The sequence below is a fragment of the Gadus chalcogrammus genome, chromosome 5 (genome assembly GCF_026213295.1).
Source record: "Gadus chalcogrammus isolate NIFS_2021 chromosome 5, NIFS_Gcha_1.0, whole genome shotgun sequence".
Taxonomy (NCBI): Eukaryota; Metazoa; Chordata; class Actinopteri; order Gadiformes; family Gadidae; genus Gadus; species Gadus chalcogrammus.
In genome coordinates this window covers 9,008,255-9,079,631 of record NC_079416.1, presented here as the reverse complement: position 1 = coordinate 9,079,631, position 71,377 = coordinate 9,008,255, and the positions used below count along the sequence as shown (strand labels likewise).

At 45.0% G+C, this 71,377-nt stretch overlaps 4 protein-coding genes across 6 annotated transcripts in view; all 4 read left to right on the top strand.

The window, feature by feature from the left end:
- Positions 1-5,307, top strand: part of LOC130382808 (glutamate-rich protein 1) — an 8,595-nt gene extending 3,288 nt beyond the window's left edge. Inside the window, exons 4-6 of the mRNA XM_056590719.1 lie at positions 15-437; positions 999-1,190; positions 3,180-5,307. Of these exons, the coding sequence (XP_056446694.1) occupies positions 15-437; positions 999-1,190; positions 3,180-3,259 (695 nt within the window). The 3' untranslated portion in view covers positions 3,260-5,307. The remainder of the gene's footprint in view (positions 1-14; positions 438-998; positions 1,191-3,179) is intronic.
- A 6,426-nt stretch (positions 5,308-11,733) lies between these two features.
- si:ch211-195o20.7 (cytospin-A) lies at positions 11,734-25,337 on the top strand. 3 transcript variants are annotated; one of them, XR_008895697.1, is made up of 13 exons: positions 11,734-12,013; positions 12,940-13,022; positions 14,376-14,966; positions 15,596-15,648; positions 20,647-21,203; positions 21,907-22,003; positions 22,109-22,172; positions 22,273-22,333; positions 22,584-22,680; positions 23,336-23,452; positions 23,542-23,601; positions 23,729-23,948; positions 24,779-25,337. XR_008895697.1 is itself a non-coding variant. In XM_056591177.1 (12 exons), the coding sequence occupies exons 2-12, from the start codon at positions 12,983-12,985 to the stop codon at positions 23,816-23,818; spliced, it is 1,827 nt and encodes a 608-aa protein (XP_056447152.1). In that variant the 5' UTR covers positions 11,734-12,013; positions 12,940-12,982; the 3' UTR covers positions 23,819-25,336. The 3 variants fall into 3 exon arrangements, 2 of the variants coding, with proteins under 2 accessions (XP_056447152.1, XP_056447153.1); XM_056591177.1 differs by having other exon boundaries at positions 23,729-25,336; XM_056591178.1 differs by having other exon boundaries at positions 12,915-13,022; positions 23,729-25,336.
- A 619-nt stretch (positions 25,338-25,956) lies between these two features.
- On the top strand, positions 25,957-34,576 carry LOC130382767 (CD109 antigen-like). Its single transcript, XM_056590655.1, has 15 exons — positions 25,957-26,833; positions 27,179-27,415; positions 28,213-28,338; positions 29,082-29,121; positions 29,219-29,309; positions 29,528-29,624; positions 30,627-30,741; positions 30,914-31,023; positions 31,121-31,312; positions 31,492-31,596; positions 31,694-31,756; positions 31,932-32,105; positions 32,817-32,975; positions 34,155-34,209; positions 34,524-34,576. Exons 2-15 carry the CDS (start codon positions 27,398-27,400, stop codon positions 34,574-34,576), a joined length of 1,398 nt encoding a protein of 465 aa, XP_056446630.1. The 5' UTR covers positions 25,957-26,833; positions 27,179-27,397.
- On the top strand, positions 34,128-46,062 carry LOC130383169 (CD109 antigen-like). Its single transcript, XM_056591240.1, has 16 exons — positions 34,128-34,750; positions 35,020-35,149; positions 35,243-35,350; positions 35,783-36,001; positions 36,452-36,593; positions 37,445-37,609; positions 37,786-37,864; positions 38,148-38,385; positions 38,713-38,881; positions 39,528-39,700; positions 40,104-40,259; positions 40,689-40,754; positions 41,358-41,512; positions 42,196-42,346; positions 42,615-42,717; positions 43,167-46,062. The coding sequence occupies exons 1-16, from the start codon at positions 34,728-34,730 to the stop codon at positions 43,358-43,360; spliced, it is 2,271 nt and encodes a 756-aa protein (XP_056447215.1). The 5' UTR covers positions 34,128-34,727; the 3' UTR covers positions 43,361-46,062.
- The last annotated feature ends 25,315 nt before the right edge of the window (positions 46,063-71,377 follow it).

The following is a 71,377-nucleotide window of genomic DNA, read 5'->3' as shown; positions in this document are numbered from 1 at the left end:
TCTGCTACCTACAGCAGAGAGCGGCGACGACACAGACCAAGACGGACCGAGCGAAGACCACAGGAGACGCAGAAGAAGAAGGGGGAAAAAGACGCGGGCCCCCCGCGAACATTCCTCCATCGATGGAGCAACCGGGGCGGCTGAACCAAAAGCCAGACACCTCACACGAGACTCCAATGCCACCGCTGAGGGGGGTGGGGGAGATGGTGGCGGCGGTGGGGAGCCCCTGAGCAGAAACAGAAGGAGGAAGCTGAAGAAGAAACGCCACAAGGAGAAGCTGCACGCGCTGGGCCTGGCGCCTCGGGCATCGGCTCTGGAGTTCACCTATCAGAGAGAAGGAGACGAGGAGGAGGAGGAGGGGGAGGAGGAGGAGGGAAAGAGTGCAGATGAGGTGTCAAGGTTCCTCAAGAGCACAATGGAGATCTACCTATCAGACGGTGAGCGGTTGGTTGCACTGCAATTTTAACATGGAATATCCCTGTGAAGATAAATCAACTTTATTTTATTATACTGAAGTGACAATGTTTGACATTGATCTATTCAACTAAATATTACTATTTAAATCATTTGATTGCCGTGCCATTAGAGCTTACTTGCAATGACTGAACCCTGAGCTGGCTGCTTCTTGCTATCCATTTGTTACAGGGATCTAAATGTAACCATGTTAATGGGTCGGGCTGACCCGACCCATGTTTGTTCGGTCTCATTCACTGCCCCAAACATTTAGGCTATTAGGCCGCACTTGCCTTATTGTCATTCCTAAAGAAGAAATAGGCAGAAAATGCTTTTCCTACAAGTGATGATATTTTACGTTTGGTTTCGACCATATAAACATATTTTTTGTTAATGACCAGGCCTGGAATTTTGTAGAACATAAATGTGTCTATGCGTCTGATTTAACTAATGCATTTTCTTTAACCCTAAATTAGCTATGATGTTTCATTTTTTTTCTGTACTAATTCCCATCCTATGCCCTGCGCCGTTCCCTCTCGCTCCAGGCTCAGTGCATCCAGACTGGCCTACTCTGCCAACCGCAGCACTGCAGAAACTGCTGAGCAACGTGATCGACGGAAGCGCCCCTCCGTCAGTCCTGAGGCAGCTCACCCGACTCATGGGGCTCGTGCAGCGCAAAGAGGCTGGCAGGCTGGCCCAGGCCCTGGAGGACCTCTGCGCCGCGCCCCTGGCTCCAGGTCTGTTGGTACAGATGGCTGCCTGTGCTGGGCAGCAGTCACTAACACCTACATCCAACCTTACTTGGACAAACCTGCCTTTAAAATAACTTGTCTTGACTTGTCTTGACTTGACTTGACACAGACTTGCCTTTACCTGTCAATTGGCACACATACATGCCCCGACTTGCCAAAATTGGATCCATACAGGCCCTTACTTGCCAATATTGGATATGTACCTGCCTTTAGTTGCCATTATTAGCCACACACTTGTCCTGACTTGCCAATAGTAGCTGGATACATGCTGTTACTTGCCAATAGTCTAGTAAGGGGCATACCTGCCCAGCTAAACACCTGCCCTGACTTGCCAATATTACACGGCTTGTTAATATCAGCTACATACCTGCCCTTATTTGTAAATAGCTGCAACACTCACAGCTGAGCTCTTTATAGAAACATTGCGTGTCTCAGCTTGCCCTCCTTTCTCTGGCTTCATACACAGCCGTACAAATAGTTATGTTGGCATGGTTACTCTCCTGGGGACACGTAGCCCTGGTGAAACATGATTGTTTGAAATTGTGAAAGAAATTGTGTCTGTTTGTGTGTGTGTCTGTGTGTGTACGCCAACTCAGACAATGCATGCATGCATGCATTTATTCAGTTGGCTGACTAGATATCGGGCAAGCCCATCCGTACTTGTGTCTTCTGAACCATGTTTCTTTGTTAACATTAGTCACAGTGAAACATTCGGTTCAAGGTGCCAACCATCCAAAAGAGAGCATTCTGTGTAGTGTATTTTCTAATAAGGAGCCCACAATAGAGCTTTCTCTAGTTTTGCCCCTTGACTGTTACTAAACCATCCAAATAAGGTCCTGAAAAATCGAAAAATGGCGGTGGATTTTAAATGTTATCAACTGGGCCATGACATTTTAATGGATAATGGTATAAGTATTATAGTCATTGAGACAAAGGTATCAAAGATCTTTCTTTAAAGACATAATCTGAATAGATTGTGCCTCCCTCCAGACTCTCTGCCTTATTCCTTCTGCTGGATACCATGTTGTATATGTCCTGGGAAAGGCGGCTAAAAATAAAAAAAGCTGTGGGCATAATCAAACTGCTCAAATTGCTAAAAACATTCAAGCAACAAAGGAATGTTATAGTATATTGAATATGATAAGCTTTGAGATTTAACATTTCAACCTCTGTATGTAAATGTTAAACAATACAAACTGAATGCCTTTGTAGCTAACCCTATTCAGAATTCAATGAATCTAAGCTTAAAATATACTGACCTATTTCTTGTCTACCTTCCTGGCACGCTAAGAGAAGTCTGTAGATAATAATTTGTCACTGTCATCCAATAGCAGGTTTGATTTACTGCAATGCAGCACAGCAAAACAGTTTCCTATTCCAGACATACACAAGTGGCAGTAAGGGGTTTGTAATGCGGCCAAAACGGCACATGAGCAACCCACCTTTTGTGTGAACAAAATGTATCTTCTATTCCATACCAAAGCACCCCTCACACACTCCCCCATGACAGTCCCAGTCAGTGGACCACAGCGTAGCAAAGAAAACCTATGCTTCCATAAAGCTAGTATACTTTTTCACTGTAGTTCAACCCATAAAGTTTCCTTCATGCATCTGTTCGACTGCTTCTTCCTTTTCATGAAATGTAGGGGGGGGGGGCGAATATAAAAAATGGATTCCGACCATATTGGATTCTTTTGATGTATTTCTAAGAAGAGTAAGTCTGCCTTGGGCAGCCAATAGAGCGCTGGAGAAACATTAATGATCGTATTTGTACACATGCATAACTAGATGGCGGGCGTGAATATTTGTAGATTCAACAACATGAGTTGTGAAGATTTTGGCAGCAGAAAAGGAGTTCTTGTGATTAGCAACACCCCCCACACTGGCTTCAGAGAATGGGATGCTTGCTGACAGCTTTGTAACATTTTATTCAGATTCTGGCTCATCCTTGCTTGTCTTTTTTTTTCCCCTCAGAAGAAACTGCTGCATTGGTGCCTCTGTTCAGATACTGGATCACAGACATTCTCCCCATGCAGAGAGATGCAAAGGAGTGACCATCTGAGAACACATCCGCAAGACTTTGAGAATGAGACCCAGAGGCTTCTGAAGGACTTGAAGAGTAACCATGCCAAGCCATAGGAAACACAAAACAAAATGTATTGGCCAAGTCAAGTCAGCTGCCAATGCCAATTTGATCCATCAGAAATTCAAGCAATACAAATTCACTGTTGTTAATGAGGAGAAGGTGCTAACCATGTTTTTTATGCAAGTATCTCTTGAGTCTCTGTTAGATGTATTCAGGAACACCTAAACAAACTACTGCTTAATAAACGGCTGCATTTTGGTACCATCCATATCTGTCTCACTTTTACGGAAAAACCAGGTTCCCCACATCTTTGCCCAATTCAATCTTTTCTCCCGCCAAAATTAAACTGTTGTCATTATCGACCCAAGCTTTCACTGCACCGCCAGTCATTATACATTTTCTTTTTACCAAGTGGTTGATGCAGTCTAAATTGGATGCCTAATTGTTATTAGCATCACACTTGTCCTCCCCTATCGGCCTTCAATTGCCAGAAAACCAAATGTCAGTTGTGCTTGAAGAGCCACCCAGACTGCAGATGTCATGACATTTAAAATCAACCGGCTAACTGGGTAGCTTGTCATTTAGATCGACACTTCACAAGAGCCATTCCCATTTAAGAGGGTGCATCATAAAGCCTTTTCATCCCATCTGGAAATTGTTAATGTCCTATGTGAAAGACAACTTTGATTATGTTATGAGGTTGTCATTCGGGACATCGACATGAGAAATAACCGAAGGAGTGACGTAACTGGTATCGTACCCTTTTGAACCGGGTGTGCACCAACCAGCAATGTGTGCAGAACCAACACCTCGCAAGATTGAAAGACCAGTAAACAACTCCGGGGGAGATCAGAGCTCAGACGGCTGACCTGTGGATCTGCACAGTAGTCTGTCCTAATAGGCCTGATGGTGCGTGAGAGCCCCGCTTGCCAAGGGAAGAGGTCGGTGAAAGGGGAGAGAGGATTATCCAGGGTTGGCAGTGCCATTAGACGCCTGAAGGATTCCCGTATTGCACAAAACCGGATTGACAGGAAAAGTCTTCTGGGTTATACCGCTTGTTTGTTTAAAGCCACCTGTGGCAATTAACTCGTGACTTTGGTCAACATTGCAGCCTTGCTGAATTCTTACAGCAGATTACTTTGGGGGGCCGCCATTTGTGCCCTCCGTTGAAAAGCCACCCACCGCCAGATGCCAGGCATCTGGCAAAGGGGCTAATGGTCTCATTCTGGATGCATGAGCCGACAGGGACTACAAGGACGCAACCCACATTAACCCAAAATGCTTTGTTTGTATGTATTTCTTTAGTACACCACATGTATTTGTAGTGATTGGCACACACTTGCTTTTTTGGTTATTTTTTTTTCGGTGGTTAAGGGAGGTTATATTATTTTTATTTCTTGACATTAATCTACATTCCACGGTTTCACCACAGTGTTTAGATTGTACGGGGAAGCACTGAATCCGTGGCCGCGGCCTCACAGATCTTCGCGTCGTATGAATCAATGAGGGTACGAGGTCAGCTCGGCTTCTCCGCTCACAGAGTTGAGGTGAAGGTCCGGTTGGCAGTTGTTCTTCCTGGGCTGACTCTTTCCGGTGCACCGAGGGAGGCGTCCTCAGCATAACCTCCTTGTTATAAGGACTCTGCTCAAGTGCTCAAAACCCCGAGGCTACCCGCGTCTAAGGATGTTAAAGTCTTCAAATGTGTGCTGACGCTGCAAACATACGGAAAAGAAATGGCCAAATCAGCTGACACTGCAGATTCGAGCCATTCTTTTGTGTTTGTACTGTACAACCAAAACCTGTTGAACCTTTTAGATTGGAATCCCTTTAGTTACAGTAGCCCTGCTTCAGTTCATTCAGAGGTAAAGATTCTGAGGACATTAGACCATCAGTGACATTTAGACTTTGGTGACCAAAACAAAGGTTTCTGGTGGTTTAAATTCCTTGAATTTATATAATTATTATAAAAGCATCAATAGGACACTGCATTATCACATCGAAACAACCTCCTCCATTTTTTACGTATGGAAGCATTGGAATGCTAGTTATTGTGTTAATAATGTGCAAGTATTGTTTTTTGGTCATTATATATTAAATATTTAGTAATTTATCATGATATTATTTGTCATTATAGGAAAACATTCTCATGTATAGAAGTGCCACAATGTTAATTAGCCTAGGCTATTGTGTATTTATATTGATTTGGATTTAAAGTAGTACATCTCTCTTGTGTCCTCAAAAAATGAATATCGCAAACATATATCGTTCTTTCCTTATTTACTGTTATGTTTATCTCCTCTGACCTTCCTGTGCGGTCACCTATACTGTTTATTGCATCATGGTCTTTAATTTGAGTTTAAAGCGGCAGTAGAAATCCTCTTTAAACTTTGCCATACCTCAAGACACAATAAAATCTGTTCACAGCTAATAGCCAGATTTTACTGCATCCTCTATTAATCAGATGCACACAAAGTCACACAGACAGACAGGTAAACAGGCAACACACGCACACACTCTCAAAGTAGCATGTTGCTGTCTGACTTCCCTGTCTGCTTATACTGTTGTCTTCGTGGCCCTGCCAACCTCCTGTAATCCACTTACCCCCTGCTGCCTGTGCGTTTATGTCTTACGTAATGACCAGAGGGCGATGTTATAAGGCCGGTGTGCCAAGGCTGTCCTGCACTAGGTACATGCTACAGGTAGTGGTGTCCACACCAACGAATAAACACACACAGACACACACAAAGGGCCAGTCAAGCGCCTCTGTCAGTGGATTTCCTAATCCCAGGGATCCAGGCAGGGGAACTCCGAAAGGGGCTGAATAACTCAGAGAACCATCTTGAGAGACGTACCCGGGCGTCCTCACGCACTCCATCAGCATGTTTTTCAGAGTGCCACGACTCACTCCAGGTTACCTCCGGTTTCTGCAGGTAAGATTGGGCCAGTGCTGAACTGAATTCTCTTAAAATATTCTTCACTGCACTCAATTTTAAATGTTTATAAAATAACAGATGTTTCTGGGATTGCTACAAATGTCCCTTTACTTATCTGTATTAACAAGGAACAGCACTGAAATGATGCATTGGCATGCAGTGCATAGATAACATGGTCGGCTGCTTGTGTCTCGGGTGGCAGTTCCTCAGTAAGTGTAAGCAGCCTACCTGCTCTCCCCAGGTAATGCAGCAGCGATGGACTGCTGACTCAGAAATGACTTGCCCTTAAAGAGGGAACGAAGAAGGCGATTGCTACCTCAAAACACCACAATTGCACTTTGGACTTATTTTGATTTAGTAGTACCCTTTCAAACGGATGTCTTGATATTGACATGCCAAGGACCAAGTCCAGCTGACTGACAGATGCTCTGTTGGCCTCCCGCTCGCAGTCGCTGAGAAATGGGAGGATCTTTAGAGTGGTGCATTGATGGAGTGTTGGGGGCAAGGCTTTAATAGAGGGGAGTGCATAGTGATCAGTCCTTATGAGTACGGCATGCCTCACACAGAGAGGTTGCTCCGCATGGTCTAACGCTGCCGTATTTCAATGTCAATTTCTAAGCCATTCATTATGTCCATAATATACAGACATGACACCACGGGTTCGTAGACATACACACCCGTGGGTACGGCTCGGCTAAGGTATCAGGTTGCCTTTGCTTCTTTATTTGCATTTTTACTTTTGATTTCATTTTGCATCTACAAACAGTCGTTCACAATCTATCTCATCTAGAGTGGTACCGTGATTGGTCATTTACAGTACAGCGCATTTATCTAGTCCATATATTTGTGATCGTATCGTATATTATTTTATACGGCCACGTAAATTACATTGCAGTAGGTGTAATTATAAAGCTCCCTCTGACCTGAGTTATCTCAAGCATAGAACAATAGTTTATTTGTTGATAAAGGGTGAACACAGCATAATTGGGTGTTTGCTGCCCATTATATGACCTTATTAATTTTTTTCATTTTAACAATATAACAACTAAACAACTAAAGTGGCTTAGCATTAAACCATGTTGTGTTTCTTGGATGCACAATTTGCTCTGTGTGTGTGCGTGTGTGTGTGTCTAATAAACATCCAGGACTCTCACAGCCACTAATAGTCTGCATCACTGTAATTGACATGGGTAAGAACTAAGAAGGAAGAATGACCATGCAGTTTCAGACAGTTTGGCCAGAACAGGTCTAAAAAAAACACATTGTGGGATCTAATCATAGCCCATAACTTTATGATTGGCGCTTGTTTGGATGACTTGGCCACTTTCTCTATAACTCTGGTGGGGTCGCTCTGCTGGAGTCTCTGCGGTGGAGCCCTGGTATGCGTGATACATTGTTACTGCTTCTATTCTATCAGCTCATTATTCTCTCCGCTTGAGCTACTTCACAGCATAATTGCAGCATCTCCCTGTTCTCAGTTCACAAAAAGCAGTCGCATTTATACTGCAGGTTATTTTCCTAAAACAATGCACTGGAAGGATTGAAACGGCCCATTGAATCCTTAAATTACAGCTATGGCTTTCTAACTGTCTGTGGCGCAGCGCCATTAGAACAATATAGAGCTTGTATTATTTTCACCTCTCTGCGTTTTATTCTCTTCAAAGGGCCAAGTGAGGAGCTGACCTTTGTCTCAAATTGGGCGAGGCATCTTTGTTTGTTATTTTTTCCCCAGAGAAAAGAAGGCTTTTAAATATGTTTGAAGGGAACTTGAGGTTTGGTTAAATGGGATTTGGTTAGGAACTTTGTTTGAGACTGCTTTGGGGAAAATACCAAAACAAAATTAATTACAGTTTGGTCAGGGGACAAATTCTTTGGACTTAAACAAACAGAATATTGCCCAAAGTACTGACAGATGATGAAAACAAGGGTGTGAATACATTCATGAAATATTTACAGAATCAGAGATCATGAAGTATGAGTAAGCATGAGTAAGTGTAACATATGTCGAATAGAAGATATCTGCTTCCTGCAATAATATGTGTAATAATAATAATAATGAATAAACACCAGGCTGTTTATTCTGGCCTGTCACTCAGTCCCACTCAGTGATGAAAGTACGTTGAACAAGATGTTGCAAGAAACAGTAAATATGTTTTTATTGAGTTAGCAAAACATGAAGGGGTGAATTATTGACATTTCAATCTCAAAGCACTCAACATCACAAACAGCAATTTTCCACCACCTAGGACATCCAGACATTTTCATTCCTACATCGGAATGACTAAATCTGGGATCTCTCTCTCTCTCTCTCTCTCTCAGACCCAGGCCTGCAGACCAGTGTCCATGCGGCCCCCGGTTGAAAGGACCCTCCCGGGCGTAGCGATGCTGATGGGGGCCCTGGGGATCGGTATGTGTGGTTACAGCTCCCAGCAGCTGGCCCTCCACCACCGGCCCTCCGCCCGTGTGCTCCAGTGGGCCGGCGCACACACCAGCATCCCCTCGGCCGCCATGATGGGAGGAGGCAGCCAGAGGACCCCCTTCCTGGATGTGAGCCGCCAGGCCAGCGCGTGCATGGAGGTTCCCCCGCCCTCCTACGCTGGCGACAAAGTGGCCCTGAAATAGCCTGGGTCCGATTTCAAGATGACCAAGCCTCATAGGTTTCTGTTCAGGTAATGGTGCATGTGCACACCTTTAATCGGAGCGGTGCCGGCCCGTGGACGCACGCGGCCCACGCTCCCTTGAGATGTGCCTGTGCGGACCGACATGAACTGGACCTGTGTGTTGGCTTGGAGAATGAGTGCGTGTTAGCTCAATGATCAAATAGTGTCAGTTCCAGTAGCCGGTGTAAAATAGCAGCAACCCTTCATCATCTATAGCCAGTTTGGAGTTTGTTCCCAAACACTTAGATTGGAATGTGTTCGATTTTACGCTTGAAATTCGACAGAAGTTTAGAGTGGATCTTAAATAAGATCACGTGTTTCATCTACAGTCTGTGGCGTGTGTCTTGGTGAATGCTGAGCGGAGAAAAAAGAAAAAGGGACTTGATGCTTGGCACGGCTCTCATGAACGCAGATGGTGGTTGGCAGCATGTCTCCTGTATACCCTCCCTCCCCTCCTCTCACACACCCACTGACACACACACACACACACACACACACACACACACACACACACACACACACACACACACACACACACACACACACACACACACACACACACACACACACACACACACACACACACACATACACAACACACACATGCCAGAAATCCCTGTGCAACTGGGTGCCGGTGGCTCCAATTGATTTCAACGGAGTAGAACCAGGTGCCGTTCATCAGCAGGCCTTGGCATTAAGCATGAACTGGCATGAGGCTGCCATCAGCACTCATTCACACATCATGGTGGAAGACAGTGGTTCCAGAAGATTAGGTACAAATCACCCTTTCTGGGAGCATAAGAGAGCGTGATGGGGGGGCTGTGAAATTGCAATCTGTACCAGTAACAGTGTAGGCTTTGTCTTCTCAAGCCAGTATCTACTCTGTGTGTGTATTGATTCCATATCTATCTTGGGAGCAGCTTGTACTTGACCCCGGTAAACAACAGTGCTGTATAAATACACCTCTGTAGATTAAGGGTCCTAATTCACCTGGGTAAGACAGCGATGGCAGCATGCACGGCAGAGAGCCTCTCCCTGCCTGAGCCTGGCAGCCTAAGCCAATTTCCTCATTTAGTATTAGCCCTGGTGGAACATCAGCACCCCGGCACTTACACACACACACACAACCACCTGATCTTGTATTCAGACTAAGTACCAACAAGACAGAGCCAGGACAGGACCTGACGGTTCCTGTGCATCCCCGCTCTTGTGCCGTTCCCCCTGCAGTGTCCACCACTAATAAGCCCCCCCCCACGCTGCCGTCGGACACAGAGGTCCTGATGGGTTCTGCCCTTTGAAGGGCCAGCAGGTGGGCTTTTGGCGAGACCACTGAGTGTGGTTGAGAACGCGTGCTGTGCCTTATGGGGATAGCGCAGATGCGGTCTCGTTGTTGTTGTGCTTTTGTGGCACGGTTAATGACCTGAAACTCAATTAGCACTCATGGGAGAGATTGAGCGACGTTTGGGGATGAGCTTTCGTGGTTGCTGGTTGTTGTTTTTTGGACGAGCCTGCATCGGCACAACTTTTTAACTCAGAAATGCGAAATCACTCCTTAGAGAGTTTCATAACGCTGAGGTCAGAAAGACCCAGTGATCCATTTCCTCCCGCTGCGATGAAGACATTGGTGTGTATATCCCGGTGTGGCTTTGAAATCTGAGGATTTTTGCAGGCTGGGAGACGGTAACACGACAAGCCAAGGCAACAAGGGCCTTGCTGCAAATCTGTAGTTCTGTAGTAGTGCCCTGACAATGGATTAAACCTCTTATCCTACTATCCTACCGCCACCCAGGTTCTATATCTAGTGGGTGCTGGAGTGTTGGAATAGTGTCACATCATGTGCTGCATTGGTACAGTTTATTGCTCCCCCACAGGCCTCGTCGGGACATGGGTGAGAGGGGGGTTGACGGGGTTTAACGGACACTCTCGATGCTGCCATGGTCTGCAGAAGGTGTATTGAGCATTAAATAAATGTATTGATCTCAATCATCCCACTGCACCAAAACAGCTGCTTCTCTGAATTTCCCCAACTTGTGTTAGAGAACTGCTGACATGACGTGAGACTGTATGAGATGCATGTTCTTATTTTAACATTGCAGGTGGAGGCGTTATTTAAGAAAAGAGTGTTTTGCACAAACAGGATGCATAATGATTAATGCGACTAAGTGAAATTGTTTGGAGAATGTTATGTTTACGACTGTTGCACTATTTGTCATCCCCTGGCTTTTGCTGGGCCTAAACACATATATTTTGAACAGTATGCTGTATTGTATTCACTGAAAAAAATCAATAAAACGATCAAAAGAACTGCTTGTGTTATTTGAGTTGAAATGTCACACTTTATTCCTATAGTGAAATTATTTTCTGTGTCATCAATGACAAAAGAAGGCGTTCTCATCACGAAGATGAATGCCCTCACTCCCATAAAATACTGTGCAAATTAAATTGTAAAGGAGACCTCAACCTCATCATAAATGCATGACAAAGGTGTATGCGCACATGGTGATTGTTTACTTTAGTAGAGTTGTGATCTTTAATGACACTTTGGTGGGTTAAACTTTTTGGTTGAGACATTGTGATAAACCAGAATCGCATTTGCACTTCACACTATACATGTTTTATCCCTCACATGACCTCATCATTCTCTAATAAGAAAGTTTATTACAAATAATTCTGCATAATCATCTGAGAATAGATAACAAATGCATTTGCCATTGAGCAACAAAAGTAACCATAAAAACAAATACTAGCACTTGCATAAGTATGTAGACTCGTCTCGGAAACCAGCCAATCAGATTTGAGATGTAATGGGAAGAGGGGATACAATATAATTTGGCGACTATTCCCCCTAGTGGATAGAAAGAAAAAACGTCCAACATCGATGCAAAGTTTTCCTTCGTTTTTTGTATGTCGGGTGCGAATTTATAGGATTTACCCATGTGATTTTTTTCTCCATCGTGTGGAAATAACATGTTTGCATTAAAAACGAGAAGGACATGTTCTTCTGTGTTCCCTGCCATTTACCGCACACCCCTCCTCATAAACTGAAGACAGCGAGGTGAAGTTGTGGATGAGTAGCGCGGACGGAGGGTGCACACAACAACGGGACTCGGCGATTGAGACATAAATAAAGTGAGTTTGAACCATCTTTATTTGACCTTTTAACGGGTTGTTTTACAACGCTGTCCCCAAAATAGTTTTTAGTTTGATTTATGTTTTTGGGCGCCCCAACATGACGTATTTATATCATTATACTGAAATGTTGTTGATGCACATCAACGAATCCATCGGTGCATGGAAGTTTTGAACAAATTGCTCGTCAAGTATACCAATGCCTTACGATTGTTTTAAATGATCATTTAAAAGTCTTCTGACAGTCGTCTGACAAATATAAGTTTCTTTAAGGGAGAAACTCGGGTGAATAACTAACGCTGTTCGCTAAAGAGACGCCTCCACGGCGACCATGTGTGTCCCCACATTATGTCTTATCTTGTAATTTGGTTCATGGTCATGTGCTACAAGGCTAACATTCGGCTCTTAACAAGTCAAGTGCTTATTTAGAGTTTTTCAAAGAAATAACATCCAGAGTTATGTGTGTTATAGCCCGACAAAAGCATAGTGCATCTAATCAGGCAGGGCACATCAACACCAGACAATGAGCATGATCTTTGTCTGGTGTTGATGTGCCCTGTCTGGTATGATGCACTATGATTTTGTCGGGATACCCATTCCAAACAACTTGTTATTTTTTTGCAACAGCAAAATTGGCATTCAAATGAGTACTTGTGCACACCAATGATTGTTTTGTAAACTTCACTCCGCCTCGCCGGGCCCTGGGCTCACGATAACTCTGGAGAGGATAACCTATTATTTCACTTCCGTAGAGATGTAAGCTATAATCAGTGTATGAGTCCCTGATGTCACTGTCTCAAAAATAACCTGTTCTCAAGCTCAAAAAGTGAATGTGCCTCATAACATGATTCCTATGGCTAACATTGTATTTAAAATAATATATATTAACCCATATATTCAGATATTTTGTGTGTATGTGTTGGTAGGCCCCAGGAAGAAACAACTGCAGGGTGGCCATCAGAGTGCACCATGGGTCACTTCTCCAGCAAGGAAAGCCACGGGGCATCAGGTTGGTCAACACAAAAGGCTAACACTGTGGTCACACTGTGTGTGTGCGCATGTGTGTGTGTGAGTGTGTGAGAGATTGACTCTGGATGTTGCCCCTTCAGTACCCCCTGTTCCCTAATTCTGGTAAACCACTTTAAGAAGCTCCTTCATGTTTTCTAAAATGATTTTCAATTACGTAACACAAAAAAGTACACGCACACACACACACACTCCTGGCAGTCTGCTAGTGAGAACAAAGCGAGCCCACTGCCAAGCCTCAAATACATATTCTCTTCTTCAGGGAAGAGGGGGAACTAATAAAGGAGGGAGAGAAAGGAAAAGAACAGCTAGGCGGGGGCAGAGTGCGAGCAGACGGGGAGGGCGGTGTACAGAGAGGTATAGACCTGAGGGACGTTTGGGGAAAGGACCACACATGCATAATGAAGGAGAGGATAAACAAAGGGAGAACCGGATGCCTGTGTGTATTTTTTTTTTTTTAATAAATTACAATCTTGGCTCGCCTCCGTTTTGATCTGCTCATAGAGCGGTCACTCGTCTTGACGTCCCATCGCTGCTCTTCTGCACCATGAACCCACTGCTGTAACGCTCACCCCACCCCACCCCGTCAGTGCCCAGCTGTGATAAATCGGCAGAATTCCCCGGCTCAGCACAAGGGCAATGGATTAATCATAGGAATCCTAATTTTGTCCGACACGCACACAGGCAATTTTTTTGCAGCGCACCATCCGCCTACAGACAGATGTGTACAATGACAAACACACAGCCATACAAAACCTTTCCTTTAAGGCATCGTTCTGTAATTCTTTTCACTCGTACACAAAGACTATAGTGCGTTAAGGTCTGCAATGGGAAGTTGTGCAAATAAAGTTGAATGATCTTGAGGTATTTTCCTATTACAGGGTGGGGGTCTGGAAAGAGACAGTCAGCCTAAAACAAAGTTCACTTGTGTCATGGTCTTGCTATGCGATAGATGACCGAGTTTGAGTACGGTTCATGGCCAATTTACTGCTCTCCCTTTGGTGTGTACCTCACCCACTCCTGGGAGCATGAGTGACGCAGCAGTGAAAACATAAAAGGGGGGAAAAGAAAGGTTATAGGAGGAATGCCCATATATAGACGTATTGGATTGTGGTTCCCCCCCCCCCCCCTCTTCTGCCACCCAAAACCTTGGCTAGTTCATATAGTCGGGCCAGATGCACTAAAACCTGGTCAACATTCTAGACTTGTTACTGCCAAGCAAATTCTTCTGTACTTGAGACTTTCTTTCTGTATTCCCCTGTATATAGCTTTATGTCTTGGGAGCCATCCATTCGCTCTTTGTATTAGCATCTACTTTTGTCCGTTTCTGTTCTAGGAGGTCATCCAGATGTCTTCCACACGCCTCCTACATCGCCCACTAACGAAGGACCCGCCCTGGACCCCCTCCAAGTAAAATGCACCAGTTCACCCCTATCCCCGCTCGTAGCCCAGGTGACCTGTCCACCCCCGGTCCCAGCCAAAACCCCCCTCCCACTGTGCACCGGGAAGAAATCCCAGTTGGGCAACGCGCCAACCACACCTATTCCACCCCCCGATTGGAAGCCCCCAATCCCGCCCTCCGCTCCTACGAGTGTCGTGATTGGTGGACCTGGGGAAAGCCTCCTGGCCTCGCCTAAAGTACAGGGGGCCCCACCGGGGTGTAACGGGGGTCCCTCCAATTCCACCCCGGCCCCCCGGGCCCAGGGCACCCAGCGGTGGGGGGGCACAGCGAGCCCCAACGATAGCCCCGTAGCGCTGGACAGCCCCGCTTCGCATGACACCAGCCGAGCGGACCGCCACTGGAGGGAGATGGACAGCGGGCTGAGCCAGTCCCCAAGCAGGGAGGTCCCGGGGGAGGCGATGGAGACGATGCTGGAGCAGTGTCGGACCACCCTGGGTCTCACTGATGGAGCGCCTAGCACCACAGGTGAGACCGTCAGGACTGGGTCCCAGTATTTGAGGACTACCTCCACTGGTTTTAATTTTTTCTTATTTTTTTTAATAAATCAAATCCTAATTTAGTCTACAAAATGTCACAAATAGTTACCAGAGTCCAAAGTGACGAATGTGCTTGCTTTATTTGACAAGCAGCATCGAAGAACTAAATTATTCCTATTACGGGGATCCATGAACCAAATATTAGAATTTAATTGCAAAAGAACACAGAAATCGTTTTTTATTGTTTATTGTTCTTAATAAATGAAACGATTCATGGATTATTCAAATTAGATTTGATGCATTTTCTGTCTATGGACTAATTGACTACTCGACTAATCTTAGTTTTAAGTGCTTGTCATTTTTCAACATTTATCTACTGTTTATCAATAATGCGCTTGGGTTGCGAGATTTTGAATTAACCTGCCCTGCATTTAGGAAAATGTATAGGTTGAAAGCAGGACATTGAACGCCATGATAATATAGATTTAACTAATGTTAGTTCAGGTTTTATTGCGGCCAACGCTATACATTTTTCAACAACATGAATGGCTGAAAGATAAACATGTATACATTTCTAAATTAGACATTGACTTTCCACTTTGTGCATTCTCTCCTCAGAGTTGCTGAAGTGTCTATTGACCGAGATCAACAGTCTGAGGACTAACTTGCAGGTAGGAGCAGCAAAGTCTCTGTGCATTCCTTGGTTGCGTTGTGAAACTATCGGTGCACTTTTTTCCTTGTTTATGGAAAATATTATCCTTTCCATTCTCCACTGAATTGAATTCATACAGATATGTAGCCCTGGAATTTGTAACACATGCCAAAGGCATGTCGCAGGGTCTTCGGGATGAATATAGAATTGTAAACAGGAAACGTCACACACGCCAACGTGTGTGTGTGTGTGTGTGTGTGTGTGTGTGTGTGTGTGTGTGTGTGTGTGTGTGTGTGTGTGTGTGTGTGTGTGTGTGTGTGTGTGTGTGTGTGTGTGTGTGTGTGTGTGTGTGTGTGTGTGTGTGTGTGTGTGTGTGTGTGTGTGTGGCACTCTGATAACACCCCACCAACACGCATCCACATCCATTTTCCAGCAGTGGGAAAACTGGAATGCACCCCTCCCCTCCCCCAGGCTAATGGAGATCTTCCTGTCCTCCGCTCCTCCTTGGAGGCTCAGGGGAAGGAAGGAAACCCTTTCATATTCTACATAAGACTTTATTATCTCTCCCATAGCTCCATCTCTATTCTCTCTCTAGCTGGCTGGCTGGCTGGCCGTCCACCTCCCGAGCCTCAAGGTTTTATTTTAATTTTGACTAACAGTTTAGAGTAGCGTTTAGAGCAAGGTTTGTAACGGTCTGTACACCGCTGCACCAACATCTCCCAGGTGACCAAGAAGCACTTATTTTCTCCCTAATTTAAACCGCACTTAACAAATCGTTGACGTTTTGATACCGAGGTCAACACGTTTTGACAATGTTGTTTGGGAAACGATGAGCCTGTGACGAATGAAACCACCCCACCCATGACTTGCATCACCCCAGGGCTCTCGTGTCTCTCAATTAGTTTGGTCCACCGAGGCAACAGAAAGGATGGTAGATCGGAGGTAATGGTGCGGATGGAAGAGATGCCTTTTTGAGCCAACAGTTGGAAGGAAGTGGTGGACTTTGTAATGAAAGTTGGTTGTGCAGGTTTTTAAAACAGTTTGTCACGCCGCGTGTTAACGGAGCCTGCATGGGGCTGACCCCTAACGACTGGCCCCACACCAGGCTCTGTCTGACTCAGACATCCTGCCTGCGCTCATTGGGTCCCCTGGTGCTTATGTTCATTTGTGTAGAAGAGATATTGGAGAGGGAGAGGAAGGGAGTGAGAGAGAGGCAGGGGGGGGGGGGCTGCTTTTGATGGTAATTTCCTGTCTGCTGCGTGTTCCACTTCCTGGCCCACCCTTATGAGGATTCTGGCTGGGGGATCCAACCTTTCTCCAGATCTGTCCCAGATCCCAGCAGCATGCAGCAGCTGCAAAACAAGTCGGCCCCCCCCCCCCCCCCCCCACACCTCCCAAATAGATTGAGAGATTTAGAGTTAACCCCCACCTACCCAGTACATGTCCAAGTGTTAATGTGCACACAATTAATATTGCACTTTTTTTATCTCTATCGCTCAATAATCTATCGCTCTAAATATCGCTCTTTCTCGCTCCTCCACACATCCTTCTTGCCTGTGTGTGTGTGTGTGTGTGTGTGTGTGTGTGTGTGTGTGTGTGTGTGCATTTTAGAAGAGAGAGGTAGCCTGGTTTGTCTGTAACCCAGTCACAAAAAAATAAACCCCAAAAAAGTGTTTAAGTTGGGGGGGCCCCCCCATTTGGCTGATCTCTGCTGCTGCTCGGAGAGTTTGTTTCGACTGTATGCATCGCCCTACCTCCCCTCACCCCAGCCCCCTCCACTCTGTGTTCCTTTCCTGGGAACCTTTTGGTGGAGAGGGATGGAGAGTGGGTGGTGCCGGTGCTGGGGTGGGTGGGGAGCAGTGGGCCTCATTTGTTAAGAAGACGAAACTTGTTTTATTTAGTTGTGATGAAAGGGCTTTGGCCTCGCTGCCAGTATTTATTTATGCGTATGTGCGTTTGTTGGCCATGATAGAAAGACACACACTCACACTCTGACGTAAACAAGGTCCGGACATGCAGTCACTCTTACAAACACAAATAGTGCACTGATCTATGGAGGGGTGTTGGTGGTTGGAGAGTCTCTGGTTCGAGGTTGGTCGGTTTACCCCCACTTCCTCCTTGGCTTTCTTTCTCTCCCTCCCTCTGCCACAGAGCTCCCCTGGCCCCTCCCGAAAAGACAAGAACGTTTAAACAAAGAAAAATAAATGAGCTGGCAACTTCTTCCCTGCTTAGTTCCTTCTCATCATTCCTTTCACCCATGATCACATCCCCTATTTCTCAACGCTTCCTTAGACCCAACATTTCTTTGTAGGGTTTTAGTTTTCGCCAAACCGTGCTCATTTCCATATTCTCCCACATTATGCCTCTTCTCTTTTCTCAACACTCCTACGCTATCATTATAATAACTGGTCTTTAGGCTCCATTTTTCATTGGCCCTTCAAACCTGACTACTATCTAACATTTTTGGAAGCTTAAAGCAGGGCAATGTCAAGGGTCTTTGCTGCAGACAGATTCATTATGAAGCAGGAATATTTTATTTGGTCGAAGAAATTATTCTTTAATAGTGTCACACGTATTTGTGGCAACATTGTTGATGCAATTTTGACGTTCTATTAAATGGAATTATTTCCTTCATATTAATCAGATACAAGGACATGACAATTCAATTTTGAGGATAATGATGAGGGTTTCCATTGTCCAGTGAAATTAGCAAATGTTCAGCATATGTACCGACTCCAAAGAAAAACTTGATTCCTCCCTCTCTCTGTCTCTTGCCTTATATTAAATGAGTGAGTAGACATACCCAATCTTGCATACATTTATTATGAAGGCACGAAAAATTCTGTGTGAGGATGTGCATGGTCGCTGTTTCAAATTTGTCATGCAATGCAAATGGACCGTTGGACTCGTGCTCTGTGTAATGTTCATTTGCGATGTGGCTCGGATCGTTTTGGGCTACAAACGGGGATCTTGTAGATCATGGGACTGGGCTGAGGAGGACGAGCGAGGGGAGATGGTTTATGTCTTGGTGACCTTGTGTTTTCGAACACATCGGAGGGACTGGGGAACGCATGACGAAACAGGGATGTTTCCCCCATGTATACGTCGAGAGAACAGGGTGTGGGTATGAATTCCGGGACAGATGTTGCACACATACACACTCACACACACTCTAAATCTCCTTGTGTGTTGGTTCCTTTCGCGCAATTGGGGTGTGATTGCACGTCCAGTTTGTGCACATTGTCACACTAGCTCATGGCTAAGTTGTATATGTATGAGGGAGAATAAACAGCCTTATCTCGGTGAGAATTGAGGATCTCCCCTTCCTGTTGCCTGAAGGAGACATGCTGTAGGTGGAAGCTCCACATTCACCTTACAAAGTGTGTGTGTGCGTATTCACCATTTTAAACAATTCAGCCAAATGAGTAGTGAGTCCTCTTTTTGCTCCCTACTTTCCAACCTTTCCACCAAAAGCGACGGCAATTATTTTTTGTTGCCTGGGAAAGTGTGTTCCAACTTTTAATTTGAAACGGAGGATCTGTGTGCTTTGCACCCGGCTGAAAAGGAGTGTGTGCCTGCGTGTGATAGAATGGAAATATGATATGTGTGTGTGTGAGAGAGCGAGGGAGGCTGGGAGAGACTGCGTCCAGTATAATCGGGCCCAGCTGTGGTCTTGTGAGTCTCGCCGGTCAGATAAGGGGTGCGACTTGGCAAGGGTCCTCTCTCTCTCCTCCTCCTCACTATCCATTCTTCATCTAATTGCCTGCCTGCCTCGCGCCTCTACTCCTCCGCTGCACTCGCTCAATTTCTCTGTGGCTTAACGTTTGCAGCAACACAAGTCTCTGCAGGCCTTAAACCACTATATTATTAATTCTCTCTCGCTCTCCCCCCTTTGCCCCTATTTTCTTTTCCCCTACTCATGCACGGGATTGTGTCAAGTCTTGTGTGCGTTTTCACAAATGGCCTGTTCTTGCTTACCTCCTGGTTCCCGTTGCTCAGAGAGCCCTTTGTGGTTGTGTGTTGTAGCGTGTCTGCGGAGGCAAGGTTTGTGCACTTCCAGGCCACAGAGAGTCTGAAGGAATTCGCCGGAACTGCACATGACTACACGCCCCCGCAAACTCCACTTCCCGATCGAACCGCTCCTTATCTCCACAGAAAGGCGATGCCGGGTTTTAATGAAGGCAGCCGCGTTGGTTCGGGTGATGAAATACTGATGAGTCATATTTGAGTGGAATTATGTGAGGGTTTATTTGTATGATGAAAGAAGTGCATAAATACACCTTCATCTTTGGCTGTGGCAGTAAACAAATGGTTTTGTCAAACCACACAACGTCAGAATTCAAAATCAGGAACAGTTACTGGGGACAGAATCGGGGGCCGGATAGCCTAGTGGTTCAGTCTAGTCAAACCACATGCCGAGTGGCTCGGAGTTCAATCCCCAATGCCCATGGTTTACCTGTAGCCTGCATCCCTGAGAAAGACTGCTAACCACTACCTGCTTATTAATGACCTGTATCTACAAAAAAAAAATGCACTTGTATGTAATAAAAAAAAAAAATTTGATTGGTCCAAATGTGTGGTCACTTGTCATTACAAACGTAACCTATGTGACCTCACGTGACGGGTAATAATGATTGTCTTTGCGACTGTATTGGAGTCATCAGAGGTCAATGTCCTCCCCCACTGCTTCTCTAGGCTCTTGCTAGTTATTGCTGTCGATTCGCTCCAACCTTTCCCTCCGCTGTTGGCCAAAAGGCTGATCATTCAAGATTACATCGATGCAGGATTTGATAACTAAAATGCCCTAAATGTAAATGATCAGATAAAATCTGTGTAAGAATATATATTCTGCTTCAATCAAGTAGAAGTAGAAATGGCTTTATCGAATTATGATTTTTCTCCCGAAAAATCTTTGGGGAATTCAATAGCTTTGGAAATCAAACACTTAAAAATGGCAGCCAAATGAAAACGACAACTTAAATTCAACCCAACATTTTGTCTTTCCCTCCCAATGCAGACGGAGCGCATGGAGTGGCTGCAGTTCCAGACTGACCTCCAGGTGGCGGTGGCGGTGGCGGACCGTCTGAGGGCTGAGGCCGAGGAGGACCTGTTGGCGCTGAGGGGGGCCCACAAGGAGGTGAAGAGGGAGCTGGCGTCCGCCCATCAGAGGCAGAGGGAGGCCGACACGCAGCTGGAGTCTCTGAGGGGCGAGCTGAGCGAAAGTCGGAAGGAATTGGCCGCCACCGCCGCCGCCCAGGCGCATGGCAAAACACAGGCCCAGGCTTCAACGGAGGCCCGGGACAAGCCCGACTCTTGCACCAACAACCGCGGAGGCCTCGTGGGAACGGACAGGGGCAGGACGAGAAGCCTGCACGGACTAGGGCGAGAAGGGACGGCGATCGGGAGTCCGAATGGAACAGCGATGCCCAACGCTGTCACTAAGGGGGAGGAGACTAAAACAGAAACTCGGGGTGTGGCTAGGAGATACATGAGAAATGTGACCGGTGAGGGCGGGAGCAAAGAGACGAGTCGAACCAATGAGACACGAAGGACGGGAACTACAGAAAGGTCAAGGTGAGCGGTCAATGGTGACTAAAGTGGTAACTTGTGACCTATTCACCTATAACAGATTGTCTAAAGTTTTTTGCAACAAAAAGTAGACTCCTAAGATTCTCAAATGCGTGTTTGAATTAGCTCGTAAGAAGCTGCACCATCAGACACCCGTGATACAGAAAAGCTGAAACACGGCACGCGTCAACCCTGTGGTCAGAACTTTCAGAAACCTGACTTTATTAAGACTTCTATATCCAATAAGCCTAACATTGGTGTGGAGGCTAAAACAACGTGTGTGTGTGTGTGTGTGTGTGTGTGTGTGTGTGTGTGTGTGTGTGTGTGTGTGTGTGTGTGTGTGTGTGTGTGTGTGTGTGTGTGTGTGTGTGTGTGTGTGTGTGTGTGTGTGTGTGTGTTCACTCATCTTCGTGCACCAATTATCACCCATTTCTCTCGCTGGATACCATTTTCCTGGCTATTATAATGGGAAACCGATACCCATTTTTTTGTCGACCGATGTCGCCAGGTTTGTGGTTGCCGGTGAATGCACTCCCATTTTCTCCTGGCTCGGCGGGGACACTTCAGTTTAAGGATTTTTGTTAGAATCACCCGATCGACTGCAGTCGAAGTGGAACCAGGGTTCCGAAAAAGCCTATCAAAAACAGTACGCCTGGCTGCCCAAGCCTGTCCACTATAAAGTGTGTGTCTGTGTGTATGTGTCACACAGAAGTCTCTCCAGAATAGCGCTCTCCTTGGATTCCCACACGCCGCACAACGGAACCTCCCAGTCCAACTCTGGCACCACGGCCTCCTGTACAAACAAGGTGACCCTCTCCCACTCCAGGAGTATCCACTCTATCAGGGTCCGGGGGCTAACAACATGCTAACGGGGGAGCCACACGTTGACCAATGTCATTTCCTATTTTCAGAACTCGAACCAACTTAGAGTGCAGAGAAGCTTGGACTGGCCAGAGAGCTCCTCTGCGAACGCCGGTGTGTACATTCATTTATATCTGCATCCAAAAAACACGAGGTGTTGTGTTGGTAAGCTGCTGCAGTCCTGGTGGTGAATAGTTTGGGTGTCTTTTTGTAGGGAAGCGGGAGGAGCTTCTGAACAAGTACAACTCCGCCCTCAGTGAACTGCCTCCCACCAAGTGAGTGCATGCACGCACACGCACTCCATGCATGCACACACACACAGGCTACATTCTTCTCTGAGCCCACTAGATGCAAACCTTGAATGTTCAAAAATGATCCAACCTACATGGTACACGGTAGATGGGCATAATTGTTCCATGTTGGTGGCCTTGGAATACAATCGCCGATTGTTGGCCTTTTTTTCGTGGTCGCATTCGCTTTGTAAGGCGGGAGCCGTTCTCACTTCCTGTGTGTTTTCGTGGCCAGGTCCCAGGACGGCTTCAACATGCTGCTGCGTCGTCACGGGGGTTCCAAGCGCAACTCGCTGCTGCGCTGGTGCCAGAACCGCACGCTGGGATACAAGGTCACCACTAACGCTGATGGTCTCCCTGGAAGGACGGATCCCCCAATCTGCGTCCCTTCTCGAGATTTATCAGAATCAGAATCAGAAAGGATTTATTCCTTGCTAATTAAGGGAGTTTTATTTTTCCTGCCCTTTAGGGGGCTAGGGTCAGGGAGGTGTCATGAATATATGGCCTGCTAAGCCCTTTGAGACTGTAACTGTGATTAAGGGCTTTACAACTTGAATTAGTACTTGGGTGGGAGTTTAGCTTGACTTGAAATGTAACTTTAACTGTAATGTTCTTTTATTTTGTTAACCCGTTTATTGAGGGGATCCACTTTAGGCCGGTCAAGACTGGTTTAGTGAGGGGGGGAGGGGGCATGTGAAGCAAAAAATGACGGTGGGGGGGGGGGGGGGGGGGGCACCGTACACTGGACATTTTGTAGAGCAGTGCGTAGAGCCTTTACTTTACGGCAATCGTCCACGTTCTTTGCTGTATTGTTCGTTTTCCAAGGCAATTCTCGATACTACCGAAAATCCTAGTAGCTGCCATATTTAGAGTGGTAGGGTGGCCCACAGCGTGGCCAATCACATTTTTTTATATATGCTTTGAAAAATACTCATTTACATATATTTTTCTAAATGACAACCCTATGATGCTTTCTGTCGACCGCAGAACATCGACCTCACCAACTTCAGCAGCAGCTGGGTGGACGGCTTGGCGTTCTGCGCCGTCTACCACACGTACCTCCCCTCTCACGTCCCCTACCCCAGCCTGAACCCGGAGAACAAGGTCTGGACCCGGGCGCACCCGCCGGCTCAAAGCTGTCCACAATAGGTTTTGTTCCAACTCACTACTTATTGATTTTCTCTTCCCATCAGCGGGAGAACCTCAACCTGGCGTTCAAGACGGGCGAGAACGTCGGGATCACGCGCTCACTGGTGCGTCTTTTGTGCACGCATTTAATCCGGTGGGGACATTGCCTGCTGGACTGGGCGCATGCTTTGTTTTCGTTTCGTACAGGCTGCTTCAAATATCTTAATCAATATATGCATGGGTGTTTGTCAGACGGCGGACGAGATGCTGCGGGCGGGGGGACCGGACTGGCAGCGTGTGCTGAGCTACGTGGAGAGCATGTACCGCCACTTTGAGATGTGACCCGACAGCTCCCAGCCGCCACGGAGACGGACGGACTGACATCCAGACTGATGGACCAATGACCACACGGATGCTTCCGAGACCGGTAGAAGGCGGACGAAACAAATGTCTGCCGCGTCCACCTCAACCGGTAACTGAACACCTCTCTCTCAAGAGATGTACACACCGACCACACCCTCCTGTATTGGTCGCTGCTGTCGCCATTGCTTAACGAGGACGGGCACGCCATTGGCTGTTTGACGAGCAGGTTCATTCCTTTAGATCTGTCGACCCTTTTCAGAGGTGTCATTGTCAAACACAGGTGTCACCCATAAAGCTAATTAAGGGTTGGCTCCTTTTTATGTAACGCCGGGGTACCCGACTCATACCTCGTTGGGCCTACTACCCCCGTGGCCTGGTACTATAAAGGAGCTGACCCACCATTAGTGTAATGAGCACACCCGTGCTTGTCCCACGATGACCTATCAGGGATAGGCCGTACGATCAGCTGCAGTCCTATATGCATACTGTTGTCACAGCCTCATGAGACGGTACTGCACCACAGTCAGGTCTAACACTAGATCAGTGACGTCTTGCCTCATCGCCGTGCCTTTTTAACTGATCCGTGAACTGTGGACGGTGTCATATGTTCATGCCTGGTGATTCTATGCACACTCTGTTAATATGCACTTTTGTCCGCACTTTTTATGTGAGATTCTTCTGCCTGCCATTGGCACATTAGGGATATGTTTGGTGATGAGTTTTGTCTAATAAATGTTTTTTGAATAATGTTAAAATAAATATATATATCTGAATTTGAATTCCCTTAACCCATTTAGCTACAATTTCAATTTGACTTCAGTTTTTCTAATGGAAGCTGCACTCCACACCACGGACGGGCTATAATGGAAAATGATCCTCAAACGCTTGCATGTTTTTTTTATATACACATCTTGCTATATTTTCTAACCCTTTCTTCAGTGGCCAAAGTGCTGTATTGAAGAAGAAAGAAACATTGCATAATTATTTATGCAATTATGTTTGTGAAAATAATGCCAAAGAAATAAACACTGAAATGAATTGAGCACTGCTTAATGATTGTTTTATTTTAGCAATGTTTTCTTCTAAGTTATGAAATAAATAAAATGTTCACTTCATTAGGCGCTTACACAGAAAGATGAGCTGTACGACCTGCCCTCCAAGAGTAGATGATTAGTATCTTATTAGTGCTCCCCAAGAAGTTTGGCTTTGACGGGATATATCGCCAGAAATTTGAATAATTTGAATAGTTGCTGCCTTCTCTAGACTTTAAATTAAATATAAAGTATTCATAACAGAAAATGATGATGATGCGGCCCCCTGGTGGAGTATCCTCAGAATGCAGCAAGACCCTGTATCCTGGTCTCGCAGAGACAACCTTTATATACAAAACGTAGTGCGAATACACGGAATAGGTTGAGACTACTAGTCAACTACTCCATGATAAAATATAAAAAAATAGAACCCTTTTGCCTTGTATATACTACCATCTGCTGGTTTGAAACAGCATCATTTTAAACCAACTACTTGATGGGTGCATGGCGTTCTGTGCCTTCCACCACATATACCTCCCCTCTCATTTCCCCTACTCCAACCCTATCCAAATGTGTATATATATAAAGGCCTACAGCGTTATTTTGCAATTGTCCCTGGTAACTTCCCCTTTTGTCACTATGTGAAAGGAGAGGGCACAGCTACCCGGTTCCTTTATGGAGCTGACCTTAGGTCTCTGAATCTCTAAAACATCATATAGAGTATAGGATAGCAGGACAACATAGATAAACTTCTATAGGTCAAAACACTTGTACATCAGTGTTTGGTATAGGGTGATGCTGTAAGAGTAGTCTGCTTAGTGTATGTGTTGTGTCCCACAGAGAAAATGTCAGGACACCTGAGACAAAGGTCTTCTCATTAAAGAATCACTGGTGCCTAAACGTCCCAGTATTTAGTGGACTGTGTAGGGGGATTGTTACTATTCTGTGAATGGGCTGAAGTGAAACACGCCCAAGGCGCAAGGTATTGTCTGTGTATGTTGGGGGGGGGGGGGGGGGGGGGGGGAACACAACAATGTCTGACTAAAACTGTGTTTGTGTTTTGTTTTTGCTCTATATCGCCCCACGGGACCCGCCTTAGTCATTGGCAAGAAGAGAAAGAAGTACAACAGGGACTTGTATGTCAGTAACTGAGAGTCTGCATGTGAGGGAGTTCGAGCAGGTCAGAAGATATGCAACAGCCACTCGCTGTAAGTTAGTGAGGGTTTAAGGTTGCGTTATTTGTACGGCCAGAGACCAGCTAAAGCAAAGCTTGGGAAAATGAATGCATTTGGTATCCTTGGATTGTGGCTTGTGAAATTGTTGTGTTTTTCGGGACCTGCTTCAGCTCAACTTCCGTCCAGGTAAAAAGGGCTTTACTATTATCTTGGAGGAGAAAAATTAGTATTGTCTTGGTTGTATGTAATGATCAAAAGTATATAGGTCTCTTACATAATTATCCCTGTAAGAGTACATTGATATCAATATTATATGATAAATGACAGTATTATACTGTAATTAATAATGATACGTCTCTAAAGCATGTCATTTTTTTGAGGAGATGTATTGTGTAGCTATCTCCTCACCGAGTGTGCAACAAATTCTTAACCATGTCTTGCATCTCAAATCTCTATCCCACCACCACAACCACCAGCAGCACTCTGACGTCGACACTAATCTCCTCTAGCCAGAAGCCCCTGTATCTGCTCTCGTTTTCACATCAACTGTACACGTCCAGAGCCACTAATCTATCTGTCACCATCCTCACCGAGTCCTCTGTCGACGTGTTGGCCCGTCTAACACAGGGAAAAGCTTACCTGTCCAGTGCATCCGTCACCATCCCTGGAGGTTGGTTGTTTTATGTAGCCTTTCGTTTTGTAATCTTGGGAATGGTCGTCTATTGTGATTGTGAGTTTTGGTTTGTTTGTGTTTTATAGGTTTGACTAGAATTATTACCCTTCCTCCAGTAAGTATGTGTATTTTGTATTCCATGTCCTAAATAACAGCATAAAGATGGTTTATATTAGTAGGGGTATACATTTGCACACACGCGCACACACACACACACAGATAGCTTCACACGGACAAACCTACACACACATACCTACACACAAACCTCCAAACACACACAACTACACACCAACACACACACACACACACACACACACACACACACACACACACACACACACACACACACACACACACACACACACACACCGTCACAAACTACAAACAATTTACACATACTGTATATTCATGCACTATTCACTCATTGATGATGTGCCATGAATGAACGCTCCGTCCTCAGCTGGAGGGAGACTCTCTCAGCCCCAGCGGCCAGGTGAGGCTGACGCTTAGCGGCTATCAGGAAGAGCAGCTGATCTTCTCCAACTCCACCTGGCTGACCTTCAGCCGTAGGAACTTCTCCAGCTCCGTCCAGACGGACAGAGCGTTCTACGGCCCCGGGCAGAAGGTGCTGCTCTGGATCGCGGCCCTGCAACTGGACAACCGGCCCTACAGAGGACCCATGGAGATCAGTGTCTTGGTGAGGGTCCTCCTTTGTGTATTACGGAAAAAAACACAAGATACATATATACATGTGGAGGAGTCGATCCCTGATCTTACACAACCATATTAAAGTCAACAGCACCGTTGACGATCCATCTCAACGTTTAAGGGGTCAACACATGATCCATACAGGAAAGTTTTGCTGGACTCGAGGTTCAGAATATAAATCGCCAACAGGCGGGACTTAAGCACTTTTAACTTATATTTATACTGTGTCTTTAGAAGTAAAGAACGCCCTTGGGAACCTCAGACACAACTGTGATCTGATATGACGCATTTCAGGTGGTCAGTGTCCACCGGGGTCATGGTTGAAACTTTGAATGCTGGAGAGACTACACCCAGGGTAGCATCGATGTCGGGTTTCAATGCCCAACTCCATAGGGATAATTTGGCAACACCGGCAACTCTGACAAATAAGGCTGCTAATGTCTTCACGGTTTAAACGTGCCTCCCTTCTTTGACTCAGACTATCAGTGTTCCATTCCCATAACAATATTTGTGTAATGTCTTGGTTTTTATCCCCATGTACCACTAAAGAAATATTTCTCCTTGAGAACCTCATCGGGCAATAAACTTTTCTTCAAATGTTCAAATTAAACCTAAAGAACCGTTCCCCTCTGAGAACATCAGAGAGGAATGTACTTCACTCTGTGTATTCTGATTAAACCCAATGCTTGGTGATCTTTGGTCTATTCACTTCTTCAGAAATCGGTATAATTCCTGGACAGAATAAACAAGGTTAATGTGTGTGACGGATCATTTTGTCGTGTACAGGATCCCGGAGGGAACATCAACCAAAGGTGGTACTCCCAGGGAAGTTATCTGGGAATTGTCTCCCAGGAATTCTATCTGTCTCCGAGCCCAGCCATCGGACAGTGGGCCGTCGTGACCACAATAAATGTAAGTTGGTTACTTTCTATCACTTTTTGTCCTTTTTGTAAGGGTGGGTTAGGGAATAACAATGTCCAGGGTTAAGGGCTGTATCAGGATATTATCATGGCCAGCCATATTATGTACAATATTTTTTTCAGAAATTATTGAAGAAGGAAATCATACTCCTTTGTTTACATAACATTTTTGTAGAAAGCACATTTTTGCTGTGATTGCAGGTAGATAATGTTAAAAAAGTACAAAATCATATTTAGTTTCGAACCCATTCAAGCCACAAATACAGCTAAAACAGTACTTTATTCTGCTTATTGCAGAGATACCTACACAGAGATCAATAATCGGACACAAAATATTAAAAAAACTAAATATTTTAAGCATTTTTACAATCATTTTATTGTTTTTTATAAATGCTTCCGCAAAAATGAAAAAATAACTAAATAAACTTTTATTGATTTATTTACTTATTAGCCATGTAGGAAACGTAAGGGGATGAAAGGCCATTCTGCTACGCCTCGTGGTCCTTCATCAGCCTATAGGCTTTATTCTGCTGTGAATGATCAGAAACGCCACTATCATTGACAAGCCGGTATATCTGCCTCTAAACAACAGCCAGTACGTCCCCTGGTTTGGATACAGAGTAGGGGTCCACATAGAATTCCATTCACCTATCAATAATGGGTTAACATATTTTGGCTTACATAAAATTACATCAGAAGAACCTTGACATTTTACTTCTTTGTATTTATCCACAGGGCCTTACCGACGAGAAGGTATTCATGGTGGAAAACCCGGGTAATTTAAATTAAATGACTTAGAATAGAAATTCATTGATTGTCATGGATATACAGCCGACCCCTGCTCCCCATGTTGAACTTGTCTTGCCTGATAGTTGCAGACCCTTCGATGTTTAACCTGAAGCTTGAGACGGCACCAGAGATTCTGGCGGGAGAGGGCATCTCAGGCACTGTGAGAACTAAGTGGTAACCAATGGTTTTCTCATACTTAGTGGTCACTATATTTACTTTTCTTAATGCCTAATTTCTCCAATGCCTTATGTCAACCAGTCTTTAATGAATGCATATGTTCTTGATTTTGGGAGCTGGTCCTATACCTAGTCGATAACAAGACAGTGAGTTGTGGTGTTGAAAAATATGGCTGCTGGCAATGTTGAATGATTTATTTATTGCTGTATTTCTAGGGTTCATTCTGCTATGATATATGCAACTTTATCGGTGAATGTCACCCGTATTTCCGCTGCAACAGCTCCTGTTCAACTATTCCTCAGCTATAAAGGGGTGAGCCTAAACTAATTAAATTATTATGAACAAATTCTTATAAATCGTACTACTACAATAGCAGGCCTGTCGCACCAGTTACTCAAGTAACTCACGTGCGCATGTGCCAAGCGGCCTGCAGCTTACACACACACAGCAAGCGCAAATGCATACATACACCGCAAGCACACACACACACACACACACACACACACACACACACACACACACACACACACACACACACACACACACACACACACACACACACACACACACACACACACACACACACACACACACACACAAGCGCACACACCACACGTCAAGACAAAGGCAGTGACACACTCGCCAAGCTAAGACGTTATGTTTTTAAACGGCTCCGCCATCGACACTCGGGCAGGTAAGAACACACACGCACGCGCACACACAGCAGTGATACTCGCCCAGGTAAGACGTTATGTTTTTAAACATAACGGCTCTGCCATCGACACACGCGCAGGTAAGGGCACACACGCACGTGCACACCTGAAAATCTCCTGAATAATACTACCCCTGAGGTAGTATTTTCTCCGTAGGAAATGTATATAACCGTTAGTGAATGAGGAGTAGAAAGTCTGTATTTCTCGCACCACTTCAGTGGGCTTGTTGATGGCGCTTCTGCATGTCATTGAGTGGCCCCCTAAATGATAATCAGAATGTTGCCTTTTGTTCGCTGAATTGTTAAAAATATTTAAATGTTGGCATTGATTTTTATATTAAAAAAAATTAAATGCAAAATGTTATTATATTATGCCCTCAGAAATTTGTTACATTATCGACTGGGGTTTCGACATCATTGCAATGGGTTTAATTACAACTATGGGTTGAGCGCGCACAATGCGCAAAAGAAAACTCTAGTTATAATAATAGAAGATTTCCTGCAGGTTTCTCCTACGCTGATATGCTGGATAAGAGAGGTTTGCTCCCAGTATATAGTGCAGTGGAACCTGTCTGGGTTGATTTTTACCTGTGTTTCTGAAGTTCTATGTAGAAGAGCAGTTCTTCTTCAGCAAAGTTGCGCTTGCCAGCCTTTATGAGCCCGGTGACGAAGACATCACACTGAACATTACTGCCTCTGTCACTGAAAGCTCTACAGGTTAGTTGGCTGTATATGTATGTTTATAATCCTGAAAGGAATAATGATCAAATTTCATCACTTTTAATATTGTCTTAATATTTTGCTGTTAAATACTTTTTGCTGATAATATACATCTTATCTTTTGTGTCATGGTTGGTATTTTTGTGTGTAACTGGTGCTCGTTTCTCAGGATTCACAGAGAAAAGAGTGGTTGCAGTGCGGGTACTGCAAAACGCATTCAAACTCCAATTCCGGGATTTTCCCCAAGTGCTGAAGCCCTCTTTAAGCTTCTTTGCCAAAGTAAGGACCTATAAGTGGACGGTTTACTTTTTTAGGTTGAACCATGGTTGTCGTCATTGACTGAACCTAACCTTTGTCATCTGTTTGCGTTCCTCAGCTCGAAATCTCAATGTTTGACGGCATGCCTCTCGCCCCGCAAGCCCTGCTGAACTCTGCGTCTGTCGTGGTCGTGCAGAAAACCTCCCACGCTGAAGACCAAACAGAATCCACCACTCTTCCAGTGGTCGAAGGAGGAGTTGTCCTGATACGGTTTACCTTGCAAGCTAACATATCAATGCTTATCATCAATGTACGGGTTCTATGTTTGAAATGGATAATAATGAATAATGCATGTTGAACAGCAACATGGAATGGATGTGAACTTTAGACCATGCCGACCCTAACCATGAATGTATGATCTTAACACATCATCCTATTTGATGCTTATCCAGGAGTGCTCATGTTTTTGTCTTGCTGTACTACATGCAGGCTACGTTCATGTCCAGCAAGAAGACTTTGAACCTCTTCTCAAAGTTCCCCTCTGCAACTGGCTCATATGTTCAGATCGAACCTTCCAGCTTTCTGCCTGCACAGGTACTGGTATTGATCCACATTTCAATAACAATGTATTGAATATACTGATAAGGCATTAAATACCGTTTATATTGCACTCTCGATTATATTATTCTAGATTGGATCGTCTCATGAAATCAACGTGGAGTCTACGTTCCAACTCGCTGAACTTCACTATGTTGTGAGTTGCTCACAGCCTATTTAAAAAAAGTTCTTATTCAATTTGAAAATACCTATATTGGGTTCTTGGCATTTGGGGTTTGTCTGTAGAGTTGAGACAGTTAAGTTTGAGACCAAACAAAAGGTTGGGCATTGTAGCATTCACCTGCATCTTGAGTCGGCTTTTGTACTTCCAGGTCAGTGCCAGAGGTCAGGTGTTCACTGCGGGGACACAGGTGGCCTCTTCTTCTCTTTGGCTCACCCCCATGGTGTCCTGGTTCCCAGAGGTCTGTGTGACCGTCTACTGTGTCCTCCCAGACGGGGAGGTGATCAGCGACACGCTGCTCGTACCCATCCAGCAGCCCAACCACGTAACTGCCTCCTTCACACTGGCTCCTCCTCTTTTATGTAGACTCCTCCTCTTTACCATGTGCTCCTCTTCTTCATCAGTCTCCTCCTCTTTTATGAAGAGTTCTCCTCTATACCATGTGCTCCTCTTCTTTATCAGTCTCCTCCTCATTTATGAAGACTCATCCTCTTTACCATCTGCTCCTCTTCTTTATCAGTCTCCTCTTCTTTAATGTAGACTCCTCCTCCTGTGTCACAGGTTCCTTCTCTTTACCCTCGATCCTCCTCTTTATCATAGGCTACTACTCTTTCTCATATTCTTCTCCTCTTAATCATAGGCTTGTCCTCCTTAACAATGACCCCTCTTCCTTATCATAGGCCCCTCCTCTTTATCATAGGCCCCTCCTCTTGATCAAAGGCTCTTCTTTATCATAGGCCCCTCCTCTTTAACATAGGCTCTTCTTCTTTATCATAGACCCCTCCTCTTTACCATAGGCTCTTCTTCTTTATCATAGGCCCCTCCTCTGGATCAAATGCTCTTCTTTATCATAGGCCCCTCCTCTTTATCATTGGCTCTTTATCGAAGGCCCCTCTACTTTGTGTGTGTGTGTGTGTGTGTGTGTGTGTGTGTGTGTGTGTGTGTGTGTGTGTGTGTGTGTGTGTGTGTGTGTGTGTGTGTGTGTGTGTGTGTGTGTGTGTGTGTGTGTGTGTGTGTGTGTGTGAATGACCAACAGGTGTCTCTAAAGTGGAACGAGGACCTCACAGGGCACAACCGATCGGTTTCCTTCACTGTGACCGTACAGGACCCCAGGTCCCAGGTGCTCATCCTGGTCACCACGGGAACCCCGGAAGCCCACCTCCCCCTGGAGGACTGGCTGACCAACAGGGACACGGTAGTGCATGTCGAATCCACATCATGTTGCAGTTTAACAACATTCCTATGCCACAGAATCTTATTGGCCAATATAATACAACCATCACAATAATCCTTGTCTCCATCACAATTCTACTGTTGTAGTTATGTATGTTCAATTACCTTTTTAATTGCAGTGTAGTATCTCTCTTTATGGTGACCATTAACTGGTAACTGTTAGAGGGTGTGTCGTAACCATTGAGATAGTACACCAGCCGACAAAATGGTAGTACGTAACTGTGCAAAATCAAGAAAATAATCAAGTATACATTTCACATCTGCCTTGGCCATGAATCCTATGCCAGTCAACCTCTCCTTGAGTAAAATGATGAAATCACGCTGTCAAAATTAAGTCTTTGGTTAAATGACCAGGGACAACAACCCAAATGTCACTTGTACTTAACTATAAATGTAAAGTAGCACATTATGTATTACGCACAATATTCTTCAAAATGACGGGACAACACATCTCCCTCGAGTCATTGTGTATTCATTTTTGAAGAAGAACTCCATTAATTTAGCTTTTCGGATTCCTCCCGCCTTCCTCTGTTAATATTATAACTTATTATAACTTAACTTATATTCCAAAGAGGCGCTCACCCAGGCCTCAGACAGTGTCACCAGAGACCAGCACTCCCCTTAGTCCAGTCCTCACCGCTCCCGCTTCCCAGGTCACTCTCCCCTTTCAAAGAAGTTGTAACTCTAGGGTCTCGGGGATCGCGGTGTGGCCGTGTTTGTGGGTTCCGACCCGGGGGTTTCTGCTGAACAGGCGAGGCTGAGGCGGTGTGTGTGGTGGGCGGGCGCTCACATCCCCCTGTGGGGGGAATGGTTTGACGAGAAGGATGTCTACCACGGTTATTATCATCGCTGGCGCTACATTGTGTGTGATTGTTGAGGGGAGAAACTGAGACCCCCCCCCCCCCCCCCCCCCCCCCCCCGTCTACCTCACATCACTCGCCAAGCACCATGGCCGGTATCTTTTATTCGTGGCGATCATGTGTCCCGATCCCAAGGCGTGATAATAGCGGGCGTGGCGTAATAGCTTACGGCTGCTTATGGCCATAGGGCTTTCAGGTTCCACGTCCAATGCCTCCGACTGTATTCCCCCTCAATAGAACACTCTAACTACTGTCTTGCGGGACGTTTTGTGTTTCCTCAGGAGTGCAACACTGTGGTGTTGAGCGATGGCCAACTACTTGGAGCCGGGGCGGCAGGTCAGGTGGAAAAGGGTGGGGCAATAGATTATTATGCCTTTACTGAACTCATCAAACTCTGTAAAGAAATCACCTCAAACATGCAAGTCATGCATATAACTCCAGTGACAGTACCATATTGCTGCTTTTTTGTGTTTGTCATGTTTTTAGTATTGTTGGGTTTAGGTGTAATGAGATTTTCTGTTGATGTATATGCCAAATGTTGCAAAAGCCAATTTCACACCTTGTGTTTACAATAAAGTTGTGTTGTATTGGAATGTATAGCAACGTTTCGCTTGGTGTGGACTTTACTTTTGTTCTTTGCCGTCCTCTAGTGGACAACTTGTACAATTGCAACAACTCAACCCTACCTATTGCTAAGGCTTGACCTGTCCAGCTGGTCCAACTCATACCTGGATAAAACTATATCTCTTACCAGACGCTATTCCTTGCTTTTGTCACTACATGCAGGGCCAGGGTCATTCCAGAGAGGAGAGCAGTGGAGCTACTGGACTGATCAGGGAACTCCAGTGACCAGGATGTATGTGAGCAACAACCTTAGGTGAGTGGGCTGATGCGATGCTTGCTTGCATTGTCTCTTCAACCATCCACTAGTCAATCCAATAAATGAACTTTTCTGAAGCTACCAGCACGTGTTTTTTTGCTTGAAAATTAACCAACACAATGCTCAACGAATGATCTTTTGAGCAGAAAACCCAGACAATTACCTGATTCCAAAAGCAATTGATACAACAATGGTTAGTTTACCAAGCCCCAGAGTGTCTATGACACTTATACACTCCACTCCTTTGCTATGCTTCCCTTCTCTAGCGATACGACATGGGTCAGTCCGTCCTTTACCATTCCCGACACCATCTACTCCTGGAGAGTGGAAGCACTGGTGATGTCCGACGAGCTGGGCTTGGGTTTCTCCGGGTCTGTCACCACCACCCCACCGAGAGTCAGTACATGATCATTTCTTATGGGCTTTTCTGTCATGATGATGTAAGTAGTTTGGTTTTCAGCTTTGTGACAGTGTCATTCTCTGTTAAAGGAGTCATTCCAGAGGTTATTTTACATGGAACTCCCAGAAAGTGTCATCAGAGGAGAGGAGATTGTGCTTGAGCTACGGTTCTTCAACATCCTGATGTGGGACTTGGAGGTACAACAGCCTGGAATTTGGAGACTGGATATGTGGTGTGGTCAGGTTTTTAGAGGCATCCCGCTCCACTATTTCCAATAACACGACAGTACTGCTTCATGTGAAACGATGGCGGATTGCAACATCAACTCTGTCTGGGAAAAAATCTCAGAAAAGTCTGACCATTAAACGTCCTTTTTGAAACGGGACCCATCGATTTGCCCATGTGTTGTTGTAGGAAACACTTGGAGGAGTCCTATTATAAGCCAGCGGAGTTGTTTTTTATTTGTGCATCCTGCCGGATCCCACATTTTTTTTGTGCTACTGATAACCTCGCTCCATTATCACCATTTTTAATCGTTTGTTCATTAGTTTTCCCTCTGTTTTGCTGTTCTGTTATTTATGTCTTGTTCTTGGTTTCACTCCCTCGTCTCTCCTTCCTCCCCGACGCAGGTCATACTGCTGGTGGAGCACAACGAGGCCTTTGAGTTTGTTCTCGCCGTGGACGGGGACCTCGCTGTAGTGAATGCAAAGAAAGTGACGGTGGGGCCCCTGAGCACTGTCCAGGCGTTCTTCCCCATAAGGCCCTTGGCTCTGGGCGAGATGGAAATATCGGCCGCCATGTTTTCGGCGGAGGATTCGCGGAGATGGGTCCAGACCGTGCTCGTGAAGGTGTGATGTTTCGTTGGATGATAAAGGGGCTGGGATGATGTGTTTAAAGCGCTGTTTAGAGGAATCCACATGGAACATGTTGCCAATGTATCTCTTTTGAAGAAAATCAATTCCATTTTGATTGCATATGAACACATATTTGAATCTGAAATAGCATGAATAACTTTTTTATGCAGTAAAGAGAATGATTATACGAATGTCTGCCCCTAAAGTTCCGCTAAGCTTCTTTGCGTGCCCCTTAAAATTTTACACTTAGAGCCCGGTTCTCCTTCGGGAAAAACCGCCAGCTTAGAGCCCTGCTTACCCTTCAAAGAAATGAAAGAAATCAATTGTATTAGAATCCAACAGCCGCGCAGAGAACGCTGCTGAGCCAACCGGCCGAGGAGCGCGGCGGCGGCACATGGGCGACGCCGGCCGCATCTTTTTATGACTTCCGTGTTTTCCCTGCAGCCGGAGGGCGTCGCACGCTTCTACTCCCAGACGCTCCTGCTGGAGCTGGCACCCAACACGGACAGCGATTCATGGACCACCTCCTTCTCTTTCCCCCCAGATGTGGTGCCGGGGAGCCAGAGGGTCCATGTGGCAGTGGTTGGTATGTCCCCCCCCCCACCCCGTCTTAGTATTGGAGAAGGGACGGCCCTTGGTTTAGGTGCACGGTAGGAGTTGAAGCTGTTCCTTTGTATTATTCAAAAAGGAAAATCTAAATAAGGAAAGTTTATGGGGCTTTGATTGGGAACAGCATTCTGGGCGCGTTTGGCCGGGCTCTTGTTATGACAAGCAGAGAGGCAAGGTTTTCTATTGTAACACAGCTTGATGTCATTTTTATTTCTTTTTTTTTTTAACATCGTGCAAACGCTCTGTATCAAAATGTTTTATGTCCGTGAGTTTCTGTTATGTCAACTGTGGTTAACTTGATTCTTCTTTCTGTTCCTTGCTTAAATTGTTTTAATGTTGAACAAATCAACTAACTTTTTCAATGGCGTTAACTGCGGAATTGTTCTGTGTGGCTTTGACTCTGACACTGTTTCCATCCAAAAAGTGCAACAGATACCATACCAGTATTAAATAAGATGCAGGGAAATCTTGTTAATATTAATTGAATGATAAGTAATGCCAAATGGTCCTTCCAACATGCTCCATCCCTCCCAAACGGTTTAAAGTTCTCTACTTTAAACCGTTCAGTTCTCGGCAAAGCTTTCCTTGAACTCCCAAAATGTCAAATTTCATGTATTTTTGTTCTTGGTCGGTCTGAAAGCGTCCAAACTACCTTCTTGCTGATTCAAGACTTTTTAGTCTTTATACATCTATTAGCTAACTATCATGTTGCATCCAGAAGGGATTTTATGATTATTGTTATTATTATTACTTTGACTTGTATGGCTTCTACTGTATCTTCATACACCGACATTGGACCGCTCTCCTCCACTCCACTCCCCCTTGCAGGTGACCTCCTGGGCCTGGCAATGGGGGGTCCGGAGATCCTGGTAGAACTGCTTAGTGAGTACCAGGATATTGCGTCCTTCGCCTCCTGCGTCACCGTCCTCGAGTACCTGGAAGTCCTGGAGAACGGCCCCATCAAAGCTAGGGCGCTGGCCGTCCTGGAAGAAGGTACACTCGGCGCACACGCACTATATTCTGAATACTTTGTATATTAGAGCATTGATCTGACCTCCTTACTCTTTTCTGTGTGTGCAAGGTTGGTGGGGGGGCAGTAAGGGGAAGGCAGGTCGATGTAGACACATTTTGTATGCGTTATATATGATTCAAATGTTGTCCATGACAAGGTTTCCGGAAGCTACGGTCCGACCAGCGAGACGATGGCTCCTTCCGTGCCTGGAACAGAGACTCATCTGGCTCGACATGGTAGTTCCCCCCCCACACCACTAGATATATTTATGCATGCATGCTGAGAGCTTTTAACATGAAGCAGACCATGATAAAATCCCCCCCCCCAAAAAAAAACAGCCCCTAAAAAATCAACAAAAAAAAAACCGATGCATTTATTTTATTGTAGATGTCTTTTTAGGTATTTTGGTTTATTTTAATCAATGTTTTATTTTGACAGCTACCCTGTATTGTGGTTCATGTAGGATGTACATACTGTAGTTAAATACAGTGAGTCTCTCCCTGCCTTGGCCCCCTATAGGCTGACAGCCATCATGCTGCGGACCTTCCTCCGGGCTCAGCCCTACATGTCGGCGGAGCAGGGCGTGGAGCTGCAGGGCGTGGTCAGGGGGGCCGCCAGCTGGCTGCTCACCCACCAGGGGCCCGGGGGGGGCTTTGCAGAGGCCGGACCCCGGGAGATGATGCATTGCCAGGACGACTGCCCCGCTACACTCACCGCCTTCGTGGTCATGGCGCTGTTGGAGGACCCGGAGTTCGCGGTCAGTTGTCGGGGACGGGCTGGTGGGGGTCTATGATCAGTGATGGGTGGATCATTTGAGACATTTTCTCAAATGAAGGACATGGAAAAGTGCTGTGTCTGTTGTGGGAACAAAAAAAAAGGGGGGGGGGGGGGTTAGAAAGAATAATCGAAGATTGACCACCATAAAATGTTGTTTTGAGGATATTTATATCAAAGACAATATCAAAAGTATGAATAAGGTTTGTTTCAATAGAAAACATCCTCAATAACCATTGTGTTTTTATCTCGTCGGGATTCACAGACACTTTTTTTTTTACTTTCCCTCTCTCCCTGTCCTCTTCTGCAGCGCTTGTACGAACCCAATATAACTCGGGCCCTAGATTACCTGAAGAGAGTAGTGCTGCCCACGACCGGAAACTACACCCTGTGTATGATGGCGTACGCCCTGGTCCTGGAGGACCGGCCTGCAGCCAGCCGTGTGCTGGCTGAGCTGAGACTGCGTGCCAACTACCTGGGTAACAGTTATGTTCTGTTATCCTTGGCTAAAAGCTATCGTCCTTTTGACATCCTCCTCCGTTCCTTGGTTGTCAGGACCAACCCATGAATGCGCTCATTGAGGTCAGCCTCGTGGTTAGTGCTTCATCATGGCATGGTTTCTCTGGGTTCATTCGTGAGACCTGTGATGTAGATGTTCTTGCTGAGAGCGGTGGAGTGTTCTTGAATTGGGATTAAAACCAAGATAAGAGGTCGATCTCGGAGAGAAACACAGACATTGTCTGTCTACCTTTCTGTCTGTCTGTCTGTCTGTTTGTCTGTGTCTCTGTTGCAATAAACCTTTACTTCAAGAAGAACTTGTCCTTAATGAAACATTTATCTATACAGTATTTGTAGATGATTAATAAGATGAATGATTAATAAAGGGACCCTACTTGACCACCGTGTGTGATGCTGATTAGCCATCAAGAGAGGTCTCAAGGACAGAGCAGCCTGCCAGTTGGCACAGTCCACTATGGATTAATAGTTTGGCAGGTTGAGCACCCATCTTCAAATGTATAGTCCTGTTTGGTCGATGATTAGCTCCTCATTAACTAAGCTTACAGAGGTCTGAACACATTACATTGAAGGTATTACCCCTTTCTTTTCTCCGTTTAATCATTGCAGACGGCGACCGGTGGAGTTTGTCCGAGGCCCCGTGGGAGTTGGGGGCCCGCGCTGCAGAGGTAGAGATGGTCTCCTACGTGCTGCTGGCCCTCTCCCGCAACGGCAGGATAGTGGAAGGCTTCCCTCTCATGAGGTGGCTGAGCCAACAGAGGAACCACTACGGGAGCACTCAGGTGGGGGCCGTGCTCATGTTGGGCCCCGGCGCATATGCAGGCACTGGCTGTTAGAGCAGGGGTTCCCAACCTTTTCTGTTCCAAGGGCCGGCATGTTCATAAGGAGATGGGGAGGACCGGGAGTCATTTTGAATCCATCATTTTAAGATGCATAAGATGGTTTATGTGTCATATTCACAACAATTAAAACAACAGCAAGTCTCCCTTCAGTTAGGCAATAATATAAAGCATAATTTTTTTTATAAGAGAAGTATTGAATAAATATTTATATGTATGTGTATGTGTGTACATATACAGCCAGCTCTTCGGCCGCATTTAGGATGGCCGATGAGCTGGCTGACTCCTTGAAACTGCGCAAATCAAATACAATGTGATTGAATTGTTGCGTTCCCCCACACGTCAGGCCAGGGTGGTGGCCATGCAGGCGCTGGCGGCCATCGCCTTCGTGGTCAAGGCTGATGCCATCAACCTGACCGTCCAGGTGTCCTCCTCGACCATGAGGGGCGTGTCCCTCTTCAGAATCACCTCCACCAACTACCAGCTGTACCACAGCAAGGAGGTAGTGACTGCACTCCGACGCCCGGGACGTTTACCTCTTAGTCTTTTGTCATGTCCTGTCTGTAGTGGAGAATTGGGTTCTTCTTCCCCTCTTCGGTTTATGTATTCTTTTTTTATCTAAGGGCACCGTGGGAAAAAATCTCTACAGGCCATTCAACTTTTGATTTCATTAAATGATTGTTATAAAATCGAATAAATGTTACTTAATGTTCCTTCTTTTAATTCTATTCCATTTAATGTCCTTGTAAGGGTTTGAAACTTAAAATGGCACCTGTGATCCATGTGCTGTGTCAATGATCAATGATGATGTAACGTCAACGTAAAGATGTCAAATTTATAGAGTTTCATGGAGGTGTTATCTTGCTTGTGTATGCTTTGGAATATGTTTCTTTTGTTAGCACGAGTCAACTATCGTTTATTTCCTTTTCAGATCCATGCCGACCAGAATGTAACCATAGATATATTCCTGGAAGGCAAAGGATTTGCCCACTTTCAGGTATTCCCTTATCTGCCAGCTGGTTTATTGAACAGTGCTGCATAAATCAAATAAATAAAAACAAAAAAAACAACAGATGTTGCAGATTCAAAACTCTAAACAGCACCCCGCTAAACTAAGCCGTTTAGTTTCCCATGCATCCAGTCTCCTACCACATCTTGATGGATGGTTTGGACTCTGCTGAAATTGCACATTGATCTCTGCAGCTGCACATGGCGGTTCTTGCCAAGCACAATGGGCTGTATTGTGAATGCCAAGGCAAAATAAGTCATCAATACAGAGGGCTGCACGGAAAAGATTCATTCTGCCATTAGCCTCTGGAATGGCTGTTCCGTTTGGGGCTGTTTGCATTTAGTGCGTCTAGATCGTATCGTACAGGTTGACCTTCTCCTCCATTAATGGACTTGAAGCATAATGGGCCTTCAGCCTGACTTGATCGTGATTTTAAATATGATGCAGTGCCTTTTTAATGTGTGTTTTTATTGAAGTAAAGGCAGGTGGACTCATTCAGGTCAAACAGAAGACCTGCACGAGACGTGTGACATGTGGCTTTGCGTGTGCCCCATGTTCCTCCTGTCTTCTCACTTTGTGAATGCCCTCCAGATGAACGTCTTCTACAACGTTGAGAGCACAAGCCGGGATCCCACAGAGAAGCTCCAGGCTGGGACTGAGGCCTTCTCCCTGGACGTGGTGGTGCTGGAAGCGCTGGACGACCGGGGAGACAGACACCATACCATGGTGGTGTCCATATGCACTCGGTGAGTGTCCTTGGCCATGCCAAGGCTTGAAAGCCAAGCTGCTTGAGCAAACACTTTTACACAAAGAGTTTTTAAAGGTCCCATGGCATGCTATTTTATAGATGCTTTAATATAGTTATTAGTGAGCCCCTAACACAGTATTTGAAGACATTCCTGAAATTCAGCCGTGGTACAGAATTACAGCCACTACGAACCAGTCGCACATCGAGCTTTCCCCAAAGGCGTCGTTTCGGTGTCTGTAGCTTTAATGCAAATGAGGAGGAGAGAGGCGGGTCAAGGAGGAGGGTGGGGGTGTGGTCCGCAGCAGGCTGAATCTCAAACGACTGAGTCGGGTTCTCCGACGTCTCTGGCTGCCGGCTGCCCGCTGCTAGCTGGGCGGTGGCGGTTCGCGTGTTGGTGCCTCGCTTCAGCGGGGGGCGGGCAGCGGGGCTCAACGATGGCCGAAATACAGTCTCGTTGTGGAAATACCAGGGACGTCAAAGAACCGACGTGTTATGCGCCATAACACCAACAGCAGAATGGTTATGCAAATAACAAAGAAGTGTACAACACTTGGTTTCAACCATCGCCTTTGGTTTCATTTTGTCTTCATTCTCCAGCATCTAAGAATGTTGATTCTTAAGACATCAAATGGTAAAATCAATAACGGGATTAGTTTTTCAATTCAATCGTCGTCTGTTCAGTGTCCTTGTGACGGATGGGATAAATCCGACGGGCATGGTCCTGTTAGACGTGGGTCTGCTCAGCGGGTTCCTCCCACTTGGATTGCCTTCTGTTGAACCCATCTGGAAGGTGGAGACCCCCCCCGGCAGGGTGGTCTTTTACCTTTACGGGGTAAGCAGCTTTCAGCCCAAAAGTATTCCTAAACGTCACCTTGTGAGTTCTATGATGAATTCTATAAACAGCTCTGCAATATTTATAATAGTGTTTCGGAAGCTCTGTCTCTTATTGTTTCAGCAAGATTTATCGAGAGCACAGTGTGCTCGATAGCTAAGGACGGTTGAATAAAATCGAAATAAAGTGAACCGAATAGAGGACAGTATTTGTATCTACCTCGTTAAATGCACAAGAATCATGCAGGATGCATGTGTGATCCGTGCAGCTCCCCTTAGATGAGGTTTGCATCAACGTGACGCTCACAAGCAGATGGATGGTTGCCCGCGTGCAGGACGCCACGGTGCGCGTGTACGACTACTATGAGCCCGGTAAGGGAACAACCACTTTATTTCAAACCATTTATCATTTACATATTCATTATAATTATGAATAATTCTAACCGCAATGAACCAATTTCATTTCAGTCAGAGTAACTTCTACCAAAGTATTCACCAACGTCACATTCATAGCAGAGAAACATACTTTTATTAAGCGGTGTGGTTTAGTTCTGGGAAAGCCGTTTTTCAAGTTTGTCACCTAAAATCTGACAAACCATGACAAACGTATATTAGTGGTGGTTGAAAGGTGTTGTGTTCGATCCTCAATATCCGAGGCCTTCCTCCAAGTTTCCTTGAATCATCCAACACCTAGCACCTACCAGCTCTCGAATAAACTACCACCACCTCCACAGGGATCTAGATGCTGCTTACATCCTTGTTATACATTTGTGTATTGTTCCAATGCATGTATATGTATGTTATTGTGTTCTGGCCGACAGGACGAGGAGCCATGAGGACGTATAACTCTGAGCGCATGAAGGTCATGGACTCCTGCAGCTTCTGCGGTAGGGACTGCAGTCGTTGTCGAGCTGGGATCTCCCTCGTTTCCTCCACCATCTCGTTGCATTCTCTCGGCAGCGCCCCCTGCTGCCTGGGCTGTTTATTTGCTCTCATAACCTTGTTATTTGTCTAGACTTGACTTGTATGGGATTAATGTAAATCTATGTATTTGCACTGGGGCAATATGTAAAACTGACACCAAATTCTTTGCTAGAAAATATGTAAGTGTATGATTACGGACAACTATCCATCCGAGTCCTATGTTTTTTTTTTGATTGGTTGAGAATGTTTTGTGAACATTAACAGAAGAACTGTTTTCAGCATAGTAATAAATCAACTGCTGCTTCATAAGATACACGGAAAATAAACAATATACCATCTTGCCATATACCTTGGCGGAACAATTCAACTTTCTGAGAGTGTTTCAACCTAAGCAAGGTCTCTGGACATATTTCGATCGTTGATTATTCCTTGTTGAGCATAGTGTGAAATGGTGTGATGGGTAAGGGTACAACGTGTGATTGGTATTCACGCTTACTATGTACATAATAAAGGACAGATGTATTGAACATAACGTCTAATGATTTATCCTTAGTTCGGAAGCTTCCTCTTTGCCTCATGAGAGCCTCTCATGAGGTATCGTAGTCATGTCTTCAGGAAAACCTGTTTCTACTCTGTTAATGTTTAGTGGAAGTACCTCCTCTCCTTTCATTAAAAAACAACACACAGTTAATCAACCAATAAGGAAGAAAAAAAAAGGGCATGGATATATTCTGTTAAACAAATTGTTTGGATAACCCCTACCCTTTTCGTACACTTAATCTATGTATATCAACGCTCAGTTTGTGTAATTAACATCAAAATATATTTGAATGGATACATTTATCGAGCCAAGTGACAACATGTAGTTGGACACTAAAGTATGTGGTTTTTCTTTTCCCACATGAGAGCAAGAACTTAACTGTTATTTCAGTTTAAGTGTACATTTGATCATGCAGAGATTTGATTAGCCCAGTGGACAAGGCGATGGGAAGAGCGAAGACGCTACAGTGCAACTTTAAGACACTAGATGGTGGACTTGTCTACCTTTTCCCTGGAAGCTTTGGAGTTGAACCCTGATCCCAGCTCAAAGGGAAGCAATGATAGAATCGCAATGACGCAGGAAATCAGGAAATATTTAAAGGCTGTTTAGACATCCAAGATTGAGTGATAAAAGGCTCACCAAACATCGGTCCGGCAATACTGATAAGGGAAACACAAAAATGTGTTTTGGGAGCTACCATGTCTTCTCATCACAATTGTATATGAATGAAGGGAAAGGTGGCTCTTTAAATATCGAATGCAATATTTCCTGCACCTCATTTCAGTGCTCCCAGAGAGAGGGTGTGACGCTAAATACGAGCCCACTTACTGTGGGTACCCACCCCACGCCCCAAGCAAACGTCTACCCACCGGTGATGTTATGGTTCGGCAATGCCTAATGATGCTGCGTTAGTGTGCGCGTGTGTGTGCGTGTGTGTGCATGCATGTGAGTGTGCGTGTGTCTTTGTGTGTGTGTGTGTGTGTGTGTAAGTGAGGGCGAGACATAGACAGAGATAGGATCTTAGAACCCCAAGGAACAACTATGTAGTAGAAGCAATAATGTATTTCCCTCCCCCTCCCCACACACACACACGCACGCGCACACACAACCGCACACTCACACACATTGCATGTAAAAAAGTGTGCATCCTCTGTTGTAGCAGAGATAATTCAGAAGCCTGTCATCTCAAAGCTCATGGCGTTTATGGAGCCTATAGGCCGTGACATTGTTGCTCTTTTTGAGTAAAAGAGGGCTTGTATAAAATAGGGGCCCTTGAGAGGAGCCCCGTGAAGCCGTATGGATATTTAATCATTTCAGTGCTGCTGCAGCGGCTCTTCTACGAGTCTGCCGGCACGGAGACGCAGACGTGGGGCACACAGCCAAACTGTGTTGTGTTAAGGGTAGACACACTGCTGTGTGGACCAAAGCCCTCAGGACCTCTGGCAGGGACTCTGGTGGCAAGGGTTCGGGTCAAACAGAAGATGATAGGACTTTATCATTGTCGATACTCCAAAATACTGTTGGTTAGATAAAATACAACGTCACTGCTAACACTTACAATTCGATTTGTGTTTCATCAATAGGGCTCTGTGGTGTCGAATGCTATTTCAAACAATCAGGAAGAGCAACCTCTTTGTGCTTAACAGGGTTAACATGTCGCAATAAAAGTCAAATGAAATGTTCCCTGAGAGAATTGGCTAGTGAAAATATAAATTATTTATTGTTTATTAGCTTAGGTTTCCTGTTCAAACTGAATTGACAGGCGGGAATAAACAGTGAAAATCCTAGCCAGATATTTATTATTATTTATTGTTAGCCTATTTCATAGTTTACTTCCCCTGCACATATAACAGTTGGAGTTGAGGACATAGATAAACGGTTACGATATTATGTTTTAACCACCTTTAGCGATTTTAAGCTTCAATGGAACAGGCTACGACACAGTAGCCTGTGTATGTTTAGGTGGCCAACAGCTGATCAATCACCCCTACAGGACCCTGTAGACTTCAAAAGTTTGCACTCATTAGTACCAAATACGGAGTGAATATGTATTAAACATATAAACCCTAGTACAGATTACTTTCACATGTCAAAGAAAGGAGGGAATCCGATTGCATGTGGGATGCATTAGGCTCAGATTCTTGAGGTCCGAATACTGCTTTATCTCCATCTTGGACTAATATCAATGTTACTATGCGTGCATATCTGAAAGTTATCTGAAGCATAAAAGAACACGCACGCTAAAAAACGTCTTTATCACCAGTGATAGAAATTCCTTCTCTCTGGTCATCTGGGGGTCCCGGTTGATGTTCACATGATGTGGAGGGCTGTGGGTCTACAGGCAGTGGCTATCGTCTTGCTGCAGTGAGAGTTGGGTCCGGCGTTGTTGGCCACGCTTAACCAATCCGCCTGGAAGGAGAACAGATAGGGAAACAAAGTGCTTCTGATGGGCTCGGTTCCAGCTGAGAAAATAGGCACAACCACCACGACCACCAGACATCCTATGGTAACCCAATGTAAGCGGTGTATTTAAAAAAAAAAGCAACACAGAGATGGAAACGACCCAGATGAAGTGAATATGAAAGTTGGCCAAACTCTCCAACGATTTCCCAACCACCGCTCCCAACCCGCCCTTTACCTGAATCCCTCACCCTACGCCCGTGATGATGATGATGATGATGATGATGACATGTCCGTCTGTCTGTCCATCTGTCTGCCTGCTCGGGGATTGGTCCTAACGTCCCGTCAGAACGAGTCACTCCTTTGAACATCCGTCCCACCCAGGTTGAGTGTGTATATTTACCCAACCTCTTGGTGACCCTGGCTAGGCCAGATCAGACCGTACCAGACCAGACTCAAAGCTGCCGATCCGTCTGAAGCAATGGGGGGGGGGGGGGGGGGGGGGGGACTTTCCATGTGTCTGCTCACAGAGAGAGTCTACACTAGTCATTAGTCTCGGGGTGAACGATCGCTGATCTTATCAGAGTGGTATGACCGTTCCAGGTAGAGTCAGGCCTTATTACAAGCAGTCTGGAAAATGCGGCGTCACCACTTCGGCCTGAGGTTGAGATGATTGTACCATACTCGGCTCTGTGTGTGTCTGCGTGTGTATGTGTGTGTGTGTGTGTGTTTCTTTGTGTCTGTGTCTCAGCACACTTCATTACATCAGTGTGTATCGGCGTCTACGTGTGTGAGTCACCGCATCTGCACGGCTCGGTTACTATGAAAGTGTGGCGTTGTGCCGTTGTGTGTTCGCACGTGAGCTTGCACGCAACGCAATGATCCTTCAGGGAATGAGTTACTATGCGAGCCCTCGGATTTGCACAGTGCCAGAAATCATTTGTCCTACCTCTTGTTGCTGTCCACTCCTCTTCGTGGTGTTTTATTGTGTGCTTTTTACAGGCGGTCTGGTTTACTTTCACAGCCAGCCTTGCAAGATCCCTTAAGTGTGCATGCGTTCTTCCAGAGGATGACCACATCAACTCTTTTCATGCCCCATTGATTTTAAACACAACCGAATGGAGCTGCTGTCATTGTGGTGATAGGGCATCGACGGGCGAGACTCGGACAAGACAGGCCCGGCCTTCTTTTTGTTTTTTGTTTTTCAGTGATTGATTAGTTTGGTCTGGCTCTGGATGGAACACTTGACTCATCGCTGCTCCCGCTTCATTAGTCCCGCCGTAGCTCGTCCCGCCAGGTTAGGGCCCGTGAGCATATGGACACGCGCGCACACACACACACACACACACACACCCTGTATGTTTGAATAGGTGTGTATTACCTAAATACGTGACTCACAGTAGGAGACAGACTAAACTATGGTCTTGCACACGCACATACACACCCACGCTCAGAGAGAGAGAGCAGCCCTCTCGAATTCAAACGCGGCTCCCCTCAAAGGGGGCTGCCAGGTTTTCCGATCATTTTTCACCGGGGGTCAGCTCCTCCACTCCAGATTTAGCTGTCACACATTTCCTCCACCGCAATGGCCAATTAAAGTAATCAGAAACAGGTTGAAACTGACTTAGGCCATGGCTCCTGTATGGGTATGTATATTGGGGTGTGCATGTGTGCCTTTGAGTGTGTGAGTTTGTGTGGGTGTGTGTTTGTGTGTGTGTGTGTGTGTGTGTGTGCGCCGTGTCCACATAAGCACATACCTTCAAGAGAGACAGAAGGATCCTTATAAAAATAAGGAAAGGAGCGACAGGAGAGAGGCAGAGCGAGAGTACCACAGCCCACATACGTGTGTTTTTACCGACATGTGTGACTGACGTGTAGATTATTGCAGGCCCAGATCCCCGGAAAAGGAGCTGTGACTTCCTGCTTCTTGATTGCGATCCAAACTCGAAAACCCAAACGCCGTCATCCCCGCGCGAGTAGCGTCGGCGAAGGATCTGTATGTGTTCACGCACACACATACACACACGCTCACAGGCAAATGCATGCACACACGCGCACACACACACACACACACGCACACGCACACACACAAAATCAGACACACATGCACACACACACACACACACGCAAAAAACTGCTCTCCTAGTTAAACACAAGTGACACGCAGGCTTTGCGCAGTAGCAGGGCTCATGGGATTGATGAATAGGGCGGCCTGTAAAAATAAGCGTCTGCTGGTTGTTATTGTGTGGACACGGGGGTGCGGATGGCTGGCGAAGACACACACACCACTGCTACTGCTACTGCTACTCCTAATGCTGCTGCTGCTGCGGCTAAATTAGCCATAGAACGCAACTTAAGTCGATAGAGGGAATGATATAAACGGGGGAGAGTCGCTGCTTTGCGCACACTCCAATGTGACAGTGTTCTTCTTGAGGTAGGTCTCTCTCTATCTGTCTCTCTCTCTCTCTCTCTCTCTCTCTCTCTCTGTCTCTCTCTCTCTCTCTCTCTCTCTCTGTGTCTCTCTCTCTCTCTGTGTCTCTCTCTCTCTCTGTGTCTCTCTCTCTCTGTCTGTCTGTCTGTCTGTCTGTCTGTCTGTCTGTCTGTCTGTCTGTCTGTCTGTCTGTCTGTCTGTCTGTCTGTCTGTCTGTCTGTCTGTCTCTCTCTCTCTGTCTCTCTCTCTGTCTCAGGAAGGAGGAAAATAATTCGAAAGACAGACACATTTTCTTTCTTTCTTCAGTGCCGCTGGTCTGCGGTGCACTTTGGTCCCAAAACCACTTCTCTGAGTGGAATACTTATAGGATCAATCACTATAAAAATCACAGTAACAATCAAAGCAATGGAGTCCGTCTCTCTCTCGCTCTCTCTCCCACACATGTACATGCGCATGCACACACAGACACACACATACACACCACATACAAACACGCACATACACACACACACAAACAAACCCACACACATACACTTGAAGTGCTTATGCCAGGAGGACAAGAATCTTCCTTGTTAAGAGATGCATGAACTAAAGACAAACATGAATTGGAGCTTTACTTGGTCTCATCGACCCGTGCAGAAAAGAGGGATGGAGGCTCATGGACTAATAAACAGAGCTACGCTGCTATCCATAGACAGTAGCAGCAGCCAAGACGTGGACTGCCCCTGGATTGGCTGGAACATCTATCGGTGATCCGTCTCTCTGAAGCAGATCTGTAAAACCAGACAGTAGGATAGTGTAATCCCTCCCAGTTTTGCAACACTCTCTCACGGTCGAGATGTGCCTCCTTCATCCCCCCCCCCCCCACCTCACACACACACACACACGCACACGCACACGCAAACACACATTCATGTTCCAGCCCTTTCATATTGAGCCGTTCCGGTCCATTGAGAGCTTTTTATTGGTGCCATTAAACGTTGGATTCACTAAGTCCCTTGTTGTGGCATAATAATGTGTGTCTTTGAGTGCTGGGTCAGCGGGGAGTATGATGTTTTTTCCATGTCCCTGCTGGTAAGTCCGTGTAAAGGGCCCCCCTAGCCAAGTCAGTGTTTATGTTCCAGAAGTGCTCAACAACCTCATGAAACCCTTTCGAAGGACGATGAATTTTGTCAGCTCTCGTCCAATTATAATTCGAATAAGTCAAAATTTCCGTCATTAATGTAATCTTTTTTTTATTCTTGTGTCCATTTTCCTTGATCTCCAACGCCCTTGGTAAATAGTTGTTTCACATACACATTTGTTTTCATTCACAATTGAACACTACATGATTTGATCAGTATATATTTGACCCGTGTCCATATGTATGTGTACACACATTACCCACAGCTCAAGCCACCCACCACACTCCTCAACACACCGACACACTTACACCCTCTAACCAGCCTGATCTTCCACTCATATCAAGGTACCACACTGTTTTCTGAGAGGGAGGTTGTTGCTTTGGACCGTGTTTGATCTTCAAGACATGGCTTGTCTGATGTTCTGACGCGCGTCTCCTTTCCCGTACTCTGCATCACTCGTTTCTTCTGAAGAAGTTGACACACCCGGTGATTAGGGCCACACCCTGAATAGGTGGTTACACCTATTTTCGACAGCTCTTGCCCCTTCAATCTTCTGAGGTCTTGGAGATAGCACAGAAAACAGTTACAGTTCTGGCCAAAACAAAGTGTGTGGAATCCAGGAAGAAAATATGTGAGTGAATATGAATCAGAGCATGTGGCCGATTGGGAATGGCAGCAGACAGGGTGCAGATCTAGGAAGATCCACTCAGTAGGCCGTGAAATTTAATACATTGTTAGAGAGAACGCATTAGACTCTCTCTCTCTCTCTCTCTCTCTCTCTCTCTCTCTCTCTCTCTCTCTCTCTCTCTCTCTCTCTCTCTCTCCCCCCTTCTTATGCTCTCTCTCTCTCTGAATTCTCTGGAGTCCACCCAAGGCACAGTGTGTGCGGATTGAGATGTGTGCGAGATGAATGGACAACGTCTCTCTAACCAAATCAAATAAACTCAATCCAAGTGGTCCCAATGACAGCCAGTGGCGAAGCCAATCCCGGTGGCCTGAGTAAGAATGCAGATAGATGGCGGTCGGCCATTACGATTTTATCACTTGTTCAGAATGGAAACAGTGGCTGCTGCGACAAAACGCGCTCAGACAATGATGCATGGCGGTGGCGAGGGCTTTCCTGGAATCGTCGCCTCCAATGGAATCCGCATTGAATGGAATCGGGTGCGAGCACCATGAGTAGTAAAAAAGTGCACGTATACAATGGGTTCCAATGGAAACCCGGGGGGGGGGGTGAGGTAGTGGGGGGTGGGTAGGGTGGGGTGAGGAGTCAATCCAAGGGTCACAGTGAGGTGGTTCTCGGTCATCTCCTCTGGATGTTGTTGTGATCCGTGACGGCCGGTTGTGGAGGCCAACGGAGACGAGCCAGGCATTTGTCATCGGCACGTCCGCAGTTACGTGGGATGAGTCGCTCAGCCGTGTGTCCGTTCCTTGCAAGCCCCCCCACCCCCACCCCCCCACCCCCACGCTCTGCTGCTGCAGGTGCTGACAGTGGGGACCCTTGGAAGCTCTGTCAGCAGCGTCGTCCATCTACCTCCCTCTCACCCCAAAAAAGCGATTGGTCACGGGGAGCCGCATGGGAAAGGGGAAACGTCCCCTGGCAGCATCCTCATCCTCCTGTCTGGTCTCCCCAGGGGGGGATCTCTGGTGAAGTCGTCACTGGAAGGAATCCTTTACCGTAAAGGATTCTGTTTGGATTGCTGTGAAGGATGTTGTTACTATTTCTGAGTCACATTGCCAGTACTGCCCTTAGATTGAGTCATAGTATTGCTTCCTGCTGTTTTTCATTTTCTGTACTATTCCATGACCGCTGATTACAAAAAGCTGATATTTAATGTAGGCTTCAGTATCTGTTGCTGGTGGAGTTATATGCGATCCACTGTGTGTTCTGCGGAAATTAACTTTTTGTTTTCCTCGATTTTGAGTTATCCATGAGACCACAGTCATTTATCAATCTGTCTGTGTGTGTGAGTGTGTGCGTGTGCATTGTGAACCTTAATCCAGTTTGGATAAGACTGAATGATTTCGGATCTGAAGTGAATAACGAATGCCTTCTGTGAAAGACTCACTGTCCAGATTCTTTCATGATCTCTGTATGCCTTTTAAGCCTCAGCCCCTGAGCACGCCAGCACAGAAGTCATGGACGTGATGAACAGTGCGAGATGGTACTCACACTGAGCGAAAACCCAGAGTTAAAAAATGAATGCTGAAGACAAAAAATAAAAAGGAAAATATATTTTGGGGGATTTTTTAATTTTTGGTTCTGTGTTTTATCGCTGGATAGACGATTCATCATGCTTCCTGTGACTGTAGTCAAAATACATACGGCAGAGACATCTCCTGAAAGAGAGATGAATGCAGTCGAGGTTCTCTGCACCTCCTGAAACTGCTGAGAGGAGGAGGAAGAGGAGGAGGAGGAGGAGGAGGACTTGGGGGTGGAAACATAATAGTTCTGACCCAAATAGATTTTACAGCCTCTGTAGTCCCATGCCGCGGAGGCCCCTCAGAACATATGTCGGAGAAGAAGGTGAGTGGCAGACGTCTGCTTACTCCTTGCGGACTCTCGCCTGACCAAACACAGAGACTTTAGTGGTATGCTCAATGCCACGTTGGCTTGGTCCTCCTAGTCTGGAGCGAGCCCGTAGAGTTGTTGCCGCCAAGCCTTACACAACCCTCACATTGGTTTCTGGCGGGTTCGGGACCGGCAACACGTGCCGAAGATGACTACTTGCACCCCCGGCAACAGCCCAATCCCCTGGGTATTCTATGTCCGGGTACCTACATGCTCCGTCTCATCTCCATCTTCTCTGCAACCCTTGTAAGTATATCATCCACCAGCCCAAACAGGGCAACTTCCCTGTTTGTCATTTATTTGTTCTTAACTCTCGGATTTTGCTGCTTGGGGGTGACCCAGACAAGAGGCCTCTGTCCCATCCACAGAACTAGCATCTCCCCCTGGAGCACCAGACCAATAAACCATGTACAACTGTCCTCGACACCCTGACTCATCATACGTCCTCCCCCTCTAGTCTCTCCTAATCCTCTCCTCTCCTTCACCTCCCCTCTCCTCTCCTATCATCTCCATTCTGTCATCTTCCTCTCATCGCTATCCTCTTCTCTCTCACCTCATTCTCTCATCTTACTCTGACCTCTTAAGTTTGTCTACTCCTTTCCTCACCGATCTCATCTCCTCTATGCTCGCCTCCCCACTGGCTCTATTCACTCTTTTATAAACGTCATAAACAAGGCTTCACATGCTACTTAATAAACAAAAACGTAAAGGAAAGGTCAGCTGTGTGTGTGTGTGTGTGTGTGTGTGTGTGTGTGTGTGTGTGTGTGTGTGTGTGTGTGTGTGTGTGTGTGTGTGTGTGTGTGTGTGTGTGTGTGTGTGTGTGTGTGTGTCTGAGGACTTGTTGGTCACCACTCTGGGGACCAACAAGTAATCCGAATGTAATGTGAATAGCAAAGTCATAAATTATTTCCAAACAGCTCCTAACAGAGGTCTTGGTGGCACAGCAGAGATGGCCGTGCATCGGTTGATTATAAACAAGGTTGTATTATTAAAATGTTTTGTGTAATAGCGAAATAGTGTGTGATTTCAGTGAGAAATAGGAGGCTTGGCGTGTGGAGGGTGTGAAGAGGGTCCTTCGAGTGAGTCTCATGTTCAATGCGTGAGAGTTGGCAGCTCTGATAGAGGGCAAAACATCTGTCCGCTCCGGGTCACTTTGCCAGTCAACAAAGCCAGTGATTCAAAGAAAGACAGCAGATGATTTTACCCAAAGTGACCTACAGTACAAGTCAGTTGAATTGAATTGGAAAAGAAATCAAAAAAATAGAGAAACGTCATTAAATACAATTTGAAGGACTTTAAGGAACCCATTTAGGGAGAGGAGAGGGAGACGGAGGGGGTGTCTCTGCAGCGTGCTGGGGGCCAGTGTTCTGTGCAGAGGGGCGGGAGATGTACAGCCCCGGAGCTGCTGGAGAGACGGAGGGGAGGAGCAGGGGTGTGGATGGGGGGCTGGTGGACGTCTGTCTGTATCAGGGGCCGGCATCTCCCTGGCTGGGGGCCCCTCTCGGGCCCCCGCAGACAACACGGAGCCACGGTATAGAACGCATGGCGTGGTGGAGCTTAGGTCATGGAAACTACGGACCCCTGAAAGTGTGTGCGTGATTAGTTAATGGTATATCCTCACATTCAGCCCGCCCCCTGTTCCCCAAAACCACTTTTTCCTCTTCTTCTTCTTCGTCTTTTTCCTCTTCTTCCTTCTCCATGTCTTGATTCGTACACAGCCAAGACGGCTAACTGAAGAGTGTGTTATTTTGTGTGTGTGTGTGTGTGTGTGTGTGTGTGTGTATATGAGTGTGTGTGGCTGTGTGTGTGTTTGATCAAAATGTGATGATGTTGGAAAAGGACCGATCTGTGTGTGATTTGTGGTTCTTAACTCAAAGTGCTTCCTCACTCCCCTCCAAGCAGTTGTCAGATGTGGATGTGTGTGTGTGTGTGTGTGTGTCTGTGTGTGTGTGTGTGTGTGTGTGTGTGTGTGTGTGTGTGTGTGTGTGTGTGTGTGTGTGTGTGTGTGTTGGGGGGGTGGAGGGGGGGGGGAGACAGAGGGAGCCTGATGGGTTTGGGGGAGTGGGATGACACATGGAGATGGAGGGAAGGGGGGAAGGGGCTACTTAGTGCTACTCAGTTTGTCAGCTTCTGTTTCTGGGAACATAATATGAACAAATAGTCCTATAATACATACTTTTTTTATTTTATTTTATTTGACCTTTATTTAACCAGGAAAGTCCCATTGAGATTAAAAACCTCTTTTTCGAGGGAGTCCTGGCCAAGAGGCAGCAACAAATAACATATGTACACTCACAATATTACACTCACAACATATAGACAGAAATTAAAATTCATAAAAAACATCTACAAGTAAAAGAAGTGGGTGCGGCCAGTTCCATGTGGTGGGAGCAAAGTGGACGAATGCCCTTAATAATCCTCCTCATCTATCCAAATCTTCTCCTCTCCTCTCTCCTCTCTCCTCCTCTCCTCTCCTCTCCTTTCACCTCCTATCTCCTCTCCACTCCGATCAGCTGCTCTCTCCTCCTCCCCTCCTTTCTCATCCTCCTCTCATCGCTCTCCTCTCTGTACATACTGACTGGAGAATGAACAAAAGACATGAGGGATAGGCCCAAGGATATCACAAGGGATGGGAATGACAATGTTTTTATCTTTTCAAAGTCTGCATTTTGTTTAACCATGATATTTTTACAGTTATAGGCTTGAATATGAGATGCATAACCTTCCCCAATCCTCCTCTGGCAAATGTCCTCTGCTTAATACAAGCCTGTCAACCATCTTTATCCTTGAGTCGTCTTACACGAGGCTGCCGATTCATACCGGGTTTATATATTAGTGACGGTCATTAAGTCGGTAAAGCTACAGCTGGCTCTTCCTGCGTATTCCCTTTACTCAAAGCCTCAAGGGGAAGATTGGCCCAGCAATAGGTACTTCAGTGCCATGAAATGCATGGCGGTTCACAGCTCCAGAGGGAACACTGACTCGCGCTACGCTGACTGTAGTCTTTACATCAGCAGGAATCTTTCCCCGGAAGGACCCTCTTGCAGTCCAAGACGTTATGCCACGCTTGTTCAACCTCCAGCCCCAAACGCCTAGCCCCCCAAGCCTTCGGGAAACCAAAATCCGCCGTAGAGTTCACATCCTGGGGGAATCCAAAGCAAACGAAGAGACTGAATAGAAAATGGGAAATGGGAGGAATGATTTTGGTTCCTCATTTCGCCGTCACGTTTGGTGAAATTACTCAGTTGGCATCAACACTACAGAAACAGGCCTTCTTGACATATATTCATTCATGGCCAATGGTGTTCACTCCCAGAAGAGTGTATGTCTACCGAGGTTGAACACGTAGCTAAACACTTATTCATTAGGACACTGTGCACTTTAAGCTCTTGCACAGATGCATGTCAAAAATTGAGGATTTCCTGTTGTGCTCCATGTCTGCCATTAATGTCAAGTCCTGTATGAATAATGCATCGCAGGCGGTTTTGATTATGTCATTATTCCAACGCTTAGGACCAGGAACAGATTGCTATGACTTCCGAAAAAGGGTGCCGAGTCTCACAGTAAATTGTATATTTGTTAAAAAAAAAAGTAGTAACTGACTGCTATCTGCTGTGTTGCTATGTTCTTGCGGCAATGTTGTGGCTAAGTTCTTGGATACAAAAACATAGACTCACTTCGACATAGACATTGGTACACAGAATACATGTGACTTAGCTTTGACTTAAAATGTCTACCATTACGTAGAAATAACTTTATTGGCATGCATCTGTGAAAAAAATTATACGATTTGGTTTTTCACTTCAAAAACTTTGTGATGTTTGGTTCATTATCCTCCATTGCAATGGCAGCCGGTTGTGGGTGCTTCATCATAACAGCATGTTTTGGTTGGCTAGGTGGTTATTACATTCATCATAGTAACGCCCTACGACTACCCGTGGAATAAAGCACCCGAGTCTACATCAGAAACCAACTCTGTATTCATCTCTATATAACAGACATCTGCATATGAAGTCCGAATCATTAGGAAAGGGACACGATTTTCAGATCGGAAGCCATCTGGTTTCAATTTATAGTCTGAGTAGCATGACCAATCTGGTGAGCGTGCTTTGGTTTTTTATCAGGGTTTACAGTCATTGTGGAGGGCAAACGCATTGGCTGGAATGCAATCTAGGATCCCATCAGATATCGCCTGATGACGATTGAGCTGTTCATAAAATTTTTGCATCACAACAATGTATACAATGAACGTCAAATGGTAAGGACAGTTTAGCATGGATGTCCTGGCCACATCAAAAGTCTGGACACACTAGCCCTTAATAATGAGTGCATCCGGGACTGCTTCTGTATTGCGTGGCATGGACTCTGACCTCAACACCCTCGTCTGCACCCCCTATTTTCCAAACTGAGATGAATATTTGCATACAATATGAAAAAGTAATAAAAGTTCATAATAAATATGTATCATCAAAGCACATGATGAACCATGTAGCCTCAGCGGTGAAAGCTGACAAGCGAAGCACGCCGAGGAGGGATTGTCCTTTCAGTGGATAAGCTTCAGCCCGTCCGACATCTATAATTATGCAAAATATATAATTATGCATAAAAATTGAAGCACTTCCCTTTATAAAATCCATTTTTAATTCAGACCTAGACCCTGTGGGTGTCGCAGGCTCAGGGCCAATACCCTGGCTCATTTGAAGACCAAATGTAAAGCAAAACTGCAAGGTGTTGACAGAAATGACAAACCGGTTAAACTGTCGAATAAAGTGACGTCTTTGCAGCACGGCAGTGGAGCAACGTGTGGGCTGACGGGGGGATGGAGGTCGGGTTGACACGGCAGCCTCCCTCCACCGTCTCAGACGTCTGTGGCGTCTGAGTCCGCCGCGGACCGCAGGCAGCGCGGGACTCTGGGGTTTTCAGCCCCCAATGTTTCGAGGGGAAAATACTTTCCAGAACCATTCCATGAAAATTCAATGCACAGACAACGGCTCCCAGGGTTGGATTTTCCGCTTGTTGAGGAATTGTGGGAGAGAGGGGGGGTTGAGGCAGGGTCCATTTCAGCAGAGAGTGTGTGTGTGTGTGTGTGTGTGTGTGTGTGTGTGTGTGTGTGTGTGTGTGTGTGTGTGTGTGTGTGTGTGTGTGTGTGTGTGTGTGCGCGTGTGTGTGCATGCGTTTGTGCGTGCGTGTGTGTGTGAGTCTGTGTGTTGTGTGTTTGTGGGTGTGTGTGCGTGTGAGTCTGTGTGTGTGGGTGTGTGTGGAGGGGTGTGTATATGCCCTATCATTACGACCCCCCCCCACTGTGAAAACGATATGACAGTGTATGTGCAGACCATAAAATGTATAAGGTCATTGCTGAACACACACACACACACACACACACACACACACACACACACACACACACAGACTCACACACACACACACACACACGCACACACACGCTCAACCACACACACACACACACACACACATAGCGGCATTGCAACGAGAAAGAGCCTGTAACATACCAACACCACATTTTCTGAGGACATTTGTGCTTTGTCTTCTTTCTACAGGCCTCCTTCAATATAATGAAGCAAATCAAAATCACGTCGTTGGCCGTAAGTCCTTCACTGAATGACAACCAATACACTGGTGCCTTGACTCCCACTGACCTAGGCTGTAATGCCTCACATGATTGATACTCTGACTCCAGCTCACCTGGATGACTCTTGGCCACACGGGTGGTGATCACCACCATTTCAGCCATCGAGAGCAGATGGCTTCAGCAGGTCCCTGACGCGGCAGTATGTCTCTCGAACGCTACTGGCCCAGGCTGCCTATTCCGGTCTCACATCACTAGATGCGGTTGCGCGTGCCATCCATGAAGATCCCTCTTTGCCATGGGCTTCAGCACGCAGGATTTATCCCGATGAATGGGTGGCTGCCGGGACTGCTCCGAGGCTTGCGGGCAGTAATCCCTACTTTGGTTACAGAAGAGATTTGCAGCAGGTGAGATCCACCCACTTCCCAAGACTGGCTGCCCTTTGTTGCAAAGTCTTGGCAATTACCGCGGGTTCATTGAGGACAAGATCAACGAGGAGTCAATTGCCTGAATGGTGGACTCTTTTTTCCATACCCACCGTGGACCAGATCTTTGGACTCCCCTCCATGATGAGGAGATCTATCATCAGTATTCTCTTACAGCTCTCACCATAGTGTATGCCGGGGACATGGGAGAGACGGTGAACATGGGAGGACGTGAATAAATTCCGGCGAGCTGAACACACGTGACGTATTCACGTTTCTTTGTTTTATACATACAGCTGTAGGGTTCATGAACACCACCTCTTCCTGACCCGTTCACCAGGCCAGGGGGGGCAACAATTCAGGGGGCTCGCCCAGAATTATCGCATTAAGTGACAGACCTCAGGTTTCCAAAGATGGCTGCTCTACGAGAACAACGATGGGATCCTTCATTAACTCTGCCAACACAGACCTGCTCTACAAGCTTGCAGTAGCAGTCAAAGACGAGGTGGAAGAATATTTTGCCAGGAAAGGAATCGACTGACGTGGAACTCTTGAGTTCAGTGTTGACTCTTTGCGAAGTGAACAATGTTAGAGTCTCGATGACTAAGGGACGGTGAAGAGGACACAGAGTCTGTGTCAGAGTCTCAGCCAGTGGTAGTAGCAAGTGTTCACACAGAACCAACCTCAGTGGTTGCTGAGCAGGTATCTAACAAGGTAATAACATTTTATGAAGACATTTGTGCATCGTCTTCTTTCTACAGGTAGTGTGACAACCATTGACAACACACACACACACACCCATAATCCCACACAAATACTTACCAAGCATTACATCACTGCAACCCTGTGCTGTGTGTACTTAACCTGAAAGTGAAGGTTATTGCTGGAGGCTTGAATGCCATAATGATTTTTTGGCTGTCTCATGGCCAGGTGTTACACCCACTGGTAATCGTGTATGGTATTTCTTGGCCAATTTAATATTGCCCCAATCACTCAAAATCATTTAAGATCGTATCTACAGTACCAGAGGCGTAATGGTTTTAAACACACCTCTGTGTGTGTGTGTGTGTGTGTGTGTGTGTGTGTGTGTGTGTGTGTGTGTGTGTGTGTGTGTGTGTGTGTGTGTGTGTGTGTGTGTGTGTGTGTGTGTGTGTGCGTGAGAGAGGCTGTATAGAAAAACGATGACAACCAATAAATGAATTGTATGCTTCAGTGAAATGTAATTATTAATAATTTTTGCAAATGCTTGTGTTGGTTTGGCTAGAAAGGAAAACATGAATGGGCTGCAACACATTGGCTTCAGTGAGCTTGTTTTCACACATGTCTGAGGAGATGAAGACATTTCATATCACGGGTAAAGCACATGTCTGTTGAGCCAGAACACGATTGTCATAACAACATGCTATTTTCCTTGTATTGACAGCCTCAAAATTGCTTTCATTCATGTGGTGGGAAATAAAATCTATATTATTTTATTGAATATGATCCATTACTCAAATGTAAGTTATCAAATATCAATATCACAAAAAAGTCTCCATTCCTTATGATATGAACATGTTCAGTTGTATAACATAAATTCTCATGTCACACGTGACAAAGTGGGAAAGGGTACTTCTTGCTAGGCGTTGGCAACAATACATTCGCTATTTGACCGCATTAAACAAAACGCCATTGTGTCGTACAGTTGATCAGACGACGTCTTTCTCTCAGTGTTGCCTGGAGCTTTGCTCTTATCACATCCCAGAGCCTGCACTAAACTCACTGGAGAGAGAGAGAGAGAGAGAGAGAGAGAGAGAGAGAGAGAGAGAGAGAGAGAGAGAGAGAGGAGAGAGAGAGAGAGAGAGAGAGAGAGAGAGAGAGAGAGAGAGAGAGAGAGAGAGAGAGAGAGAGAGAGAGAGAGAGAGAGAGAGAGAGAGAGAGAGAGAGAGAGAGAGAGAGAGAGAGAGAGAGATATGCTTTCAAGAGGACCCTTTCTTGAAAGCATTTTATGGAGGAATTCATCTGTAAGTACGGCACACAGATGTTTAACCCCAGCTCTGTTTCGGCTTCGGATTCTTCTTTGAAAGCATGTTGTATGGATCAGGGGAATGGCGCCCAAGCTATAGAAGAAGAATGTGTTATCGTGAACATGGAGCGGCCTTGATTAATTCAGGGTTGTTGTAGCCTCTCGCCACGTTGAACATACGTTTCACGATGCAACATGACAAACCGGAGCGCTGTGTTCTCCTGTTATTGCCACAATTCATCACAAGCCATGAATTGACCCTCTCTACCATCTCTATTTATTATGCAGGATGCAGTGTGCTGTTTGTGTGTGTTTGTGTGTTTGTTTGTGTGTGAGAGTGAGCTGGGGTCCAATGCCAGCAAGGCCCATACGATCAAGCCACTGTAACTGACGTGCTACTTAGCAAAGGTTTTATTTGTTATTTTTCGAACCTTTAGGGGGGTCAGGGGGTCAAACCGATTTCCAGGAGTTGCGCTGTCGGCAGCCGGCCAGCAATGTCAACATCATGGCCGCCATATCAGCTGAACACACACAGACACACAGCCACCCTGACAAAGACAACACGCTGTCACACGGGAGATTGAGAGGGCTATTGCCCCGGTAACAGGATCCCCGAGTGGCATCCGATGATGTCATCAAAAGAGACAGACAGACAGCTGGGCAGACATTCAGACAAACAAGCACACGCCTGTGTAGGAGTCGCAGGCGGGCTGGGGGGTTTCTAAAATAAAAGGAGAGAAAAAAACAGCAAGGAATGACGACGTGACTCCCAGTTCATGCTATAGGCTGTCTGGTAAAAAGATAACCACGGCAGCATGACCTCATTTCCATGACATATTCATAGTTCTGCTAGAGTCTTCAGTGTTTTACACACTCTCTCCCTCTCTCCCCCTCTCTCTCTGAGGTCACTCATGTGTAGCCAAGGACTTTGTGTGGGGGGTTCCGTTTAGGACACCCCCCCCCCCCCTCTGCCTAGGTGATGAGACTGGGATCAGGTGGGGGTTCTCAGGGGCCAGCAGGGGACGCTGTCACACCATTTCCCGTACTGAGGGTCTGACAGACTGTTTTCACAGGAAGGACTCACCACCCTCACCTCTGATGATTACATACCTAGACCTGCTCCGTGCCATATCTCAATTCTCTATCCACAACCTTCTTTACAGACACACAGCTTATATCCTTTAACACCGAGCTCTTCCTCCCTCGAGTGACAAAATACTATAACTGCCTGGCTAGCGAACCACACTCTTTATTCTGCTACCCCCCCCCCCCCCCCCCCCCCCATTTAATGCAGTCACTAAGATTGCTCGAAATCTAAAGATACTGACCAATGGTAGCCAAATTAGCAAGAATGTTAGCCCTCCCACCCGTTGTTCAGTTATCAACTAACTACTCATGGGTAGATGCATAGGCTTTTCATTGTATAACTGTATACATTTTCAGATTTTATTCATTAACCATGAAATACAATATAAAGAAGAGCACACATTAGACCCATCTGTTTGCCGCAAAGAAAAACGCCTTTTCACCAATTTGGTGAATGTATGGCATTGATAAAATGCTTTTTAATGTGTTGCACCATGGCAAACCCAAACACCCTGCCTTCCTTTCAACTTAAACAATCTCTTGTTGTTTTGGGTAAGAGTCTGAAGTCTGATGTTCTGGAAGTCCACAGTTAATTGTGGACTTCCCATTACTTTTGAACCATATGCAAACAATTTCCCTCTTACAACCTTTTCAATGAAAGCCTGTGTTCTGTTTCTTTTTCTGCTAGCTTGTTTAGTAACTCTGTAATAGGATCAACGTTATTCCTTTTCAGAATGAAATACTGAATTGAATACTTTTTCAATCATGCAATTTTTCAGGTTAGGTAAATTTTTTTAAGTTAAGCAGCCCAAATAACTTTACATCAATTACACATCCTGTCCAACTTTTTATTAAAAAGTAAAGCCCTGGAAAAACATTAAGGATATATTTGTTCTGATAAATACATGTTCTTACAGTTTTTCTCGATTGTATACACACAAAAAATTGAACTATGCACACAATTCTGAAAACTTGAAGCTCATGTATCAACTACAAGGGTCCAGACTGCTAAACTCTAAGCACAATTCCACTGTTTTCAAATTTTTGCTAAACTCTAAGCACAAATCTTATCATTTAGCACACTTGGTTCACCTGGATCACACTGGCCTTCAAAACGCAACAACTTATTGCCAATAAGTCTAACTCACTTCTCACCTGTTCAAACTAAACTGGCAAAACACTTCAATCATGTGTCAGAGCATAAAAGAGGACTCGGTGAGCTCTACTGTGTTGTCGATATGGTCCTTTGGCCTGATCAGGATTGGAGGTGGGATACATACTGATTTACATGTTACCTAATTTATTTTCGCATTTTTATTTTTTGTTGGCCTACGAAAAGCTTTTTATGTCAGTTCAGCTGAACATTTTACTGAATTACAGTAAAAAAAAAAATCTGCTTTGTTACCTTTTTGTACTTGTACTTGCAGTGATTTCATCATTACATCCCCCGAAAGACATTCAAAACTTTTTCTTACTGTAGTGTTTTTCCTTTTACTTATCAGTGCAATTACTGTACTGTAATTGACCAAAATAGGTAACATTGGTGTATTGTCAGAACAATGTTGCAGCATCAACTATAGGTGTACAGTATGACTCTGGGAAGCTGGGATTGTGGGTTTAGCCCATTGGAGCTCATTGGATAGATAAATATGCATTGTATCCTATTCTGATATGATTGTGTCAATGCAATATTTATATGATATATTCACAGCATTATATTACAATATGGCAACAGTCTTTATACTAGGCCTATATGTAGGCCTAATTGCACCTTTAAAAAATAATGCTATTTCTAAACACTTTTATACATTGGAATATGTTACATGGCTTCATAAATCCAAAACATATGTAAATAGTATTTTGATGGAAGTGTTTTGAATTGATCACACCAGTTTTTAATTTAAGCTCATTAAGAGATATTCATTTGATAGCTGTGTTTGGTGGAAAATAATCAGTTTTGAGAAGAATTTGTGTAGTTTTGACAAAATGATTAACTCTTCTCAGGTTTGTGTTTAGAGTTTTGAGAAATTAAGCTATAGTTTCAGAAAACGTGTTTAAACGATTGAGCAAAACTGTAAACGACTTTTCTTTCAGGTTAGACCTAACCCTGCATCTCAATTATGAACTTAATGGACATATTTCGTAAACATTTTGTAATAATTAATGCCATTTGGGTTTTGTATGGCTTGGCTGACCTTTATTACCCACAATAAAAACAATTGTTGCCCCCCCAACACAACTGCTGTTGGTACCACCACTTTAAATCACCCTCATAAACATTGCAATGAAATTTCAGTAAATTCCCTTCAGATAAGGTCTCTCTGAATGTCTTTCAACAGACAATTGTTATGAAAGCATTTCAATTTCTACTGCCAAAAGCCAAGTATCTCACCTTTTGGTTTGTTATATATTATAATGAACTGTTTTACTGCTATATACAATTACACCAACTTCCTTTTTTTTTATTGTTTTCACATAACTTTCTGGTTAATGATCTCATTTAAATATACAGCTGTCATTAAAGGATACACATGCTTTTGCTGTTCTTTTACTCAACATAACTAACTGATTATTTTTTATCACCACTTCCTTTGGTTCATTCATGAAATTCTGCAGAAATAATGGCTTGTTGATGTCTGGTTGGAAACAATCATCTTGGAGGCCCGAGTTGACTCGACCTCTTGACCCCACAGTGAAGGAGCATTTTCGAGCAAAAAATTGTATTAGTAAATATAAGTATACATACATGTCATTAATGAGCAGGTAGGGGTTATCCTGCTCCTGGATGCCTACTGGTATACCGTTGATAGGCCTATAAAGGTATAGATCAGAACCATTCAGATGGAAGTTTAACACCACAACACTATCCCACCACCAAAATAAATCAATTGCTCAGAATAATTTGACGTTCAGTGTCACACTGTAGACAGCCTATCAATAACGTCCCATGACGTTATGGCAAATAGACGTAAGAGTCATCATTCCTTGAGGACTCACTGTGTCAGTCAGACCTTTGTACCTCAACCCAACCCCACCTCAAACCACCACCTTACCACCACCTTTCCACCACCCCCTTCTCCATCCACAACCCCTCTCTCTGTGTCTCTGTGTTCCTGGTGTGCATCTGTCTGAGACGCGGTCTGGCCAGCTGTACACACACACACACACACACACACACACACACACACACACACACACACACACACACACACACACACACACACACACACTAACACAAGCACACCCGGTTCATGTTTGTTTGTCACACATGAAAAGCTGTTGTTTTGCGTGCACGAAAACAAACAGACGCAGGCAAGTTAAGTATTACACACATGTACAAGTATTCATCGGGGGTGTGATCCATCATATGCAAGCTTTGAACCCAGACGGATGTACACACACAGTCATACACACACGCACACACAAACACACACACACACACACTACATAGCCATGTCTAAAGGAAACAAGGCGTAGAAGCCATCTGGAGGTGTTAGGAGACATAAAGCCTTCCTATTGTCAGATTGGTTCTTTTTGTGGCAGGACGTCGTGCAGACGTCCTGCCAGATCATTAGATGTGGTGAGAACCCCAAAATCTGTACTGTTATCCGTGGTTCAACCGTGGACAAACAATGCCCCTCACTGCCACCTTCTTCGTTCCCTCAAGGTACGGCGCATTTTTCCTTTTTTTTTGGCCAATTCAAAAGCTTGTTTTGTAACCTGGTTGTTTAAAGATTTGTGAAGGTTCTAAATAGACCCCACATTTTTCCAAATGTGTTCATCTCATTATTCCATTATGAATGAGATCCCTGACTAAAGGTTCCCACACCCTGGTTAATTGTGTTGTAGTGTAATGTAGTGTAGTGAAAGTAGCTTAGGGACTAAACACCTAATAGGCCTCTGATCTCTTTTATGGGCTTCAAAGCTCATGATTGTTTCTATTAGTAGCGGAGGTTTTGTGTTGAAGACTGACCGACTTGAAGGTTGCATGTGTAACAACTTTAGGAAATGAGTTGGACAAAGGCAAAAGTGTAATGGCCAGTTCACAGGGTCTATTGGAATACTGGCGGTGTGCTACATTTCTTCTTCTGATAGTTGATTCCTGGGTTGTACACCAGGGGAAAACAAGTTAAAGCCACAGCCTAATTTAGGGTTATTTAGGGCTAAGACTTGGAGAGCAACTGCTAGGACTGGCAAGAATAAAGGAAAACATCAACAAGGCTTTTAAGCTTTTTTTTTAACAGTTTAATTAATCAACTACATATGAAGGATTAACGTGTGTATCGCAAAACTGAGGCTTAATGTGTAGTATTGAATTGCTATCAAGCTTCCTATATATTTAAATTAATTAAGTAACGACTCAATGACTAGTCTCAAGTAAAATGCTTTCGGTTTTGCAAAATAAGTGTAGCTCTGCTCACTAACAATGGCCAGAGGCCCACTCTTTTTCCTTTACATTCTAACCGTCTTGGCTCCTCCACGGGGCAGGATCGGCCAGACCAAAAGCAATCTGTGGCCTTCTGGGTGCTCAGTTGTGGCCTGGAAAAGAGGGATCTCAGAGGGCCGTTTGCCTTCGGGGCAAAGAGAAACCCTGTAATTATCACCATGTAAGCCCTCTCCATTTCTGTCTGGTCTGCAACTTCTGTTAGTTGTTGCACATGTTGGGATAGCAACCGACAGATCCCCATTGGTTAAATGGGTTCACTCTACCAAGTAAGTGGTGATAGGCATCTGGGTGGGTTAGGTGTGCCTATGGGGGCTCACATGGGGATAATGTTTGTTCACTCGTCAGAATTTTGAATAACGAAGTCGTGGGGGCGGATAACATAAGTTCATCAGGGAGATCGAAAAACATTGTTTGACGTTGTTCAGCTCAGTTTCACATTGAAGTTTAGTGTGTGCGTGCATATGTGTTTGTGCGTGTGCGTGTGCGTGTGTGTGTGTGTGTGTGTGTGTGTGTGTGTGTGTGTGGTGTACACGAGACCTGCTTTGATGGGACACATTTTCCATTCCAGTGAGCACCGCAGATGCTCTCCGGTCCACTATACAGAACCTGGCCACATGAAAGTAGAGGCTACCTCAGGGGATCCTGGTGCCCCCTGCTGCTTTGGCACCAGGGATCATTTGCTGTTATAGTTGAGGTTTATGTATCAGGTTTCCATATATTGACGCCATTGTCAGGTTCATGTTGGTGCTATGTATCAGTATCAGCATGGGAGGATGGGTGTGCTGCATATAATGCCGTTGGCAGTTTGTTTCAAAATTCTTCAATTCAATGACTTCCTTATTATTTACAGTGCTGATATTTTCGATTGATGTCATATTGTATGCTCTGTGTATTCTGTACACACATTTTAGCCAACATCTTCCACATTGGTAAAAGTTTGGCTTCTTACAAACTGTTGGCAATTTCTTTGAAAGTATCATAAAAAAAAGGTTTTTGGAAAACGTAATGTTCTGAAGCAGAGCAATAAGGGCTCTCAAATTCTAAAAAAAACACACCCATTCACTAACGACCACGACCAGATAAAGAGGACTGCCGAATACAGAAATAGCGGGCATCCCTAATTCTTGCTTTAATCATCCGCATAATGGAAGTATATAAAGGCTAGAAAAAATAAACTTTCAAGTCTCATGATAGATCCCATTATCCTTCCCATTCATACAGTGGCATGGAAACATAACGCATTTTCACCAACACATGGCCCCAGGATGTCAAGACAGCAGCCCACTAACGATCTATACATCAACACCACAGGCTCTTTAATGAGACACTAATCAAATGACAATCATCGCAATTACTACCAGCATTTGCCCATATGATCATTCATATGCTCCATGTACATGTGTTACGGTTTATGGCATGGTGATGTTGATGCAAGTCCTTGTTGGTTGCATTATGTTGGTGTATTGTTTTACAGTTTTGACACATGCTGGCAAATATCTCAACCGTCCATTTTCACCGGACAAAGAGGCTATTCATAACTTTGCTGCAGCAAATAAACGTACTCTGATGTTTTTGCAGGACATGCTAGGCACATGCTTATTTAATTTCACAGAATTCCTTCGCTGTTTCTCAATAGGGAGAGATAAAATGCGCTGATGTGGAACAGACTCTTTTGTCTCTCTGCAATAATAAATTATATTGCTGATGTTTATATTATTGTGGTTTTACATTTCCACTGAACCCAATTTAACAGAAGAGAAGGACACAGCATTAGCCAGTTTTGTTGCACAAAGGCAACACATGTCCAAGGCTCTTTAATTAAGTTCTGGAGTCACACAATCACTTACTTTAACTACATACATCTGGACACATCTGTATTTTGCATTGTTGTGGTTTGAAATCCGACAGCTGTTGTGTGACCGTTCGTGACATGGCTTCATTAGTATGTAGGGAATACTGTGCAGACTTTTCTTTGACTGAAGAGGGTAGACAGTAGACACAGTTGACACAGCCCATGGCCTTTAAAATAGAATATACTTTTGTTGTTGTTGTTTTTGTGGGAATTTTGATGGATATGCTAAGAGAAAGGAAAGATTTGAAATAAAGATACATAAATAGCCATCTTGAAATGATGTCATGCCTCCTATTTCTCACTCTGTCCAACTATGTGGTATTTTTTCCACATTTTTGAAAACACTGAAGTTGCGGTCATTGATCACCAGCCAAACTCTCTTGGCCAACAACCTTTTCCCTTTTTTGTGTACATTTTGTAATGGTCGGGGTAAGGATAATAACTTCATCATCAATCAATTAATGTCTTGGCCGTGCGGGGGCTACCCAATCCCGCCCTCCTAAAACTCACCTTACTTCCATTAAATCTCACTCCAAGGTTTCCTGAAAAAAGCTGGAATCGCTTTGCTACATCTTACACTATTCAGGAAGTATGTAAGTGAAATTTAAGTACCATTGCCAGCCAACTGTTCATTTATCGGCACAACGATGAGTGACATTCATTTCAAGTCATTACAAAAACATTTTCAAGACAAATTAATTGTCACTGAAATAATATAGATTTATATAAGTATGCTACTTGAATAAACACTAAGTGAATATCCTTCAACCAGTTATACCGACGAGAATCTATCGCCCGGGGCATGCTTTTATTGGAACAGCTAGCATGCCTAGCTTTGCCCCTTTAAAAGCACCACCATCAGATAAAAGCAAGAGAATGTCTGCTGGTAAAGTTACATAACAGGGCTAGCGTCATTAAATGGTCCTCATAAATTACGACAGGAGCATTTGAGTCATAAGAGCTGCGCTACTAACGATTGTTAATCATGGGAAAGAATGTGCGTGTATGGCTTGTACCTGTACCTTTAAGTCGTTAAGGCCTGGAACCCCTATGTGAATTCAAACGAATGTATAGACATATACAATATACTGAGCAGCAAGCTTGAAGACATGTCTCTGCTTTATCTTGGTGGGTGGGTTGTGAAGTCAGTTGAGATATATGACACGCTTGTAGAAACTGGCCATCTGTTCATGTGCAAGTGAATTGTTTACCATCAGATGAAGGGATGCGACTGTATCTGTGTCTAACATGCAGAAAGAGAGAGAGAAACAGAGATAAAGAGCGAGAGAGATTGAGATACACACAGTGATATATATGTATACAGTATAGAGAGAGAGAGAGAGAGAGAGAGAGAGAGAGAGAGAGAGAGAGAGAGAGAGATGAAAGTTCAGACATGAGACGTATGCAATATGTGGAATAGCTGCGGCCTCATCCATACTCACTGGACGGCACCGCCTTGCCTTAATTTGCTATGCGAAGCCCAGCTAAGTGCTGTAGGGTAAATACATCTGCCTCCTAATCTGGAAATCATCAGCGTTACTCCACCACTTAGAAAGGGCCAATATCTTGAACAGGAAAAGACTTGACCAAAGAACGTCTTGTAAACAAAGCATTAGTATCTATATTTGTTATGAGAGTTATGCAACTTTTTGCTTTTTAATCTTTCGACATAACTGCCATCAACACCTCCCCCAATCTATTTATATTTCTTATTTGATAAGCATCGGACAACTTTTAGTACATTTCATAGAAAGAAAAACCTACTGTGGGTTGAATTGGTGAAGATTTCATTGTACTCAAGCAATGATATACAGTGTATTTACAGCGCTCTGCACCTTTCTTGCTGTACCTGGCAAAAACACAACTGTAACTGTACATGCCAATATGTGTTTGATACATTCCGTCTGATGTGGCTATGCCTGCGTCTCTTTTTCCTCCCTGTTCTTCGTGAGACTGCCAAATGTACCGTGCAAACGTATTTCATACAATCCAGGGCTCCAGACACACAGTTGTTCAGCCTCCATCTGGGCTGTTGGTCTCCATTAACCTAAAGCACACTGAGCGATGCACACCCATCTATGACCCCAACCGTCATGACGTTAGCCCCGCCATCAAACGCCATGCAGGAAGTGGGACGTACACACACGCCTTTTGATGTCCTTGCATCCGTGATCAGGCTTAAGTGATATACATCTAGATCCGGGGGGTATTCACTTCGGGCAACACAGGCATAACAACGCGTTACAGAGCGAAACCGCGGTTTAGTTCTGTTTTCATTTAATGCTTTGATTTCAACGTTTGAGGTCAAGGGAAGGATTTACCAAGTTTCCTATAGGGTGTGTTTGCTGTGCGAAGTTTCCACACAAGTTGGTTTGGACATGTGTTTTTTATTCAGAACAAAATTTCATTTTTTTTTCATGAACATGCTCGAGTTTATCAGTCTGTGGAGAAATGAAGTGCATAACTCAGAGCTCAGCGATGGAAACCTCCTGTCAGTCGTTCCTAATCATTTCCTGATCATCATATCACCCATCCCATATGAAGTATGGCAGAAAACATGCCAGGTTTATCTGAACACGATGTGTGACACTTAATTGTACTTACTATTATTCTAAATGATAGAGTTTATTTTTTTAAAGCTTGCCTCCTGTAGAAATATGTTTTAACAAAGAAGTCCATCATACCGTATACATTTCCCTTAAATTAATCAAGGGTAATACCATAAACAGTACGACATAATGGTTGGCTAATTAATAATATTTAATCCCATACAAACAATCAAAAAGAGACATAATACACGAATCACTTCATACTGTGGATGGAAAATAAGCAAAGTGCTGCAATGGGATTTCAAAGCAGAAAGACCTTCATCACTGTGGCAGATAGATTAACGGGGAAATTAATGGAGCCTTTGACCAAATACAAGTCCTTCCACTGAAACAGAGTGCACAATGTTTGAATCCATGATCCTCATCAGTGGAAAAAGAAAAAACTGACCGTTTTAAGATTATCATCAGCATAGTTGGGAATACAGCCCACATGCATAAGTACATTTTAACCCCCTTCAATATGATTAAGCTCATCCTTTTTTAGTTTTGTATGCTGGATTGTGTTACAGCTGTTCCTATTTTGTGTTTTACACTGCAGGGCCACCGGAATAGGACTATCAGTACTTTTCCTATTTCTTAACGGTAATAGCACAGACTCCCTAAGAGTGAGGAGATTGTTGATGTTTTACCATCACATAGTCTGTGTTTTGGAGTGGAAATGTATCTCCAGCCAGCCTCTCCAGAAGGCCATTCATTATTTGGAGTGAACTAGGCCTAAGAAAACAGACAGGGTTTATGTTGAAAGCTTTATACGTTATGGCCAGAAACTTGGAACCATAACGTGAATGCCATTGCATACCTCGTTGAGGAGACATTCCAGCTCTGACGGGAACTGAGGGAGCTGCTCTTGAAGACAGAGAAATCTCTACGTTATTTACAGGCCTTTAGATTGAATGTGTGAGTGTCACTTGGGTAGTTATGGAGCTGTGATGCAGCGAAGAAATGTTGATGTTTCCGAGAATTAACGTGGACCCCTTGTGTTTATTGAATATACATTTCATTAGAACAATTTTCTGTTAGATCGATCAC

What these genes read in the sequence shown, in the direction of transcription:
- si:ch211-195o20.7 (XM_056591177.1), top strand. Translation starts at nt 12,983, where the DNA reads ATGGGTCACTTCTCCAGCAAGGAAAGCCACGGGGCATCAG. An exon ending in GGAACTACAGAAAGGTCAAG is followed by an intron (nt 21,204 to 21,906) that starts GTGAGCGGTCAA and finishes TGTGTCACACAG; the next exon opens with AAGTCTCTCCAGAATAGCGC. An exon ending in AGTGAACTGCCTCCCACCAA is followed by an intron (nt 22,334 to 22,583) that starts GTGAGTGCATGC and finishes TTTCGTGGCCAG; the next exon opens with GTCCCAGGACGGCTTCAACA.
- LOC130382767 (XM_056590655.1), top strand. An exon ending in TCGCTGAACTTCACTATGTT is followed by an intron (nt 31,757 to 31,931) that starts GTGAGTTGCTCA and finishes TTGTACTTCCAG; the next exon opens with GTCAGTGCCAGAGGTCAGGT. An exon ending in ACTTGGAGCCGGGGCGGCAG is followed by an intron (nt 34,210 to 34,523) that starts GTCAGGTGGAAA and finishes GCCGTCCTCTAG; the next exon opens with TGGACAACTTGTACAATTGC.
- LOC130383169 (XM_056591240.1), top strand. Translation starts at nt 34,728, where the DNA reads ATGTATGTGAGCAACAACCTTAG. An exon ending in GGTCCATGTGGCAGTGGTTG is followed by an intron (nt 36,594 to 37,444) that starts GTATGTCCCCCC and finishes TCCCCCTTGCAG; the next exon opens with GTGACCTCCTGGGCCTGGCA. An exon ending in ACCACTACGGGAGCACTCAG is followed by an intron (nt 39,701 to 40,103) that starts GTGGGGGCCGTG and finishes CCCACACGTCAG; the next exon opens with GCCAGGGTGGTGGCCATGCA.